This window comes from Humulus lupulus, chromosome 8 (genome assembly GCF_963169125.1).
Source record: "Humulus lupulus chromosome 8, drHumLupu1.1, whole genome shotgun sequence".
Lineage (NCBI taxonomy): Eukaryota > Viridiplantae > Streptophyta > Magnoliopsida > Rosales > Cannabaceae > Humulus > Humulus lupulus.
In genome coordinates, this window is record NC_084800.1 from 57,501,748 (window position 1) to 57,573,836 (window position 72,089).

Here is a 72,089-nt window from a genome sequence, read left to right on the forward strand (position 1 = left end):
TTTTCTTTTTCAAATCAACACCTCATATTATATTGTTAAACAAAAAATAAAAATAAAAATTATAAACACATTTATTATTTTTTATTTTTAAAAATAAAAAACAAAAACAGTTATCAAATATATTTTTATTTTTGTGTTTAAAAAATTCAATTTTTTTTTTACCAAACACAACCCTTGGAATTCATTTTTTTCCTTATTAAAATATAAGTTCCGAACATAGAGAAAGAAAATGATGAGAAAATAACGGCTTTTCATAGTTATTTGACGGAAAAATTAGTGGAAATAAGCTTTCGAGGAACTAGGTGATACGAAATTTGAAATGATAAGAATCAGAAGTTAAGAAAATACTTCCATAAAACTTATCATAATTTTTTTTAAAACATCATTTCACGGACGACTTATCCACTAATACTAATCCCTACATTTAGAAATGGCTTCTTTTAGCAATGAGAATGATATACCATGACATGACATGATATTTATATTTATAGATAGCTTCTAAGGTAGGTCGATTCCGTTTTTAGCCCTTGGAAAAATTACAACTTGTTTTTTTTATACGATAGTGTATATGATAATTATAGCAAGCATCCCATTAATTTTTGGAAAATTTCGAATAATTTACGGTGATGAGGGTTTCAAACAATTTATTTTACACGCCTACAAAAAAAAATAAGCATGCGTGCAATGACTATTTGAACCCTCATTGGTGGAATGTGCTGCTATAACTACAATACACAACGTTATGTAAAAAAATTTGGGTATAATTTATCTACGTGTCAAAAATAAAAATGCTCTTACCAATAGGGGCAAAAATGATGCCCCTGCATAAAAATTTCCCTATATAATAAATACATGGTAAGAATATTAACTTTTTTCTCTTTTAGCATATGGATAAATTGTAACACCAATTTTCTTATATGACAGAGTAAATTTTAGTTATAAGATGCTTATCACAAGTGTTCAAGAAACTCTGGAAAATTTAGAGTGTCGAAATCAAGATTCAAATAGTTAATTGCACGCGTGTCTGTTTCGTTTTTTATACGCACGTAAAACAAACTTTTTGCATTCTAATTTTGGCATTGTAAATCATCTAAAAAAATTTGAAAACTTGTAGGAGGTCCTCTATAATTACAATATACATCATTATATAAAAATAATTGGGTTACACTTTTTCTACGTACTTGTTATCCCTGTTTCCTGTCAGGCGCCCGGGTCTGCGCTTCAGGCCCACAGGCTGGCCAAATGAGTTCGGGCCCAGCCCAGACCCGTTTGGCAAGAAGTATAATAGATATCGGCAGCCCAACTCTGGGCGAGGCTCGATAGGCGTCCGGGGGGTATTGTCCGGGACGGTCATTCGGGAAATGGTATGTTTGGCTTTCAGATAGCAGTCGAGATCGACGTGGATGATCCCGAAGCCTGGTAAACGGTCCGGGCTCCTGGTAAATGATCCGGGCCCATGGTAAACGTTACGGGACCTCGGCGAACGGAGAGGGATATGGGTAAACGAACCCAGGTCCGTTCTCCAAGGTTAACAGGATAAAGCATCTGTGACCCTGACTTCGTCCCATGAAGTGTGGGAGTTGTCCCCACGTTTCACCTGCAGAAAAGGCCACCTCGGGATTGCACGCCGTTGGTTCGGACCTACGCCACCACTACTCTGACCAATCTTGTCCCCTGAATTTGCCTCGTAACTCGAGATGCCCAGACCAAAGCTCCAATTTGTCGCATGGTAGATATGGTTTGGGCTGGCCCAGTGGGCTCATATTAATGTTTTTCTTTTATGTTTAATCTTTTGTATTAGGCTTCCGATAGAGAAGCCCGCAGTATTCATAACTTTATTGGGCCCAGGTCAGCCCAGCCCAAGCCCTGTGAACCTATAAATACATGCAACAGAGCACTGGAGAAGGGGTCTCCCTTTTGCGTGTATACAGTTACTATGCTGAAACTTGCAGAAAACTCTATTATTTTAGATTCTCTAAGCTGTCTCGTGGACTAAGGCTCATTAACGCCCCAACCACGTAAAAATTTGGCTTACAACTTCTAAACCCTTTCTCTCTAGTCTCTCTTAACTTTTAAAACTGGAGTTTCTGAAAAAAATCAGTAAACAGTACCAAAAATAAAAAAAATCCTACAAATTTCAAGGTTCCTTACTAGGGGTGCTTAGGATGTAAACCAATCCAATTACCCCGAACCAATCCAAACCAATATCCAATTACAAAAAAATGGATATCCAACTACAATATTTGATTATATTGGATTTGAAAAGTTTGATGCTAATTGGATTTGATCGGTTATTAGATGACACTCTGAAAATCTAAGTAGGATCCGATCCACACTACTACAAAAACATGCTTTTATGACACTTTTTTAGGGCACTCACCTAGATGCGAGCCCTAAAACATCTCCTGGACTTTTTAGGACACTCATTGAGAGTCCTTAAAGAATTTCCTTTAGGACACGCAGTGCGAGCCCTAAAAACTGAAGTGTGTCCTAAAAGTTTGAATTTTTATAACAAAAGTTCCTGGACTTTTTAGGACACTCATTGAGAGTCCCTAAAAAATATCTTTTAGGACTCGCGATGCTAGCCCTAATTACTGATGTGAGTCCTAAAAGACTTATGAGGAAATTTGAGTCAGTGAAAACTTTTAATGACACACTTTGAGTGCCTTAAAATATAATAAATAAATAAATTAACAAATTAAAGTTTTATTAATAACTAGATTAAAAATAAATAAATAAATAAAACAAACCCTATCTCCCACTCAGCCCCCTCATCTCCTCTCTCTCGGATTCTCTCTCACCTGAAGCTCTCCTTCCCCTCTCCCGCCTGAGACTTTGCAGAGCCCGACCGCTGCCTTCCCTGCCGCCACCAGCAACACGCGCCAGCCAGGGAGCTTCGAAGGCCACCAAAGCTTCGACACCTGCGATTTTTGGTTTTCCCAAAGTTTTCGACGATCTTTCAACCACCTTGGGTCATTGTGAGTCGAACCACCACCACCATCGTACTCAACACTTCCATGCGAGCAAAACCCAACCAAAGATCGAGTTAGAAGTTGTTGGATTTCATTTTTGGTTTTCGTCAGAATCTATTAAGTTCGAAACTTTTTGGCTTCAATCCGGCCACCATGTTCCATTCCACGAAGATCTATCACCACCACGACGTTCCCCGAGACTTAGGCTTCGAAAGCCAGTCACTGTTTTCTCGAACCACCATCGTAGGGTGGTGGCACCGCCGCTATTGCCGAAGCTCCGGCGAGAGCTTTGGCTACCAATTAATTTTTAAAAAATTAAAAATAAAAACTTGTCAAGCCCTAAAAATGTTCTTTTAGAACTCACAATGCGACTAAAAACATTCTTTTAGGGCTCGGTTGCGAGCCCTAAAAGACCTCACTTTTTAACGTTCTCAAATAAAGGACTCGCGTCCCGCGAGTCCTAAAAAATATTTTATATAGTAGTGCCAATCCAACATTTATTAAAATATTTATATAATTGTATATATTATATTAAATATAAATATATTTAATTATAAAAGTTTATATTGGTTGTCATATAGTATATCTTATTATGTAAATACATCATGTTAAGGACTTAATCTGGTAATTTTAAGGTCTTAATGTAGTATTATTAGTAAATATCGTTAGTATTTTGCATGATTTTTTTTGTATACTTTTTTATTTGTTAATCCTTTTAATATTAAAATTCAAGTTAAGAGATAAAAAATATTGATTAAAAAAACCGATTCAATCCAATTATAATTGGATTGGATTTTGAACCCAAATTGGATTGGATTGGATGTTCATTTCCAACATCTAGCCTTTAATTAGATTAGATTGGTTAGAGGCAAAAGTGTTGAATAAATCAGATGAGCACTCCTAGTTCCTACTATACAAATTCCCTATATCTCTTCTATATAATAAGTGTGTAGATAACGGAAATTTTTTGTTTTAACGGTTTTTTATTTTTTTAATGTTAACTTTAACGGAATATTCTATATTTAACAGAATATTCTTATATTTAATGGTAGATTGTAAACCCTTAAACTTAAATAAAATAAAATAAATAATTAAAAAAATTAAAATATGATATTTTTAAATATTTTACAATGATAATTATTTAAAAATAATAAATAATTAAACAAATTAAAATATAATATTTTTCAGATATTTTACAATGATAATTATTTGAAAATAATAAATAATTAAACAAATTAAAATATGATATTTTTGAAATATTTTACAATGATAATTATTTAAAAATAATAAAATCATACATTTTATAAACTTAAACTCACTCATTAGAATAATATCATATTAAACATATAATATAATCTATTGTGAATTATCAACAAATTGCTTTTTAAAAAAAATCTAGTAAGAAACTCAAATTTAAAATCCACGTATAATATTTAATATTGCATTAAACATATAATATATAATCTCTTGTTGTCACTCCCAAATTCAAAAACTAGAACAAACATAAACATAAACTTAAACAAAAATAAATAAATTATTTAATTAAAATAGGATATCTATTTCAAAATTTATATGGCATTAATATAACTTTAATAAAAATAATTAATAAATTTTATAAATAAAACTAAGCAAACGTGTATATTGCACGTTGCTTGTATCTAGTAAATATATACACATGTAGATAGATATATTAAATGACATGCACATGAAAGAAATATTAGTGTTGATAGATATAATTCTCTTTATATATATATGTATATTTTTGGACATTTATTTTGTCTCATTAACTGTTTGGACTCTAAACCTAATTTTGACGAAAAAAACTAAATATAACTACACTATTGTTAGACATAATTGTTGTATTTTTGTTTTGAGTTGTTAGTTTGGTAAATTATTTATGAATTTAGTTCAAATTTTTGTAATCAAAGTTGAGTTTAATGATTTATTTGAACTATTTTACAAATCACATATAATTACATGTTGAGAAATAACATTTTATCCTCTGCTTCGAATGAATCATCTGATGTTGGTGCATTGTAACAAACTGTGGAATTCTTTGCCTGTGGTCCCAAATGAAGTTAGTTACAATGATTAGGAATATTATTGTAAGGATATTCCTCACAATTTCCCATTACGATATCTGTCCTTTGACAGTTGTATTAGAGCCTTAACGGCTCCTTTTTCTCTGTACTATTTTCCTTGTTTTGCCTATAAATGAAAACGATCCAGCTCCTTATTCTGTGAGCTGAGTATTATAATTAAACATTTTTCTTATTTTCTCTGTATTTTTTCTTGGTATCAGAGCCAGGTTGTCCCATGGCAAACCCTGACAATGGTGATCAGACCCCTGCAGCAACTCATACAGCAAGCTCCCAGGGAAATAGCTCTACTGTAATGGGAAACAATGCTGACAGACAAGAGGCATCATCTTCTCAGCTTCCCAGCCCATATCCTCAACACTTCAGCACACTTAATCAACCATTTTCTCTCAAATTAGACAGAAATAATTATACTCTTTGGAAAACAATGGTTTCCACCATTGTTAGAGGCCATCGTTTAGATGGTTATTTGACTGGTACCAAAATCTGTCCTAATGAATTTCTCTCTACAGGTACAACCACTGGAGAAGATGGATCTGAGGTTCCTGTCATTCAAATAAATCCTGAGTTTGAGCATTGGATCATTAATGACCAACTACTCATGGGTTGGTTATACAGGTTGATGAGTGAGTCAATCGCAACAAAAGTAATGGGAGCTATGACAGCTGCTGGTTTGTGGCAAGCTCTCGAAAGTCTTTATGGCGCATACTCAAGAGCAAAAATGGATGAGTTCAGGACTCTAATCCAAACCACGAGCATGGGATCAGCTACCATGGCCGAGTACCTGCGGCAAAAGAAAAACTGGTCCGATATTCTGGCATTGGCAGGAGATCCTTACCCAGAATCACATCTGGTAGCAAATGTTCTATCGGGACTTGATGCTGAATACATCTCTATAGTGGTTCAGATTGAAGCTAGGCCTAAGACAACCTGGCAAGAACTTCAAGATATCCTGTTAAGTTTTGACAGCAAGATTGAATGCCTCCAAACCTTAACCAATACCAACAAAATTCTCAACCCACATGCTGCAAGTCCACAGGCCAATATGGTTACAAATCCACACACTCCAGGTCGAGGCAGAGGCTCTTTCAATAATTTTAACACAGGTCAAAGTAGTGGCAGATTCAATGGAAATAGAGGAGGCTATGGAAGTCGATCTCGTGGTCGAGGACGCATAAATGGAAACAAGCCAACATGCCAAGTGTGTGGAAAATTTGGTCATTCAATTGCGATTTGCTATCATAGATATGATGGAAGTTTTTTTGGCTCAGATCAAGGTGGAAGTCAGACTCAGTTTAAAGCAAATCCGAATGCATTCATAGCTACTCCTGAAATTGTGGACAGTGACGCCTGGTTTGCTGACAGCGGGGCAAGCAACCACATCACATCAGATGCTGCAAACATGAGTCAAAAACAAGAATATGGTGGTAAGGAGACTGTTACAGTAGGAAATGGTAATAAATTGGCTATCTCTCATATTGGCACTGGCTATTTACAAACTAATTGTGGAAGATTGCTGTGTTTGAATGAAATGCTTCATGTTCCTAACATAGCTAAAAATCTCATAAGTGTTTCTAAACTTGCTGCTGATAATGATTTGCTCATTGAGTTTTACCCTGATTGTTGTATACTTAAGGACAAGGTAACAAGGAAGGCTCTGCTCAAAGGAGTGCTTAAGGAAGGCTTGTATCAGCTCTCATCTCCTCAGAAAATTTCCTCACCATCATCAAAGTGTTCTCTCTCTTCAACTCTTCATCGTTTTTCTTCCAACAAATCAGGTGTTTTCTCTGGTATAGCAGTGGCCAGTAGAAGTCATGTAACACACTCTAGTACTGACAATCCTTTAAATTCCAAAATAGATGTATGGCATAGACGTCTTGGCCATCCTTCTTCAAAAGTTTTAAGTCTTGTCTTAAAATCCAACAATGTAAAAATTTCTGCCAATGAAATGAAATCATTTTGTGATGCATGTCAATATGGGAAATCTCATGCTTTGCCATTCAAACTCTCACACAATAGAGCTAAAAATGTGTTGGACTTGATTCACACGGACCTATGGGGACCAGCCCCAGTGGCATCCAATGTAAACCATAGATATTACATACACTTTTTAGATGACTTTAGAAGATTTACATGGATTTATCCATTAAAATTTAAGTCTGGGGCACTTGATGCATTTCTTAAATTCAAAGCTCTTGCTGAAACAAAATTTGAAAGGAAGATTAAATGTCTTAGATCTGACTCGGGTGGTGAGTTTAGAGCATTTTCTGATCTTGTCAACACACATGGCATTGAATTTCATCACTCATGTCCTCATACATCAGCCCAAAATGGTAGAGCTAAACGAAAGCATAGGCATATAGTTGAAATGGGACTGACATTGCTTGCTCAAGCAAATATGCCACTCAAGTTTTGGTGTGATGCTTTTCACACAGCAGTGTACCTAATAAATAGGTTACCTACTGCTATTTTATCCAACAAATCACCTTATGAAATGTTGTTCTCACATTCACCAGATTATGACTTCCTTAAAACATTTGGCTCAGCTTGTTTTCCCTGCCTCCGCCCATATCACTCTCATAAATTTCAGTTCCATTCTATAAAGTGTGTGAATCTTGGTTTTAGTGAAACATATAAAGGTTATAAATGCTTAACTCCATCCGGGAAAGTGTACATCTCTCGCAATGTTGTTTGTAATGAGCTTGATTTCTCATTCAAACAAGGTTTTCTAAATAATTATCAACCTGTCACACTAGTTGTTGTTCATAGTTCTAAGTGGTCTTCACTTCCTGTTCCTATTTTCCCTTCATCTTCAGCTGATACAATGCCAACCACTCCTGTCACTACAGGAACCTCTCCTTGCACAACTCCTGCTCCTGCGACATCCTTAAATTCTGGTTCAATTTCCAGTTCTGAGAGGGGAAATGCCACAAATACTACTGCTGAAATGTTTGCTACCACTACTCCTGAATATAATTATCAGGTACCTGATTATGAATTCCTCACTTCTGCAAATAATACAGAACTAGAAACTTCCATATCTCAACCACAAACAGCTCCATTATAGCCTATTCACCCGATGGTTACCAGGGCCAAAGTTGGAATTTTTAAACCCCGAACATTCCTCAGCCACTCAAAATTCGAAGCTTCATTCAATGAGCCTCAGACAATAGCAGAAGCATTGCAGCATGATGGTTGGAGAGAAGCCATGAATGCTGAATATGTTGCTCTAAAGTCTAACAACACATGGACACTTGTTCCACCTTTACAGACCCATAACTTGGTGGGAAACAAGTGGGTTTTCAGAATGAAATTCAATCCTAATGGCACCTTTCAGAGGTTTAAAGCAAGACTCGTTGCTAAAGGTTTTCATCAAAGGCCAGGAGTGGATTTCAGTGAAACTTTCAGCCCAGTAATTAAGCCATCCACTGTGAGAGTTGTGCTCACACTCGCTGTCTCTAGAGGCTGGGAAATAAGGCAGCTTTCAGAGGTTTAAAGCAAGACTCGTTGCTAAAGGTTTTCATCAAAGGCCAGGAGTGGATTTCAGTGAAACTTTCAGCCCAGTAATTAAGCCATCCACTGTGAGAGTTGTGCTCACACTCGCTGTCTCTAGAGGCTGGGAAATAAGGCAGCTAGACATTAATAATGCATTTTTAAATGGAGTGTTAGAAGAAGATGTTTACATGGCACAACCCGAAGGATTTGAAGAAAGAGGCAAAGAGAACTTCGTATGCAAACTCAACAAGTCTTTATACGGCTTAAAACAGGCCCCTCGTGCCTGGTTTGATCGACTTAAAAATACATTGTTGCAATGGCAGTTTCAACACTCAAGAGCAGACACTTCTTTATTTTATTACAAAACTGCCAAAGACATAATATTTGTGCTAATTTATGTCGATGACATCATTGTAACAGGAAACAATAACGAAAAGCTTGGGAATTTCATTGATGAACTAAATAAAGCCTTCACTCTGAAGGACCTCGGACCGCTGCACTTCTTCATTGGCATAGAGGTACACTGAGACATCACAGGATTATACTTGACACAGACCAGATATATAGAAGATCTCCTGAAGAGAATCAATATGGAAAACATGAAACCATGTCCTACTACTGTTGCCGCTGGGAAACCAATGCCCCTTCATGAAGGAGTATTGATGCAAAATCCAACTGCTTACAGAAGCATCATAGGGGCTTTACAATATCTCTGTCATACAAGACCTGATATAGCTTATGCCGCAAATAAGCTAAGCCAATTTATTCAAGCCCCAACAACAGTCCACTGGAATGGAGCAAAACGAATACTGAGATATCTCAAAGGCACACTGAATCTTGGATTGCACATCAGCTGTTATGATAAACTAAGCTTTACTGGCTTCTCCGATGCCGATTGGGCATTCTGTCCGGATGACAGACGTTCTATGGCTGGATATTGTGTTTATTTGGGTGAAATGCTGATGTCTTGGTCCTCAAATAAGCAGACAGTGGTGTCAAGATCGAGCACAGAATCAGAGTATCGAGCGCTGGCTCAAGTTGCTGCAGAAATAGCTTGGATCGAATCCTTGCTGAAAGAACTTGATTTTCCCTTGCCATCTCCATCTGTTACATGGTGTGATAACATCAGTGCTAGTGCCCTCGCTTCCAATCCAGTGTACCATGCTCGAACTAAGCACATCGAGATAGACATTCACTATGTGAGAGATAAGGTACTGCAAAAGATGCTTGAAGTTAGATACATACCATCACACTATCAAGTTGCCGACTGTCTGACCAAAGGATTATCACACTCCAGATTTGAATTTCTCATTGACAAACTCAGGCTGAGAAGATCACCCCTTTGTTTGAGAGGGGATATTGAGAAATAGCATTTTATCCTGTGCTTTGCATGAATCATCTGATGTTGGTGCATTGTAACAACTGTGGAATTCTTTGCCTGTGGTCCCAAACGAAGTTAGTTACAATGATTAGGAATATTATTGTTAGGATATTCCTCACAATTTCCCATTACGATATCTGTCCTTTGACAGCTGTATTAGAGCCTTAACGACTCCTTTTTCTCTGTACTATTTTCCTTGTTTTGCCTATAAATGAAAACGATCCAGCTCCTTATTCTGTGAGCTGAGTATTATAATCAAACATTTTTCTTATTTTCTCTGTATTTTGTCTTTACATTCTTTTATGTCCGTATAGTTTTCCATTGGAAATATATATATATATATAATTTCAAATCTTCAAAATTGAAATAATAATTAGAACTTATCATCATCTTATGAGTTATGACCCCTCCTGAATCCATTAGCTAGTGTGAGAAGTCGAAGTAATATGTAATGAGCTTCAAGATTATTGTTGTTTTTTCCCAAACACAAATGGTATATAGGGCCCGTTTGGAATGGCTTTTTGAAAAGCCCAAAGCACTTTTTAAAAAAGCTATTGACTAAAAAGTGTTTGGTAAAATAAAAAAAATAGCTTTTTTAGGAATTTAGGTTAAAATTATAGCTTTTTATCAAAGTTGGCCCACACCAACTTTGAGATTTTAGCTTATACGGGAAGCTGAAATTGTGGTTTAATGATATTTTTTTTGGACCAAAATACCCTCATTTAAATTAGAATTATTAGGTCTTCTTTTTCAATCGTTAAATCTTCTTCACCTTGCCTCACCATTTCTTCTTCCTTCTTCCTCACGGACTACACTTCTCTGTCAAAAACTCCAGCACAATCAAGTCAAGGTATTTCTCTAACTTTTTTTTTGAATGCTATATTAAACACAGATTTATTAAAGGGCATTATATATATATATATATTTGTACAGTGGTTTGATTATTGTTACTGTGATACTGGGTTATTCGATCTTCTTCATATCAGTATATTTGTGTGTGTATATATATATATGGGTTGGACTTGTTTAATGGTTTATTTTGATGCATTTCCTTTTTTTGTTTCTAATGGATATATAGAGTTAGCTACTTTTAGCCTTCTCAAATCCCAAAACCCTCAATCAACCATGAAATTTGTATCTGAACCAGTTAATACTACTTCCAAGTGTCGTCGAGGCCTCATAATCTGCTGCAGTTTGACAGCGGTAGTCTTGATCATGATCACCGCAGTGTTAACCGCCTTGGGCATAACATTTTAATTAGCATATAATATAGAAAAACAAAAAATAGAACTGCTGTAAGTGTTATATTTAAATTTTGTATGAAATATATTATATAGAAGATATCAATAAAAGACAAATAGCCATAATAACATATCAATAGAAAAACAAAGGAACATCGCAAAACTTAATTAATTTGGCAAAACAGTACTACTTGTTCATTAAGAGAGAAGGCCAAAAACAACTTGGTCAATGGGAATAGAAGTTTATATAAAAATATATATAATTCTATATAGAAATATGCAAATCAAAGGAGAAACATCAATGAATGAACCAAACCCAAACACAAACGAAAACAAGACCAACGTGTTAATTTCTTACAATGCTATGCTGCTGGGCATATTCACATAGATATAGAGATATAGAAAGAAAAAACTTAAAGCACACACGCTTGACGTGGTATTTAATTTGAATCAAATCAATAACCATCTCTATGATTATGATGAGGCTTTCAAGTTCAACCTCATCCTTGCCCATCTCCATCAACAAAAACAATCTTTTTTCCTCTCTCACGAATTAAAGTCGTATATAGAGTTATATTCAACACTGAGAGAATTAAAGTCATATGTAGAGTTGAATATTCAATACTGACTGAAAAAGGATAGATATGCTTTTTTAATACAAAAACTAGATTAGATTTCTATCTTTTTGTTTTGAGTGAAATAAATAATATAAAGGAGATTTCTCACTTCAAAAGTTGATTTATAGTAACCTTTTACATGTATATGAATGTACATATGTGTGTGTTTTATCTTCTCCCAAGGGATTCTTTAAGAATAGTCTTGAAGTTGGATATGTTGAACTTTAGTTGAATTATTTAGTTTTACATAGATGGTAGTGATTGATAAGAGTTGTTGCGTATATGGATACATCATTTTACTTTTGTATTTTTTTTATACTTATCATTTCACTTCACTTTTATTAGATGGAAAATGAAAATAATATTTGCACCAAGAGTGACGTACCAAGAAGTAAAGCAATATGGAATTCAGAGAGTTTGAATTTTTTCTTAGACTTCTGTATCAAAGAGGTTGATGATGGGCATCGTCCTACTACTTATTTAGATAAAGTTGGATATGTAAACTTGATTACAAATATGAAGAAAGCAACTGAAAGAGATTACACTAAACCACAATTGAAAAATAAGTGGGATGGATTAAAAAATGAATGGAAGCTTTGGAAGCAACTCAAGGGAAAAGAAACTGGCTTAGGATGGAATATAAAAAAGAATACAATTGATGCAACTGAAGATTGGTGGAATAATAAATTACAGGTACATTATAATCTTGTTAAATATTTAATGAAACTAAAAGACTTTTTTTTTCATAAATGTTACATTTAATTAACAAATTTTTTTTGTAGAGTCATCCCGATGCTGCAAAGTTTCGCATTCGGGGAATTGAACCAGAGGTAGAGGAAAAATTAGATAGGATTTTTATGAACACTGTTGCTACAGGAGAGTATGCTTGGACACCTTCATCTGGAATAATTCCATCTGAGTCTGAAAATCCTTTTAACAATATTGAAACCTTACATGAACAACTTGAGAGTAGTTAAGATGATCTAGAGATGCCTAATACTGATAGATTTCTTAGAGAGAAAAATAACAAGAGATTAGCCGAGCCACTTGAGAAACAAAATAAAGCAATGAAACATGGAAAAGGAAAAATGAAGAAGACAGGGCCTTTAATGATATTTGAACAAATTGGTCGCCTTGCTGATGCTGTGGAGACAAGGAGTAGAAATATTGAAACAGCTAGAAAGGAGAATAGTATTACCGAAGTTATGAAAATTTTAAATTCTTTGCCTGGAATTGAGAAAGGGAGCAGCTTGTATTTATTTGCAACTCGCTTGTTTATCATGAAAGAGAAGAGAGAGATGTTTGCTTCATTGGAAGAATCTGAGTTGATGCTTACTTGGCTCAAGAATGAGCATACTCTGGGATAATTATAATACTATGACTTATAGTAGTAGTAGTATTTATTTTCTAAACTTTGTGTTAAGACGTTAGTATATGTTTATTATGTTATTTCTTTACAGAATTTTTTTTTAAATTGCTCTCAAGACTTGGTGTTGTCACTATTTAATATAAATATGCTTTATTATGTTTTTCACTTGCATTTGTTATGAAGACTTTATGGCTATTTGGCATGTATTTTATATACTCTTTAATATACACAGGTTTATTTTAAATTAGAAATAATGGCAGACACGGATGAGGAGATTGAGTTACAATCGGCGTCTATAGCTACATACTTTGTTCAACATTATTATACAACATATATTGAAAATACACCTTGTATGAATTCTTCTCAAACTGGTCATATGTGGTTGATGGAAATATTAAAAGGAAATGAAAGTAGATGTTATAGCATGTTTAGGCTGGAGAAAGATGTTTTCATTAAATTATGCGATGAATTGGAAGCTAATTATGGATTTAAGGGTTCAAAGAGAATGTGTGCTCTTGAGATATTAGGCATGTTTTTATTTACATTAGGTCACGGTGCTGGAAACCGATTAACACAAGAGCGATTCCAACACTCAGGCGAGACAGTTAGTCGATATTTCAACAAGGTTTTAGATGTTTTATGTCATATGAGTGTAGATGTATTAAAACCACCAGACCCAGAATTTAAAGATGTTCCTGAAGAGATATTGAAAGATTCTAGATATATGCCTCATTTTAAGGTAAGTCATACTTTAAAATTATACAATTTTTTAATAATTTTTTTTCTAACTAGAGTATATTTTTATAATCTTGTATTTTTTTTCTAGAACTGTATTGGCGCAATAAACGGTGTACATGTGAATGCTGTAATTCCACCTGAAGATCAAGTACCATTTGTTGGTAGAAAAGGGATACCAACTCAGAATGTCATGGCAATATGTAATTTTGATATGCAATTTATATATGCATATGCTGGGTGGGAAGGTTCTGCTCATGATACAAGAATTTTCTATACAGCTTTACGTGATTCAACTTCAAATTTTCCAAAACCTCCCCAAGGTTGTCATCTAAACACATTTATAAAATATTAAAGTCTTTATAATTTGTAATTATATTTTTATATTTTATTTGACAGGAAAATATTATTTAGTGGATGCGGGATACCCACAAATTACAGGTTTTTTAGGACCATATAAAGGCCAAAGATACCATCTACCACAATTTCAACGAGATAGCAAACCTACTGGTTATAAAGAGGTATTCAACCAAGTACATTCTTCTCTTCGAAGTGTTATTGAAAGAACTTTTGGAGTATGGAAGAAAAGATGGAAAATATTAAGAGATATGCCTAGTTATCCATATCAGAAGCAAGTGAAAATAGTGATTGCATCAATGACCTTGCATAATTACATTCGAAGGCATGCAAAACGTGATCGACATTTTGAGAAAATTAGAGATAATCCATATTATTGTGTAGAAGATCAAACTAATATTGAAGATGAAGATGAGACAGCTAAAGCTTCAAATTTAAATGAAATGGACAATACTAGAGATCTGATTGCTGCAAGTTTAATGGGATATAATTAAACTATATTCTTATCTATTTTATTTTATTTAAGTTTTGTATTTTGTCGTATCAAATTGACTAAATTTAAATTATTTGTTATGATCAAAATTTATAATAATTTAAAAATAGACAATATTTATGTTGATTTTTTATTTTTTAAAATTTAATTAATCATTTTATTATACGTATATATTAAAAGAATTAAATATTATAAAAAATCATTATTATTTTTAATAAAATAAAAAATAATTATAAATATTTTAATATGTATAAATTTATTCAAACAAAATTAGTTAAATACATATGATACCTATTTTGGTCATTCTGTATTTAACAGCTATCTAATAATCTAGTTTACCAAACACTTATATACAACTTTTCCAACTCACAGTATTTCTAAAGTTATAATTTACCAAACACTCAGTAGCTTTTTCTCACAGCACAGCTACAGCTGCTTTTTCTCACAGCACAGCTACAACTGCTTTTTCCCACAGCACAGGTGTACCAAACTGGCCCATAATCCATTAAAAAATATTTGTTATTTTCGTCTGTTTTATTAAAAAATAAAATAAAAATGTTATTGTTATTTTCATACAAGATACAATTAGTCATCATTATAAATGTGAGGCAAATGACATCTTAATTTTTTTTCATAAATAATTTAAATTGTTTTAGATTGTGATTAAATTTGGAAAGAACAAAATCAAAACTAAAACTAAGACTTAATTAAACAAAGTAAATAAAGAAAAACCAGGAGAGAAAAACTACTCATAAAATTCAATAATCAAGAAGTGTAGTTATCGCTAAGAAGTTGCTACAAAGCTGAGAGAAATGCTGGTTTTGTTCAGTGAGAGGAGAACTCAAACCATTCATCTCCTTGAAACCATCTTCGCAAGTCTCAGAATCAGTCATTGCAGCAGCCACCAAAGTCTGCATAGTGTCAAACGACTTGTCGTTTAGAGCTTGAACAGAGTCTTGTAGATTTTGGATAGCGTCAGAGTAAACATCTATGCAGTCACTGAGGCTAGTGGACGCGAATTGAGAGCCATTATAAGCAGCCTCGGACACTAGATTACTGACATGAGAAAGGGTGTTGACTCCATTTGCTATGCTGAGATTCAAAGCAATGATAGCAAGACCTCTGAGATCCGAGGTTTGACTTTGAGGATCGGATCTTAAGGAAGATACACAAAGTTGAAAGTAAAGGGTTTTCTTACACGTGGCAGAGACCAAATCTTCTTCTGCTATAGTGTTGTGTAGTAACCTTGAACTTGAAGATGTACTCGTTAGAGAAAAACAGCTCATAATCAAGAATAGTAGGACCAACATTTCTTTCGAAGAACTGTGTGAAGCCATTTCTCTCTGTATTTGATTCTCTGTGGATCGATGTTGATGTTATAACAATTCATTAGGTAATATAAAAACAATGGCTTTGGCCGGTTTTCTCATCAACACCAAACACTTGTTTTTCATTTGTAATTTTCCTGTGTATTTCAGGGAATCTTAACATTTACATATTTTATTTGTAGAATCATGGTGCGTCTGATGTATTAAGGCCAATACTGAAAACAGATCTCTGCTCATTTTCACATGATTTTTACCCGTGAATCATTTGTATTTTAGTTCTTATTGTCTCTTCTTTTGTTCTGAAAATAATAATGGTTAGCTGATATATGTATTATAGGTTGAGTGTTGCTATCTAGACACAATGCAAGAAATGGCACTCTGTAATATAATTAATTAGTAATACTCTATAATAATTATTAAATTTAAAAATTTGGGGTTTGATATTGAATTTCACTATATCACATTCTTATTTTTATGTGGTTGGGCACCACAGCTTAGCAATTTTTTTATATGTTACCACAAGTAAGCTCAATACGCCTAAAAGTAAAAGTGAAGGACAAAGACCTAATCAAATTAATCTATTTGATTAAGGCACAGCTCTCTTGAGAAACCTGTGTACATGTGCTGCAGAAAAGAAAACCCATATATTGTTAATACAAGAAATTTGTTCATTTATTTTAATTAATTACCTATTTTCATACTAAAATTCCCTGAAACGAGTCAGAATAATTTACCTATATACCTTGGAAACTCAAATATCACCCACCACATACACCCAAAAGACCAAAACCTGTTTAATAATAACGTTTCTCCAACATAGTCCACACGGGTTGTCAAAAACATCCCACCAGCCAATGCTTTTTTTTCTTTTCAATATCTTAAACATGAAATGCTTAATAGCTTTTAAAAATGGAAGGACGTAATTAAGATTCGAGTTTATATATTTTTGGATTTGTATTTTGTCCTATTTCTTATTCAGACTCTAAACTATGGTAAATTCATTTTTGGATTATTTATTTTGTTAAAAGGGTCAAATAGACATCTAAAATCATTTTTGGTGATGACAAAATTGAATATAATAATACAACTTTTAGACAGGATGATTATGCTTTTGTTTTAGTTTGATGAATTATTTATGACTTTAATTTAAAAAAACTTTGATTAAAATCGAATTTACGAATTTATTTGAATTATTTTACAAAATTCAGAGTCTAAAAAATAATTTATCGAAATACAAATTACAAACAAGTCATGACAGATGATCTTAAAATGTATACAGCCTTGCCATATCCAAGCACAATGTACATACCAGAGAGAGGAAAAAAGACGACATAAAATTTTAATGAACGACAAACATTAAGAAACGAAACATTCACCCAGTAACTTCACGAATCACGACCCAAAATTGGCATTCTCCAGCTTACCACCGCCAGTCGGGCCCAGGGTGACAATGTCAACGAGAGGGTTTAGTAGTCTACGTATAGAATAGATTGACGAAATATTCTCATGTAAAGAAACGCCATGATTTTGTAGGACATACCATAACCAGAAGAAACAATATCAGTTGTGTGAGCGACAAATATCAAGAAAACGACACATGCCTTCCATACTGACCTCAAGAAACGTACGACATTCAAAAAAAAGGGCATTAACCTTGTAACTACAAGTAAATTTATGGCTTGTATTGTCTAAGTTTGGTGAAAATTTGATACCCAGAGAAACGACATTGATTGAATAGAAGGTAATAATTTAATTTTATTATTAGTTTATTTATTTTCGTAATGGAAACGATAGGATAGACAGCATATATAACTTTTAAATCAAAGTGAAAAAAACGACAATATGCTGTCTATCCATTTATCAGTGAAACGAAATCTATTGTTAATAAAACCTTAAAATATGAACAACAATCCCGGTCTTGAACCTTTAGAGAAGACTAAAACTGGCATTACAAGCATGGATTATGACCAAAATCCATTAAGAAAAGAAAAAGAAAAAGTTAGAAAGCTTAATTATTAATTAAGTATAAAGAGTGTAACGAACAGGGATCCCTTTGATATTGAGCCAATCATTCCCTTGCAAGAAATTCTCTACTGTAAACTTTTCAGCCTCTTTCTTGTTTATGACACTGTAACCAGGCCAATTGACTCTGGTGGTAACCTTGGCCCCAGGCCCTTTGTTGTTATACTCTGCGTAATATAGAGTTTTGAGAGCAAATTCTCCTTCCCATGGCAGCCATCCATCTGGATGAATCAAGTCTTCTATCGTAGACTCCATTACAATGGTCCTAGAGTACTCCTTCCATGGCCTCCCAAGGAAGCTTTTGACACTGGCTTTCTCTGGCTCGAGCTTCTTATCAGCCATAATGCGACAGTTATGGATGACTATCCCTGTAGTTTGCTGCTTGTCGACTCTCCCTTGGGCCGTGACGATGTTCTTCTGGTTCGCCATAGGCATCCGCACCACCAACATGCAGTTCTGGAAAACCACGGCCGCGTCGCCGAAGATGAAGTCAATGGTACCGGCGATCACGCAGCTCCTGTAGAATTGGCGATGAGCTTGTGTGTATAAGGTGTCTTGGTACCCCTCGAAACGACAGTTGGCGAAGATGGCACGGTCCGCTTGAACTCGAGCTGCCACTGCCTGATGTTTTTCTGGCCCGGCTGTGTTTCTGAACCCCATGGCTTTTCCCATGAAACCTTCTCCTAAAACAACTGCAATACGACACATGTAATAACATCTCACTTGGTTAATTCAATTGGTCCTTAACTAACACCACACAGTAACGTAAACTCTATATACCATTTTTGTTATTACAAACACAAAGCCCCCAAAATGAATGTGATGATCAAGTTATTGCATTACCAAATGTAGCTGTCTGGAAAGTCCTAACTCCATCTACAAAATTTTTGCTCCCAGTGATGATGCTCTTTTGTGATCCGTCGCCGTAAATCGTAACGTTTACCATCTTCTTGGTGACAACCACCGTCTCCTCGTAAATTCCTTCCTTAATATATATAACATACCTGCATTTATATTAACATATGCATATTAACAAATGAGGGCACAAACATTTGCCCAAAAATAGGATTCAAGGAAGATTAATTATGATCCACACCGTCCTTGGTATTTAGAAGGAATGGCTGCCAGAGCATCATTGATTGTTGTGAAGTCACCGGTGCCGTCTTTAGCCACCGTCACATTTGGCGTAGGAAGATCGCCCTTCACCTTCAACACCCTCCGATCCTCGTGACCAATCCAGTTAGGAAACCCATCTCTGTCCAAAGAAGCTGGCGAGTTTTTTTCTTTTTCTTGAAGGTTACGGGCGGTTGAAACCGTCTGGTACGTCGAAAGAAGCGAAGTCACCTCAGATATCAGAGCCAGAGAATTGCTTGTAAACTCCTTAGAAGCCTTGAAAAGCTTCGTCATATCAGTCTTCATCTTCCCTTCAGGGAATCCATCGATGCAAGTCTGTTGGTAAGATATAACGGCGCTCAACCAACTCTTCAACAGGGGAGTTTTGTTCAAAATATTGTTCTCCTTGACGGTAGAGATAGAGGCCTCGAGCTCTTCCATGGCGTCCTCCATAAGAACTTCGCAATCTGCAAACGCCTTTTCCTCATCTGGGTTACTGAATTTGAACGATTTAGTCTTGTTGAAAGCCCGGTGAAGCTCGTCTTTCGCGGACAAAATCGCCGTCTTGAGATAGCCTTCAGGACGATGACGAGACAAGCCGCTGGAGTAATTCTTCAATCCCAACATCAGAGCATTCTCACATTTGTCCTTATAATCCGTGGCGTTGCATATGAGTTTCACTACTCTGTGCTCGGATTCCGACACAGTCGGCTCCCGCTTATTTTCATGAGCGGAACTTGTAGAAGAGCTGGACGGGGCGCCATGTGTGTGATGCTCGGCTCGAGAGACGACCACGAAGGCTGCGGCTCCGGCTGCGATTATAGCCAGGAGTATGAAGCCAGTAACTACGCCGGTGATTACCCTTTTTCGGAAACTTTGTTCCCTGGCGGCTCTTCGCCGTTCGGTGATTTCGTCGAAATCCTGGAATGCCATATCGAAAACCCGAACAGATAAAAATTATTGCTAAGGCAGAGAAAGCTCTCTCTGCCTTAGATTTTAGGCCACTTTGAACAGAAATGGAGGACGTACGATAAATAGCAAAGGAAGAAAAGTGTGTGTTTCTTATTTTTGATTGATGATGTTTTGTGCGTTATTGTTTTGGCCATTTGATAAAAAGAGGTCTGGACGAGAGGGTTTTCAGGTTTTCTATTTTTTTAAAAGTTCGTTAGGGACTGTTGCAGTCAAGGCTGTATTTTATATATTTTTATCATCTCCACCCAACTGTTTTTCCCGCCTGATCTAGTTCAACCTTTAAATCTGTGAAATTACGTTTTTGCCCTACTCCTCATTTAACCGTGTTTAAAAAGTAGTATATCAAAATATTATCTTTTTTTCAAAACACAAATTACTTACTTTAAAAAAAATAATTATTTTCTGTAAACTATTTAAGAATAAGATTATATTTCACAAAATAATATAATATATGTTAAAAGATAAAAATTAATTTTAAGTTCGTAGAATAGAATGAGAATATTATATTGTCTTACTAATTAATTTTAATAGAAAATAAGGTCAATAAAATATTTTACATTATGGTAAAATATATTGGAAATCTAAAAAAAATGCACTAAAAGTTTTAAAAAAATATGAAAAATACGGTGAATTACAAAAATACGGAATTTTTTGATAAAAACATGGAGTGGCAAAATTGTAAATACGGAGTGACAAAATCACAAATAAAAACAGCAAAATACAATTTTTGTGATCAACGTTTACAAACTTGTAAATATCTGTTACAAAATTGTAAATATATGTTATATGTTTGTAAATAATATTTACAAAAATCAGTTATAGAATTGTAGATTTTTTTTTTGGTAGATAAAACTTACAAATAAATTTGTAACTAAATTTTTTATTTTTGTAGCAATAGTTTTCTAATCTAGTTTTACAACTAAGAAAGATATTTTTGTAACTAACATTTACGAAAATATTTTATAGTTAAGATATTATTAACAAAATATATATAAAAATATTATACTTTACTATATTGTTACAATATTGTACGAAAAAATTATAGTAACCATCATATTTATGCTATACAACTTAAAAATATAAATTTAAGATATTTATTATTTATAAAACATTTTATTGAGTATATATATTTATATGAAAAATGCAGTTATAGATAGGTGAAATATAATATTTTTTAAAATAATTTTACATTTTTGTAACAACAATTTACAAAACTAATTTCACAACTAAAAAATTTATTTTTGTAACTCACATTTACATAAATATTTATAAATTTATTTAACATGATTACTACAAAGATTTATAAAACTAATTTTTTAACTTTAAAATATATTTTTGTGGACTAGACTATGGTTTTGGTTTAACATTAAGTGTTGAGATTTGACTAGCTATGATTTAAAATATATATATAATATTTTTATAAAGAATAATAATATTGTAATTATCTTTAACTGTATATTGTAATATATAGTTATTAATATTAATTTCAATTAACTGCATATTGTAACTTGTATAAATATTTTTTTTTTACTAATTGTATAAATATTTTTTTTAATATTAATAAATACATTCATTTTAAATAAAAATAAATTAATCTACTTTATTAAAGATAATAGCTATAATTACTATTACTTTTATTATTATATTATTTGCTATGCCCGAATAAAAATGGATACAAAAAGACAAAAATAATTAACATTTATCAATCTTAAATATATAACTGAGAGATAATAATTTATATATATTATATATATAATCAAAGCGGATGAATATAAATATATAATTATAATTTAGATTGAAATTACACATTAACCACACAAAGAAAAGAAGTTTCAACATATAGAGACAACCGTAATTTTGTAATTAACTTAATATACCATATAAAACGATTTTTAAAAAAAATTACGGTGACACATGTAATTAACCCAAATATATTCATGATTTCAATACATAAATATAATATTATTAAAATAAAGAAGATATCTTTAAATATTAATGGTTTAATGATTTTCCGTTTAAGAGTTTTTCTTTTCAATCCACTTTAATGCAATCTTACAAATATATATTTAAAATCAATTAAAAATACGACTAGATATTTAATATTTATATAAATTTAAATATTATAAAAAATTATTATAATAATATTTAATACATAATCTTAATTTTCATTAATTTTTTCGTTTGTATGAGTTTAATTTAAATTTTAAATTCAGAATATAGATAAATAGTTAGGATAGATAATTATTATACAAAATTGGATAGAGAAATATAAATTTGATATTTTCTTAATTTTTAAATACATAATTAAGAAAAATATATCTGAATGATGTTATCCAAAAAAAAAATTAGACATTAAATAAAAATATATAAACAAAACATTTCTTATTATAAGTATGTATATTATAAATTTTTTAGAATTTAAACATCTAATTTAGATAGATATATATGAAGCAATTTAAAAAAAATAAAAAATCATAGACAATGTTTTAGTTTTTTTTCAATATGTTAGTGTCATACATTATATTTATTAAACATCTTTTTTTATAATATATAATAGTATTTATTTCTAATTTATATGATAATTAAAAAAATATTAATACATTTTTCAAAATAAAACTACAAGCAAACATACACGTTGTTTTTACCTAATATATAGATATATTGTATATATATGTGTGTGAGTATTTAAGTAAAACACATCAGGTACGATAACATGTATATCCCTCTTAATTTAATACCCCAAATCACATGTAATTAGAAAACTTACGTGGATCGACGTGTTGTGATAATTACTAATCATTTGTCACACATTTTATTTGATACCTAAAATTGATTTATTATTATCTTAAAAGCTTGCTTGGCATGACTTTGAAAGCATTTCTAAGGTTTAAAATCTATTTTGGAAAATGTTTTTTCCATTTATTTATATAGAAAGCTCTTTTGAAAAATAAATAATTAAAGTTGTTTTAGCTTAGATGGGATATAAATTAAGAAGGAGAGAAAAATTAGAAAGGAAAGAAAAAGTAAAAGAAATAAAATAAATACATTTTCTCTTTTTTATGTTTGGTATAAAGAGAGGAAAGAAAATGAGAGAAAAATTATTATATTTTCTTTATTTATTATTTTAATTAAAATTGAGAAAAAGATATTTTTATTCTTACAAATGTTTCTATATTCATTTAACTTTTTAAGGACATTATAGTCATATATTTATAAAATATTTAGTCACATTTTTTCTCCTCCACTTTCTCTCCAAATTGGAGAGAAAATATTTGACATGAGTCCTACTTATTTTTTTCTTCCCACTTTTTTTTTTCCACTCTATCTTCTCTCTTACCAAATTATATATATTTTTTTCTTCTCTCCACTTTACTCTCTAAAATTTTCCTACCTTCCAGTTTTCTTCTCTAACAATGTTTTATTTTCAATTAAAAAATGTTATTTTAAGTTTTAATGATTTTTTTTTAATTTTATTTATTTAAAATAATAAATATACTATTTTAACTTTATTCTAATCAGATAAAAAAAAATTAATTTTGTTAAAATATATTTTTGTAATTTAAAAAATCTTTTAAAGTAGACTATCCAAATTGTAATTAAAAAAAAGTAAGATGGTGTTAGACTCTTTAACTAAAAACTGTATTTTATTTTCAAAACCTAATAACTGTTTTCTGAAAACAAGTACGGGTGTTTAACATTGTTTTCAAAAACACAATTTTTAAAAACAAAGTTACAAAAAACATAAAATTTTAAGAACAACAAAGAGTTGTTTTTAGTTGTTCTAAAAAAAAATTATCAATTTTTGTTCTCACATAAATTTTTTAATTATTATTATCTCACATCACTTTATCTCTGATTAATTTATCTCTCCTCACTTTCTCTAACATCATTTTCTCTCTCGTCACTTTTGATCTCTTTATTTCTCTCTCATCACTTATTCTCTTATTATTTTCTCTATCATCATTTTCTTCTCCTCATTTTTTCTATCTCATCATTTTCTCTCAAAAAAAATTCTTGTATCAATTTCTCTCTTTTCAATTTTTCTTCCTCAAACTTTCTCTCCTAATTTCTCGTCGCTTTTTCTTTTACATTATTTTATCTCATTATTTATTACAAACTTTTAAAAGATTTTTCTCTTTGTAAATATATTTATTAATTTTTTTAATAAAATATTTTTAGAAAATATTAACCAAAAAACTCTTATTTTTTGAAAACTACAAAAACAGTTTTCTGTTCTCATTTCTGAAAACACAATTTTGAAAACAAAAAACAGAAAACAATACCAAACAAGCCCTAAACTTTTACTTCTAATCTTCTACTATCTTTTTTAAAAAAATATTACCCATTAAAAAAAACCAACAAAAAGTTGGTCATCTTTTACTACCCATTTATAACTTAGGAGAATTCTCCGGTGCACCCCTAGTGTTCTTAGCTCGGGAAGTATTTTCGGCAAATTTATTTTTTATACCGTATACATTGTAATTATTTAGAACATCCTGTAAATTTTCAAAAAAATTAGAATAATTTACAGTGTCAAAAACTAGGTTCAAAACAGATTATTGCACGCATAATTAATCTTTTTATGCAAGTAGAAGGTAATATTTGTACCTTATATTCGGTACGGTAAATTATTCGAAATTTTCTAAAAATTTACAAAATATTATATATAATTACAATGTACACCATCATTAAAAAAAACAAAAAATTACCAAAACTAATTCCAAGCCAAAAACTTGGTGCATCCGAAAATTTGCATTCAACTTATTTACTAGAATCTAAAGGGCTCACATGGATGGGGAGTAGTTTATTTATATTATCCATATGAAGATAAATGTCATGGCATACATGCTTTGTAACTACACTATTCTAATCACCGACAAAGATTGTCGATCATCATCATGCATGCATAAGGGACAGTCTTCTACCTGCCACGTGATTTGCTTGTTTTCTCATGTTACTTAGATTAGCACTTGAGTGATTAGACATATGACATACAAAAGTATAAAATTTGACTACTCCGACCATCAAATGGCTCAAATTTCGAATCCTCTACGTCATTTTTGGCCACTTGAAAGTACTCTTTGAAATTTTTAATTTTCTTAAAGGAAAAAGTGTTTTGGTGCACAATTTTGTATTAGCCATAATAATACAAATGAAAATCAAGTATTCAATTCACACTCAAAAACTTTATAATAGTTGATTTTTCGTTCGAACTACGTCTATTTTCATTTGTATAAATCACTCGTAAAATTAAAATATAAAACACTCGTAAAATTAAAAAATTTATTTTCAATCTTAAAAAAACCCAAATAATTATAATTAGATAAATTTATAATTATATACATAAATTCTAAATTATTTACAAAAACATTTTTAACCAAATTATTTACACAAATATTGGTATCACATTAGTATATCATACCAAATTTTGAAAAAAATTGGCGAATCCCACTTCCCAATATTTTTTGTTTTTCTAGGTTGTAAAAAATTATATTTTGATTACTTACGATATCGATAAAATATCAATTGCTCACTTTTTTTTATTAAAACCTTTATTTTTAGATCATATTATTTTATTATCTTTTAGTTATCTCTAAAACTCATTTTTGGACATCTTAATATACTAATTAATTATTTTTATGTTATATTATGATATCTTATTATTTAAGATACAATTTGGTAACTTTAAAACTTATTTCAGAAACTAATGAATTGTCATATAGTATAATAAGTTACAATATAGTTTAGTAATAAAAATTAATTTAGTGTACTACACAGTAACTTTTAATAGACGTTTTTAGTCACTCATGTAATTACATGTCTTATTATTTAAGATACTATTATATTATATTCAAGTCTATCTTTGAGTTATCTCTAAAGCTCATTTTTAGACATCTTAATATACTAATTAATTATTTTTATGTTATATTATTATTTAAGATACAATTTGGTAATCTTAAAACTTATTTCAGAAACTAATGAGTTGTCATATAGTATAATAAGTTACAATATAGTTTAGTAATAAAAATTAATTTAGTGTACTACACAGTAACTTTTAATAGACGTTTTTAGTCACTAATGTAATTACATGTCTTATTATTTAAGATATTATTATGTTATATTCAAGTCTATTTTAGAAACTAATTAATTATTATGTAGTATAAAAAGCTACTCTTATAATTCCAAGTTGTAGTATACTGCATAATTACTTTTAAAAGCTACATTTTCGTTACTTTTACAATCATTTAAGATACCAATTATTTACGTTTTGATATATGACTAAATTGTTTAGTATGCCACAAATTTAAAGCAATCAACAAATTTAGTGAGTTATCAAAAATAGTATTTTTTATGTTATATTTAAAAGTTACCAAACAATATACTAAATAATATATTTTTAAAATTACTTGAAATGTTTTTAAAATAACTTTAAAGTTATTTAGAATACCATATAAAATCTTTTAAATATAAAATAAGAATACAAATTTTGGTTAAGTTTGAAGTTGAGTTACTTGTTTGTTAACAAAATATGAAAAAGAAACTAAAATATTATTTTTTATTCTAGTCATCTTCTCCAAAAAGGTGAAAAAACATATGTTACTTATATATCAAAATGATCACTTTGAAGAGTAGATCGCAATTATACCACTTTTGAGTCTGACTAGTCGAATTTTTTTTTAAAGTTAAGAAGAATTGAGAAAAATAAAGAAAAATAAATTATGATCTACTTTATTTATCGTGATAATCTATTTGAACAACATAATTTTATTTTTCTTTTTGAAAATTTCCAATGAGATTTTTTTGTTAAATATTATTGAAAAAATACGCTATTGCTACATGTCTAAGCGTCGCGTCACAACCATGTTACATGGTGGACTTTGTAATAGATAAAATTTAATTAAATATTGTCCAAATAATTACGGACTCTAAATTATCTATAAACTACTAACTACTAAATCCCATCATCGTACGGAAAGGAAGTGGAGTCCAGCCAAGCGTCACCGGTAATAAGCTCAGTTACGGTAAAGTTATACGCATCGTCGTAATCCATAACGTGGTAACCCGGCCAGTCGACCCGAATATCCGTACCTGAACCCGGCCCGTAATTGTTGTACTCCCCATAGTACAACGTGTCCAAGCCTTTGTCGTCATTCGCAGACCACTTGGTCCACCCAGCTGGGTCTATAAAGTCGTCTATGTACGACTCCAAAATTACTGTCGTTGAGTAAATCCGCCATGGCCGACCCAGGTAGCTCCTCACGCTGCCGGAGTTCGAGTACAGTTCTTCCGAGGCTAATATCGAACAGTTCTGCATCGATATTCCGGTGTTCTCATCTTCATTTTCACGTGACTGAGCTGTGATCACAGTGAATTGACCTGCCAACGGCATCTTCGAAACGACGTCGCAGCCCTGGAAAACGACAGCGGCGTTTCCGAAGATGAAGTCGACGGTTCCATAAATATCGCATTCTCGGTAGAACTGGCGGAACGAGTGGACGTACAGTGTGTCCTGGTAACCATTGAAGGTGCACCTGTAGAATCCGGCGAAGTCAGCGTTGACTCTCAGAGCGACGGCTTGGTGGTTCTCCGGTCCGGCACTGTTCTCGATGGTTATGTCCCGGGCTAGAAATCCTTCGGCGGAGATGGCTAAGGGAAAGTAAGTTTGTTCACTATTAATTATTGCACGCTAAGTGTTTGATAAAAAAACCAAATGAAATTTAAAGGTTGAAACGCTTTGATTACCAAGGGTTGCGGATCTGAAAGTGGTCCAACCACTTCCCATGCTTCTGTTACCGGTTATAATGGTCACATCACTTCCATCTCCGAGTAGAACCATGTTAGGTTTATCGCTTGGGATTTCCACGTTTTCTTCATAGACCCCTTGTTTAATGTAGATAATTGTTCTATCATCACTGTTGTTTGGAGCAAAGTTTATAGCATCGGTTATAGTGGTGAAGTTCCCTGTTCCATCTACATCCACTGTAAGCACTTCACTAGGGTCATACTCATCTCCTGTGCTCTGCAAAATTCGGCGAGCTTTCCTTGACATCCATGTTGGAAACCCCATAAGTCGCCGGTTCTTATGGCCTTGCGGGGAGCCTGGTTTGGGGAGCATTGAAAGGGAGTTGCTTACATGTTCATATGTACTACTTAAGGAATTCACTAGAGTCTGCTTCAGAGGACCAGAAGCAGAATCCAAGCCTTCTAAACATGTGTTTTTGTTGGTCAGAGCTGCGCTGAGATAAGCTCTTGCGTCAGCTATTTTTCTTGAGTTGGCTGATTTGACTCGGGACACTGATCTTTGCAAAGAAGAGACTGTGATTTGGTGGAGGTCCTTACAGTCTTGGATGGTTCCTCTTTGCTTCTCAACGATGTTCCTTTGCGTTCCAGCGGTTGATAAAATACTGGTGACTTTCCCAGCTTCAGATATCGCGTCTTGAAGAGTTTGAAGGAGGAAATTTAGGATGTTCGGACTGATGTTTATCGAGATCGAAAGCTTCAGTGAATCAAAACAGGTTTCTGGGTACGGAGTGGTCTTGCATACTGATCTGATGTATGACAAATTAGTATCTAGTTTGGAAGTGTTGTTTGATGGGGAAGAAGAATTGTTTTGAAGGGCAAAACAATTTCTGCAAAAGACCATTATAAAGAGTAGCAGCAAAAGTTGTGGAATGGAGGCAGCCATGATGGTTTTGTTGTAGAAGAAAGCAGTATTATTGAACAGCAGATAGAAGAGAAGGCCATACTACTTGGTGGGCTCTTAAATAATACCTTTAGGAACGTAAATTGCATGGATTTTCTTACTTTAGTGAATGACTTCACGGATTTTTATGATGCCCTGGTTTGAAAAAAAAAATTACTTAATAATTACAAACACTACGACCACCACTAATCTTGTTTCCTATTTATTTATTTATTTCGTTTATTTCACGGGAACTAATATATCAGGGGGGCTGCATATACCAAACATTAATAATATATTGCTGTCCCAATATTTCTTAATTTCATCAATCAAACTTTTCCTTCTTTGTCCACATATGGAATTAATTGTTATCGGGGGATGCAAGAGGGGATGGGGTAAGAAGATGCTGTGAAAGATATGTCTTTGGCAGATATGAGATATCTTTGTGAAATAAGTGTAAGACTGAACCATGAAAATGAACTGAGCATGACCTTGTGTGGGGAATAGGGATTCTAGTGAGTGAAAATGAAATCAGATTTTGGAGTACGACCATGCAGATTCGAGTTTGACTTGGATTTTTAGTATGTATAGTTGCATATTTCGACGAGAATAGGTGTCGCGTTGTAAATAAGAAAATTAAGAAGTTTCCAATATTTGAGTTTAGAACTGTTCAAAGGGAAAAACGCGTGCAGAGCAAGTTGAGGTATCTAAATTTGTGAATTGTGTGAGAGAGCTCACGAGAGGGAGTCAAAAATATAGGGCATTCATTAATAATTGTCCCCAGCAGCATCTACCTAAGATCTCACATGTCTAGGATTCCATTGTGACTTATTTTGTACCTATTAGCACTTCTTTATCCTTAGACTTTGTCCGTTTATCCCACTTGACTGACTTTTGTAAGCCTTACTAGTCTCACTAGTCATGATCTTTTAAACATTAACGGTAGGCCACCCCAAAAAAGTGTTGTATTATTACATAAGTTTAGAGAAGTTGTTTTGTCCTCACTAAAGAGATTTTTATTTCCACCAACCGAGGATTTGGAAGTTATAATAATGTGAGTAAAGTTTTAGTAATGCTGTTTTATCAATGGAATGCTTTACAGCTTTACCTCCTTACCTACCACTCTCTTCATGTTCTTTTGTGTGTTAAAAATTATGTCGGGAAATAAGACTAAGCAATATTAACTTTCCGAAACCAAAAAAGTACATATTTATATATTTTAAAAACTCTGCTCTATATTATTGCATTACTTGCACTAAAATAAAACCAGGTCAATTTCTATTGCAGTGATGACTACATCATACATAGTGAACAGTTGGGTCACATACTCACAATTATTCTATTTATAGTATTACGTATGTTAACTTGAATATGTTATTGTTTACCAACATTCTTTACTCAATAATCTTCATTTCATCTTTCTATGACTGGATTCTTTTTCTCCATTTTGGGTAGATAAATATATACATTTATATTTGTCAAAAAAGAAAATATGTACATTTATATATATTTATTTATATACTCACCTTTATATATGCATGAACCTACTATCTCCTTTCTTACCAACTCATGTCATGAGTCATAACACTAAATATTTATATATACCGACTAAAGTAAGATATCCTTTATATTTTACTATTATTATTATTTTATGTAATAAATTCTAATAATTATTATATTTATTTTTTGGTAGATTTGCGAAAAAATCTTCTTAGGAGAAATTTTGTGCTCGAAGATAAGATCAAAACAAAATTTGTAAAAAATGATTACAAAATCAGAGAGTATTTTCTTGATCTCAAAGAGTGATTAAGAATTTAAGTCCCTTTTACAAATGACCTTGGGATTAAGTATAGGGGTAGACTTGGTAATTTATGGGATGTAAATATTATAAATATTAATATAATAATCATTTAAATTTAAATAAAAATTTATGTAAGGGCCTTCCAATCGGCTGCCGAATGGGTCTGCTCGACACCCGAATGAGGAAATACCAACATGCAAGCATTGCCACCATAGAGACTACGTTAAACGCAGGAACAGTAATAACTACACTGTTTCCTAACTTTAATATGTCTCTCAAGGACAACCGCTTAACTGATGCTTTTAAAGTAGAGGTCCAACTCTCTGGGATTGACCAAGATCTCACCTCCATTGGAGCTACCCTTCACTACCAGATGGCGTACAGACTCCAAGATCACGCTCTAGATTTTTCCTTGCCAACAGCTGACGAAGCATTACTGGTCACAGTGGACTCTACCCAAGTTCCAACATGCACTCATATTCCAAGGCAAATCTCTACAGATGATCTTATGAAGATTTTGCCTAGTTCATGGATAACAAATTATGAGATGCTCCATCAACCTCAAAAAGCGGTCCAGACTCTTACTGAACCATCTTATCATAAACGAGAAGATGGCTCTGTCGAAATAATTTTTGACAGAACTCAGACCAAGGCTCCCAGTTGCTTTACCACCCAGTATATGATGACATTTGTCACACCGGCTGATGTGGAAATCCAGTCTTTCGATTCTCAAGGCAGTCCTATTTATGCTTTTGAATCTTCAGATGGACATAAGTATTGGGATGTTTGCGACTGCAAAAGTTGCCTAAGATCAGAAGAAGACCTTCCAAAGCCAAAGCAACGTCTGAGTTCGGGAAAACGACTTAAGCAGCGGCTAATTCAAGGAGACAAGGAAATAGGATTGTTAGGCCAACCCTCTGGAAAGTTTGACTATATAGTCAAGTATTCTACTCCCAAAGGCTTACCTGACTCTCCTCCAGAACCAACCGGATGGAACATTGAGCTTCCGCCCACGGGCTCCCAAGAGCCTCCACTTTCGGCTCCCCAAAAGAACATTTTGCCATGCTATAAAAAGGCGGCAAAATGGATGCAACATCATGGCGAAGCTTTTCCTGCTCAAAATCAGTTCCAACAAATTCCACAAGTATGTATGATGACTACCGCTGATTATGAGTCAAATTTTCCTCCACTTAAGAAGTTTGACTAGCAAGATGACCAAGGAACAATCTCTCACCAACCAAAAGTTCAAAACCCTACAACCAGAAATGCAGACGGGACCCTTAAAAAGATATCTCCGGCCGAAGAAGTTCTCAATTGGCAATCAGAAAACATGATTGTCCAAAACAAGGTCTTGAAACAAGTTGAGTTACAAAACACCAGAATAGAGACGGCAATAAAACAATCCCAGAATACTGTCATTGATAAACTCACTGCAAAGATCCAACAAACTCATGAAGAACTTCTAGCTATCATCAAAGCAAACTCAGTTCCGATGCCAGTATTTCTAGCAAAAGAAGCTGAGATGAAGAGCCTCAAAACCCAATATGAATCCCTCAAGAACAGGTTCTGCAACCAGATTCCATACTGAGTGACTCCGGAAGCTTATCCAGTAAAACTTTGTCTAGCGATGATGATGAAACATTTCCACATCTGATGGTGCAACCAGCTGAATCAAACTCACAGACCGAACCAATTATCACAAGCGAAGACGAAAGTGGAAATGAATCAACAACACCACATGTTCCCCCAAAACGGAAAAGTAAAGGTTCAAATTTTCAAACTTTTACTTTAGATGACCTCCCTCCATCGAGATGGCGCGAAAGGTTCCAGGAGTTTCAAGCATGGCTCAGTCTAGAATCACAAAGACCGGAAGCACAGACAGGAACAATTCTCCTCATCTTTGTTTCCCGTTTTACAGGCACCCTACAAGATTGGTGGACAAGTCTGGGCGATTACAGGCAAATGACGTTCTTGCAACTTCCATCTGTCACAAATGCCCTGACCTACCTGTATATTGAGTTCTGCGGACAAGATGCTCAAGTCACTGAAAGACTTCGCGCAGAATTCTTTAAACTAAAGTGTTGTTCAATGGATAAGAGAGATTTGGAAAAGCATTACAAAAAGATGACTCAACGATTCTACCAAATAGGTGGAATTGATGACCCAAATCTAAAACAGGCATTCCTCTCTTCCATACCAGAACCACTAGGAGAAGAAACCTTCAGACTTCTCTCGGGAACAGGAAGAACCTTAGCTGATGCCACGATTGGAGAAATTTATCAACTAGTTCTAAAGGCGTTGGAGAAGATGTGCTCTCAGCATAAATTTATCCAAGAATTTATGAAACAATCCAAGAAGCTTTGAAAGGTTTGCAGCCAAAAGGGACTACGAATCAAATGCCAGTCAGAATCAGCATGTTCCTGTCGTCCAGAAAAAGGGAAACACAGCAAAAGGTTTAAAACCTTTAGGACCTTTAAGTCCTCAAGGGGAAAAGAACGACGCTCCTTCAAGTTTCTAAGGAGGAAACGCTCTTTCAGGAAAAATTCTGACAGATGTTTTATCTGTGGTGAGAAGGGACATTATGCCAAGAAATGCCCCAAAGGGAAAACCGCCAAACTGATCACCCACATTCAACAAACAACGGGCATATCGCTCGAAGAAAATGATCTGGAATCTATCTTCTCTACTGATGACGAGATCAATTCAGAATCCCTCTGTGCGTTCGAACAGCAGAAGACCCCAGATGAGTTCTACCACATGGCAACAATCAATACAATACAACCATCGCCAATCATCTCTATGCAGATCCTCCCTACAAAGTATGCTCGGCCAGTCAAAGTAGCAGCCTTCTTCGACACAGGAGCATCATACACCATGATGAACCCTGATGTTCTTCCTCCAGAATACTGGAGGAAAGAAAAGCAATACTTCCACGCTGCAAACGGAAGCATCTTCTGCACAGAGCTCTTCAGTAAACCAATCAAATTACAGTTCTTCCCAGGATGCTCTATTATTCATAGAGTAATCGGTTCAAAATTACCAGGAAAAGATTTAATCATTGGGTTTGATGTCTACACTAAGAAAAGGGGTTTGAGAATTCTTCCTAGTGGCCTTGGTTACAAACAACATTTTGCTCCATGGGAATCCATCCCAAACTATTTTCTCACGCCTCCTGATCCATTCTCTAAAGTCAAACAAAGACTCATAGAAAACTCGTGTGCCACAAATCATGCTGAATTCCTCCATAAATGTGACCACCCTCTTTGGAAAAATCATCAGTTCTTCATCAGTTTACCATTTAAGCTCAACGAAGATGTTAACCCTACCAAGGCAAGCCACCCAGGTATGAACCCAGAGCACCAGAAAATGGCAACTGAGGAATGCAAAGAACTACAACAACAAGGACTGGTCGAACCGACAACCTCTTCATGGGCATGCCATGCTTTCTATGTCAACAAGAGATCAGAACAGGCCCGAGGAAAACAGAGACTGGTCATCAATTATAAGCCTCTGAATGAATTTTTGGCAGACGACAAATTCCCCCTACCAAATAAAAATTCTCTATTTGCGAGCCTGTCGAAGGCCCAAATATTTTCTAAATTCGACCTCAAAGCAGGGTTTTGGCAGTTGGGTATTAAAGAAGAAGATAGGCCCAAAACGGCCTTCTGCATTCCGAACCACCATTATCAATGGACTGTTCTTCCCTTCGGACTCAAAACAGCTCCATCACTATTCCAAAAGGCCATGACTAAGATCTATGGCCCTATTCTAGATCAGGCCCTAATCTACATTGATGACATATTGCTCTTCTCACAAGATGAGCAAGCCCATCAAAATCTTCTGGCCCAGTTCATATCTCTCACAGAAGCCCATGGGCTCATGCTATCTGAAAAGAAGATGATCATCGGACAAGCCCAAATTGACTTTCTGGGGATGAAGCTGGTCAAAGGCCAATATGAAGCCCAACCACATATAGCCCAAGAGTTGCTAAAATTTCCCGAAAAGGACTTTACAAAGGTGCAAATTCAACAGTTCCTAGGGATTGTAAACTACTTACGGGATTTTGTCCTGCGACTCTCGGAACTGACAAGACCACTCAGCGACATGCTTAAAAAGCAGACTCCACCATGGTCACAGGAGCAAACTGTAGTAGTCAAAAAGCTAAAAGAGATAATGCAGACACTACCACCTCTGCAGATTCCTTCTGACGGGAAAAGAATCCTACAGACAGATGCTAGTGATCGGTATTGGGGAGCGGTCCTACTTGAACAAGACAAGACAGGGAAAAGGAAAATATGTGGATACAAGAGTGGCCACTTCAAAGATTCTCAGCTCCATTATCACTCTACCCTGAAAGAATTATTGGCGATAAAGATGGGCATCACAAAATTTGAATTCCATCTGATAGGGCACCATTTCTTGGTAGAAACAGACTTTGCCGCGTCAAAAGGAATGCTTAGCCTAAAAAAGAGCAAAACGACAAATGGCCAACTGTTGAGATTAGCAGTTTGGTTTGACAACTACTCTTTTGACATTAAGCACATCCAAGGCAAAAACAATACTGTAGCTGATTTCTTATCCAGGTCACCCCCTGCCATAAATCTAGCCTCAGGATACTCACCAAAAACTATCCCTATTGTCATCCAAAAATCATCACATATAATCCCAATCATATTCATGATGGCCTCTTCCTCTTCTATCACACACGCCCAATCTTTTCCCCGGGATGCAAAAAAGATCCTTTCAAAAAAATCCAAAAAATCAGCCAGAGAAAGAGCAACCCACAGGGCAATCTTCATCCAGAATCTCATGATCTCCAAGCTTGGACCTTCCATACAAAATGACTTTGGAATCCATCCAAAGTATCCATTTGCCCAAATCCTACCTCTCCGAGATGCTATCTTCACACCAAAACCGATAGCCCGCCTTTTCTGGTACCTGGCTAGTGTCTTCACCATAGCTGTCGAAGTACAAACTATGGCCTTACACACGTCCATAAAATCATTCTTGGACCAAGAAAGGTTCAAGCCAGCCTACCAAGTCCAAATGGATATTTTGTCCTGGTTTGCCCCACTGGAAGAATGGAAAAAGGTCTTATCAGCAGAATGGAAGAAGGTCCAAAATAACAGGCCCACTTTCATCTATCCACCAGGCCCAAATGTTGCCAGCCTAATGAACTGTTATACTGTTCTCTTCCTTAGCATCAATGCCAAGCTCGATGCAGAACAGAATATAGTTACTAATCCAACATTCGAAGTCTATGGGTCAAAAGATGAACCATTATATGGTCTTGGAGGCCAAGAGTACATGGACATCCAAAAGAGTCTGTTTGAGAAAAACCAGATCATACCTCCGGAACTATGGCCCAAACCAGAAGACGATGCTCCTTGGGAGACATTCCCATCCGACTATACTCGCAAAATAACAAGGGCCCTTGAAGCCTTCCATCTGTCAAAAAATGAAGCAGAACAGGTCACCAAACTCGAAGAAACACTAGAACAAAAATATCCGTCTCTGTACAAATTGACCGATACTGAAGGGGTAGTTTTGCGAAAAAATGACTACTTTGAAGATTCACAAAACCCATATGCTGAATCTGCAGATATGCAAGACCCCTATCTCTTCCATTACACAGGGGACGAATGGAACGTGATGTACACAAAATACGACGCCTGTCCTCCAGCTGGCAGTGACGAGGATGAAGAACTGACAGGATGGAACCCACTTCATGAAGACCCAGCATATGACTCTGACTATGGAATTAGTCATGAGACAATATTTAAATAACTATTTCAGCCATAAGGTTTTGTTGTTTAGCCTTTTGTCTTTGTCGGGAAATCTTATCCCTTTGTTGTTTAGCCTTTTGTCTTTGTCGGGGAATCTTATCCCTTACCTATGCTTTTGTCTTTGTCGGGGAATCCTATCTTATCCCTTATCCTATCCCAACCATGGTTGGTTTTGACTAGGATGGGTTAAGTTTGTGGTTTGGTTAAGTTTGTTTGCTGAAGGATGTGGCTATAAAAGGCCATCATCCCCCCTTGTGTAAATCAGAGAATTTCGAAGCAAAAAAAATACTAGAGTGTTTATTATCAAAAATGTTCTTCTAAATCCTTCCTTCAGAAATTTCCGAAGTAGAGATAGCATGCAATATGGATCATATCTGAAGGCAACTACTGTTATAAGTTTTAGATTAACTTTCGAGTTAATAAATCTAACAATCTATCCTGTATGATCGTAAGTCACGCAATTCTGAATATGTAAGTCGTGCAGATTGGTGTGAGAAATTGCTGGGTTTATTGATTCGTTAGTTTGTCTAACTAACTTATAGCAGGAACACCTTAATGGTATCACATTACATCCATAAATCTCATTTCATATTACAAAAATAATTTCTAATTATATTTAATCTTTTAGTAGAATTTTCGATTGTTTTTGTATTGTTATCCATGAGATTTCATTTTTTTATTACCACAGTAATCATTTATATTACTATTTTACTGCGGTCTAACTCCAATCCTACTTCTATTAGCTATCAAAGTATAAATGAGTAAACAAATGTAATACTGCCAAATAAATTTTGGAAGGAGACAAGACAAAGCAGCTACTAATACTACTCCCATGACAAAAAGTTAAAATAGTAATACCAAGAATATATATTAAGGGCTATATTGATTGAGGCACTTCCGAAAATTAGTGGAAGACAAACAAATTGTATACATGACTTTGTAACATAACTTTCTATCCTAGTGGCTTATATTTCTATTTATATAAGAAAAAAAACACCCATACACCAATCTCAAAACAAAAACTACAGAAACAAAAACACAAAACCCAGGAAAATCGATTGATATTTTTTAGGGAGATTTTTTCTACATAATAATAGCTGAAGCTATGATCAGCAACATAATTATTATGTAACGTTTTAAGATTGCAATCCTGCATTATATTTGACACCAGTAGAAGGCAACCAAAGGTTCCCTTCAATAAATTGTGCGACGGTATAGTTATGAACCTGACTCGAATCATTAAACGTGCGGTAACCAGGCCACTTGACCCGGCTACCCAGGCCAGCACCCGGCCCATAGTTCATAAACTCGCCATAGAACAAGGTGTCCAAAGCAAAGTCTCCGTTCCACTCGAGCCAACCTTGGGGCCTCAGAACATCACTAATGTAACACTGCAAAATCACTGTTCTCGAGTATAGCTTCCAAGGCCTGCCCAAATACGTGTACGTGGAGTTAGCAAAGCCCACCAGGTCCGAATCCGCACTGATGTTACTAAACTGGATTGAGAAGCCCGTGGGCTCATTTGGGTCCTTTCGACCTTGGGCCGTGATGGTATTTTTCTGGTTGGGCAGGCCCCTCTTGGCCAGGATTCGGCAATTTTGGAACACGGCCGTGGCGTCACCAAAAATAAAGTCAACAGTGCCACTGATTTCGCATTCCCTGAAGAACTGGCGCATTGTGTGCGTGTAGAGTGTGTCCTGGTAGCCCCGGAAGCGGCACCGGTAGAAGACGGACAGGTCAGAGTCCGAGCGCAGCGCCACGGCTTGGTGCTTCTGTGGTCCGGCCGTGTTCTCAAAGGTTATGTCTCTTGCTATGAATCCTCTACCACTCACAGCTGCAAAGTCAAAGTGTACGCACGAAATTAATTATTGTAAAATAAATGTTTCTCAACTATTTAAACCCATAAAAGAAAGGGGGGAAAATGTCGTGCCTTTTATGAATGTTTTAATGCCATGTGATAACTTAATACGATGCGACTTTACTCAACCAATAGTTCTAGTGGTTTTTCATTTGAGTGTAAGAATTGGTTGGTTCGGGGTCCATGGAAATAAATTAACGTAAAGTTATTATTTTCCTACTTTCTGCCTGAGACATAAATATTAAATAAAGTATTTATATATATATATATTTTTGGCTGAACCATTGAATAAAGTGGTTGTGAAGTGTGGCTTTACCAAGTACCCAACCGAGTTATATCTAGGCCTTTTAGTTCTCTAAATAAATGTTAGCTTCTCATAGAGTGATCCAAGCCCACTCCTAATTAAACCACGACTAGGACTAGGACTATTATTGGCCCTATTAATGAACTGTCTATTAACTGTGATGACACATTTTTATGAAGACTAGTTCTAATGTTCTAATCCAATCCTACTATTCCATCAATACGTGGCTAATCCAAATGACCCCATTTGGAAAGAAATCGTCACAATTATTAAGGCAGCCATTGCATGTCGATCTCTGGTTTTAGTACTTCAAAATTAATGGCACATCTCACTAGTTCAGACCCCCTTTTCTTTCTTTTTAAATCACTGGTCAAATGTAATTTATAATTATCTGCATTTTTTTTACGCTATAATTTCTTCAATGACAAGCAATGTGAGTTAAAGAAAAAAAGCATTTATAAATTCCGGCATGGTTAAGATATTAATATACACAATTCTTATAAAGACACTTACCAAAAGTTGCCGAGCGAAATGTGGTCCAACCATCAATGAAGCTCCGGTTGCCGGAAATAATGGTGGCATCGATTCCATCCCCGACCATCATAATGTTCCACCTCTTCTTCTTAATCTCCACATTTTCATAATAAGTTCCTTTCTTGATATATATCACGTAACGTTGCATGCTATACTCCGGCACTGCTAAAACAGCGTCCATGATCTTTGTGAAGTTACCGGTGCCGTCGGCGGCGACCACGGCGTCCGCCGCCACCCCATTTGCTTGGACAAGCTTTCTGTCTCTGGGCTTGATCCATGACGGGAAATGGGCCTTGTTGACCTTTTTGGGCTTGAAATTAGTCGTTGGATCCACTTGGGTCAGAAGATCTTGAACCAGAGAGGTGATTTGGTTAAGACCACCAGTGACTAGTCCTTTCACTATGCTGTTTGTGCCTTCGAATCCGTCACTGCAAGTGTCCTGGTTAATAAGAGCCGCACTCAACCATGTTCTTAGATCAGAACTTAGATTCCCCGTGCTATTATGTTTGCCTGTAAAAAAACAACGGCTACAAGTTAAAAACATTTTTAAATTAAAAGAAAAGGGTTTTTGTCTATATGCGAAAAAAACAAAGTACCAAACAGGGGAAGAAAAATAAAGCTGAACTAAGAAACTTCGTTTGAGATTATGGGGATTAGTGAAGTGACTATATATTCTATTATTTTCTTGTAAGACTTTGTGAGAAAAATACCTTTAGGATTTTGAGTAGCAGAGACGGTCCAACTGAGTTGCTCAGCAGAGGAGTCGAGCAAATCTAGGCAATCAGAGACGGCATTCGAAACGCGAAAATCTCCAAGGAAATTTCCAAACTGAGAGAAAATAGAAGTGACTTGTTGTATGACATCAACGATGGTCTTGACTGAGCTGGTGAACTCGTAACTGGAGACTTTCAAGCATTCGGGCTTTAAAAAATCTGCTGCACTATTGGAACTAACCACAACAAACGAACTAGAAAACAACACATACAACAAAACTATTACTCCCAACAACGGGCGACCATCGTCAGCCATATTGAGAAATAACTTGATGAATATTTATGATCTTATATTTTTGCTGATCAGCTCATATAAGATTGGCAAGTATGACTAGCTTATACTAGTAATGAAGACCAAAATGGAGATGGGTTATTTTTATAATGTGGGGAAAGTGAGTGGCAAATGGCAAAGGTTAGAATGGGAGTGTAGGTTGTATTTAAGGGGAAAAAATTAGAAAAGGGAAAGAGGGCAAGAGTGAGAGGTTGAAGGTAATTAGTTGGGCAGGTGAAGCAATTTAAGAGGGTTGTGTGTGTGTGGGTCTCTATTATATATAGTAATAGTATAGTGATAATTGCTCAACTCCATGTGTCGGCGGTCAGATGTCGTGATCTCTCTATTAGACATCATAATGGTGTTATCTATGCACCCCCCGATTTCTAATTCCACATGCAATTGTAAGCTCGAATCCATTTTCTTTTGCTTATGATATTGTTTACGAATTTAATTTTAGACCCACATAATTTGTATTTAAAAAAAAAAAAAAAAAGAATGATAGGGAGAGTTCAATATTTGGACCAAATGTACGTTGTAGAAAGTTATGTAATTTATGAGAATGCTGACCCGGCAGAATCTTACTTACTTTGATGCTTTTAAAATTTGGTTAATATGGGATGGTGTATAACTAGTCACTAGTCAGTGTAGTTTTATTTCTTAATTAGCTAGAAATCTTAATTCTTAAGAAAGTTAACATTGTGAACATACTGACGTGAAATTTTATATATACCACTATTTTTTTAATTGGATGAAAAAGTTAAAATGATAGGCATATATCTATTGCTAAAAAGTATTATTGGTGTCTAATATCACAAAAAATTAGTATATGGTTGTTGGTATAATTTAATATTGGGTCACACATTTTAAATTATTAATCAATATTTGGTATTGCTAATTAATCATAGAGTGTCAACTCATATAGTGTTGTACACCTAAAAACGTTAAATAGTAATACTACGAGGGTGTTTGGTATAAGGTTTGAGTTTGTGGAATTAGAGTTAGAGGGAATTTAGATTAAGAGAATGTGAAACTCAAGTGTTTAAAGGGGTGAAGATTACCCTCAAATCAAGCTAAAAAATATGACTCACTTGGAAACATAAACCCCTAAGGGGGTGTTTGTTTTGAGTAGTTGAGTTGCCTTGGAAAGTGTGGAGGGACTTAGGATGGAGATAATATTAAACTCTTGTGTACAAAAGAGTTCATTTTAACCTTAAAATACATGTGAGCCTACACAAATTATTAACTTTATCTCCTTAAAATTTGAACCAAACATAAGAATGGATTTAGATTCTCATTCTCACATCTACTTTACCCCATACCAAACACCCCCCAGTTATTAAAAATAAATTTACTAAACATGAGTTAGATTTAACATTATCATTCCTACTAAATCAAAACCCCGTACCAAACACCCCAAGTACAAATTTTGAAAGTAATGTTTATGATTTCTTCAAAAATTGTGTAGTTGATCCCCTAATTTCTTTTTTCCTTTTGGCCCTTGAAATAAATTCTTGATTCCAGCCTTACCAGTAATAAACTATACATGAAATTTCATCCCATATCATATTAATTAAACAACTTAAGTTACCTTGTTGATTTTTATTAAACTTCTATGTTGTTTGTCACGATTTATACGTATGAAATGAACCAAAATTTTGTGACTCTCTTCCCCATTATTTCGAAAGAATACAATTTGATTGAATACATAATTAATGAGGGCCAACCACATTTTGATCCCATATACGGATAATCCATGGCCGAGATCGGTGGTACTTGAATTATACAAAAGAATAAACGGGTCCATTTCACTGTGGATTAGGTCGACCCATATGGCCATATGCATGTCATGATCGATCTGAATCACTTTCGACCAAGAACAAAGAATATTGCATCACCCATGCACATTGTCTCCATATCAACCTTTTTTTTTAACTTTTTTTTTCTTTCTTAATGATATCTTTCTTGTGAAGGCCAATCTGATATAAATTTCTATATAACGATTCGTATTCAATTTAATTTACATTCTTTCTGTATGCGCATGTATCACTAACACTATTCTCTCGTTATTTTTCCGTAGCAAGATTTTACATTAATTTTATAGATTCACAAAATTGCTTCACCTTAACATTAAATATACATAGCTTTAATAATGAAGTTCTAAACTTGAAAAAAGAAGTGCAAACATTAATTAGTACGAATAAAACAGCTTGACCTATTTTGGCTTTTATTCATTAAATTTATGAAGAAGATATTGTTTTGTCATACAACTTTAATAAGCAAGAGTTAAGTGAAGATTTAAACTAACGAGAAAAAAGAAGATCGACCAGTACTAAACTAATGATGATATTTATTTATTCTGAAGTATACATCGTAACTTATAATACAATTTAAAGTTGCGAGTTGTTGAAGCAATACATTTATATATATATATATATACATATACATATAGGATATAATTAACATGTGCATTTCTTTAATTTTATTTATAGAATTTATTAATTATTTTTATTAGATTTATACTGTCATATAAATTTCAAATAAATATCATATTTTAATTAAATAATTTATTTATTTTTGTTTAAGTTTATGTTTGTTATAGTTTTTGAATTTGGAAGTGACAACAATAGATTATATATTATATGTTTAATGTAATATTAAATATTATATGTGAATTTTAAATTTAAGTTTCTTGCTAGTTTTTTTTAAAAAATATATATATATTTTGGCTAATTGACAGTAGATTATATTATATGTTTAATATGATATTATTCTAATAAGTGAGCTTGAGTTTAATTAAATTTTATTTAAGTTATAAAATGTATGATTTTATTATTTTTAAATAATTATCATTGTAAAATATCTCAAAAATATCATATTTTAATTTGTTTAATTATTTATTATTTCTAAATAATTATCATTACAAAATATCTAAAAAATATCCTATTTTAATTTGTTTAATTATTGATTATTTTTAAATAATTATCATTGTAAAATATCTAAAAAATATCATATTTTAATTTTTTTAATTATTTATTTTATTTTATTTAAATTTAAATAATGTTTATAAACTACCATTAAATATAAGAATATTCTATTAAATATAAGAATATTTCGTTAAAGTTAACATTAAAAAATAAAAAAACTGTTAAAACCAAGAATTTCCGTTATCTGCACATTTTTTATATAGAAGAGATATGCGCAGTAAAAGCACATGCATGCTGCTTTTTGTTAATTTTAACTACTGCAAACATTTATTTCTTTTGGGAAATTTTACTATTGATGTATTAAATGGGTCTCATAATAAAAATACCATATCCACTATATACATGTCAATTTGATCATAGTATCTTCCTTAGTTTCAAAAATACTATTGTCATTTGTTTCTCACTTTCTCTTTCTACTCTTTTGGACGCTCTCTATTCTCTCCTTCACTCTCTCGGTCCTGAAACCAAAACCCCAAAAATCTCTCACTCTCCTTTCGCATTCACTGTCGGAACTCAAGGGAATCTGTGTGCATTGTCTTCCATGATCACGACCGCACATCAGTGGCAAGAAATATCGACCGGAGTAGGCGGGTAGGCGAGAAAACCCAAGAGATCGACAAAACAACCCTGAAATAGGCAAACCTGGGGGATTTACTTGTTTATTCTGCAATAAATTATCTGGGCTTGGTTTATTTATTAATTTTTTGTTCATAGGATAGATCAGGGTTAGGGAATGAAGAAATCTAGGTTTTTTTTCGAGTTTTTTATTCACCTCGATAGTGTCTGTTAGGTTTTTGGGTTTGATTGTGCCTCGATAGAATTAGGTATATTCTGCTTTTATAATTAAGGTACATGTAATTGCTACAACTTTTTAGAAAAGTTCTATAATAAAAATGTTTAGTAAATAGTCAAAAATCAGCTTATTAAATAATTTATACATAAGTTCTTTTTCAAAAATGTGTTTTGAAAAAACTCTACAATAAAGATATTTTTTTGTCAATATATATATTATAAATTACTCAAAATGAAATTATTTAAAATAAATAAATATGATAATAAAATAAACAATATTTAAATCTTAAATATTTTTTATTTTAGTAATTTTATATTAACAAACCACATTAATATAAGAGTTTATTATACACTATAATATTATTTTTACATCTCATAATATTTTCAAATTATAATTTATCAAACACATATATATTTTATGCTTTAGGAAAAAAATAATAAAAAGGGAAATAATTAAAGGCATAGAAAGTGAGAGTTTTGCATAACTTAAGTTTTACATATTTGTGATTATATCATTAATTAGATTATTATACCATCATAATTATAATTAGAATATTAGTAACACCGACTAGTTATAATAATATATACACAATTATATATGTACTAGATGTAAGCAACGTGCAAGACACATTTTCTTAGTTTTATTTATAAAGTTTATTAATTATTTTATTAAATTTGTATCATTATCATATAATTTTCAAATAAACAAACAATATTATATATATAAAAGAATGACATAAACATATTAAATGAAAAATTACACCAAAATATTTTTTATAATTTAAAAATATATATAATATGATAACCTTTTTAGACATAAATTATAATTTTTTTAATAAAAATTTAGATTATGTATTATATATTATTATTGTAATGATATTTTATAATATTTAATATAAGTATTAAATATAATTATAATAATAAAATTTTATAATATTTGAATTTATATTATATAATTAGTAAAAAAATTAGGATTATATATTATTATCATAATAATATTTTATAGCATTTAAATTTAAATTTATATTAATATAATCATTAAATATTTAGTTTTGTATTATATTATTATAATAATGATATTTTATAATGTTTGAATTTATATTAATATAATTAATAAATATTTATTATTAATTAGTTTTAAAGATATATTCCGTTAAATATTTAGAATATTCCGTTAAAGTTAACAAAACAAATCGTTAAAACCAAGAATTTCTATTATCTACACACTTTTTATATAGAAGAGATATTATATCATATATTATTTTTATTGATGATCACTTTATTAATTATTAGTGTCTTATGAAAAAATATATTTTATTTCAACATGTTTAAATAGATACAATATTTCTATTGAAATCTATTTAGTATGTGTAAAATTGTTTTAATAAAATAAAATAAATATGAAATTTATTGTGGTCTTTTAATATTTAACATCTCTCTAACCACATATGTTTACCAAATACTCTTATACAATTTTTTTTTAATTTACAACATTTTAAAATCTATAAACACTTATCAATTTTGCCCAAAAATATAATAAAGAGGAATATAATTATTAAGCTCCAAGATGATAATAGGTAGAAGACGTACATAATGATCACTAACCACAAATTTTAATTTTGTGTGCTCATATGTAGTATATAATTAAGAACAACACAGGGCTCTAGGACAATTGTTTCGCATCATTTATATATATAAAAACAGTAATACTGAGTAAATATTAAACTACATTAATTTTCAACCTATGAGTAATTTAAAATACATGTGGCCTTAATATATGCATTTTTTTACGGGTAAAAAGTGTGTGCTAATAACATTACTTATAAATGAAAAATAATTAATATTGATTGGTTTAAACTTACCTTGAGTTTGTTTCTTGGATTTTTATTGGAAAAAAATGGATTCCAAAGAATTTCTCATGTTTGGATTTAAACAAATTATTAAAAAAAATCAAGTAAAAATAAAATTTATAACAATTAGAGCATCTACGAAGTTGCTTAAGTTGTCAAATCACAACTTTTCTATTAAGCTTAACCAATAAAAAAAAAAAAAAAAAAAAAGGCAACGTTGTCACTGTTGGACATCGTTGCCAATTTTCTTTTAAAATAATCTCTCCACCTCATTTAATAACCCTCATCTCTGACAAACATTTCCCTCAAGCAAGTTCTATTGAAGTTGCTCTTATAAGTACATTCAAAAAAAGAGAAATATTACAAAAATATTTTTATAAAATTTTAAGAAAATACTCTCTTTCCCCATCATTTTTTTTTGGGTAAAATCTAATATCCAAACAAAGTGTTAAGATAATTTTATAAATAAAGTGCATAAATATGTACAATATTTTAATGTTTATATATTTATCCAATCACAAAAAAAAAAACAAAACTTGAACCGAAAGGAAAAGAATCAATTGAAAAAACATGGAAAAAGAAGATGTCATTTTCCTTTCAATAATATATAATCAAGAAAGGAATAAATATATAAAAATAGTATCATGCAATATAAAAAAGGGCATATTACAAACATATATAATAATAGAAATATTCAAAGGGTATCATTTTTCAAAAAAGTAATAAAGGCTAAAGTGACGTCTTTATAAAGAGGGAATTGAAAACGCGGTTTTACAGCTTGCTTATGCTCAGACTGCTTTTAATGTTTATAGTCGTCTCATCTATTCTTATAGAAAAAAAAAAGCTTGAAAGAACGCGGCTTAGTACAACACTAGACTAGATTCATCCTAATGGTGAAGGAGCATTATTATTATTATTATTGGTATAATTTAATATTAAAGCTGCGCATTTAAATTTAATAAATATCATAAGGAATTACTAAATAAATCATAAGATGACAGCTCGTGTTGAACACTTTAAAGTAGGGGTGAACATTTAACCAGTAAAATGACCCGAACCTTACGAACTCGTTTTTTTGGAAAACCTACATATTTCGGGCTTAATCTGATCTAAACCCGACATATGTTGGGTCAGGTTCGGATTTCAAAATTAGTCATTTCGGGTTCAGGTCTAACCTGAACCCCGAACCCGACTGAAATTTTTTAAAAAATAAATCTGAAAATTTATGTTTAACCTAAAACACTTTCTTTCTTCTTCTCTTTCGTGTGAACGCCTCCCGTCCCTCCCTCACTCAGTCAGTCGTGCAGCAAGGAAGAAAAGAAACGCCTCCCTCCCTCCCTCACTCAGTCGCCCACCTAGTCCTTCTCTCTCATGCATGGTCAGTGGTCACCCTTGCCTCCCTCCCCCACGCTCGGATCCTCCCTCCCGTAGCCGCGCAGGGAGCCCGCCAGCCAGCCACCAACAACAGGGACCTCCTCTCCCTTCGCCGGCGCCGCCACAGCTCCACCACCAGCCAGGCCAGCTTCCTCGTCTCCTCCCAGACCCAGTCAGTCAGTGACTGTATGAGTGAACCAACCGAATATATAATTTTGGGTATTATGTTTTTAACATTTGTTTGAGCATTTGTTTGTGAGTGAACCAATATTATATCATGATTGAACCGAATATATATATAAAGAAGATTTATATAGGTATGTGAAGTGAACATTTGTTTAATCATTTATTTGTGAGTGAACCGAGAATTTATATCAATGATTCAACTGAATATATATATATATATAAAAAGATTTATATATGTATGTGATAAGAGTTGGAGGGAAGAAAAATAGCCATTAAGATTTAAGAGAAGTTGAAGGTTCATCTTCATTCATCATATTCAACATCACATTCATAATTTTTTTAAATTTTTATTTAAAAATGGTATTTTTGCAAAATTGTCATTTTTGGCCCAAAACTCACAAGGCCCAGCCCAACCCGAAAATTTCGAAAAATTCGGATCGGTTTTTGTACCATTTTTCTCCACCCGAAACCCACAAAACCCAAACCTGATGGACCCGAAAATCCAACGTGTGTGAACCCGTACCTTAAAGTGCTAAATAGCAACACTCCTTCGTACATGTATGGTATCCTACTTGTTTGGTACCTATAACTATATCTATGGATGCATGTATAGGCCAAATCAACGTCATTAATAATTAATTGCACATGCAAACTACCTTTTCATTGAGTAATTTTGTATTAGTGTCATTCTATTATTGGATAGCTCATGCCAAACACTACACTTAAAATTATTCTTTTGTTTATTTTTGTAATTAATTCCGCGTAGCCAATATATCCTTGTCAATCTATCGTAAATATTAGGGCACAAATTGATAGTGTGTTGTGTTACTTTATTTGGGGACCATATTTAATTATTTCAATTTGCTTATTTAATAAAACAAAAATCAATAACTATAATTTGTTTGCTTAAAAATATTTTTTATCAAACAATACTATTTTTTAATTTAGAACTATTTTTCATATAATTTTTGTTATTTTTCATAATTTAAAATTAATTTATATTAAATTTTTAACTGTTTGGTAATTTCACTGTAAAAAAAGTTAAATATTTAAGTATAACAAATTAAGAATTTTGAGTAGTTTAGCCGTAATTAATCCCAACAGAAATATAACACTATTAGGGATGTGTGACAAACACTGCATTGTTTTGACTATTTAGGTGATTTTGTCGTAATTTTTTTTTTAAGTATTTAAGTGTAATAAACCATAAAATTTAAGTAGTTTAGTTACAATTAACTTTTTATTTTATTTTTATTTATATAGCTAAGCTATTGATGCGTGTGCTGTACTAAATATCATTATTCATTGTATGCATCTTTTCAATATCATATTATTAGATATAACTAAATTTAAAGTTGAATTCACTCTTGCAAATTCTATAATTATATGAATATGATCAATCACCCATGTCTTGTACTTATTTGTAATTATGAAAAGAATTTATAAAACAATTAGTACAATACGTTGATTGATCATACAAAGCAATTGGTGGAGGTTGAATTTTGGGTTCCGTAATTGAGGTGTTATTATTGGACATTAATTGTTCTCTTTTTATCTCAAAAAATTAACTTTACTCCCTATGATTAAGTTTCTCTTCAACTTCAATGTAAACTAATATTTCCTATAGTGGGACTCGTTTTATTTTATTCTAAAATAAAAGTAAATTAACGCCAGAGAAAACAATTATCATTAATCCATTTCCCACCATTTGAATTCCTAATCGATAATAAATTAACATGTCTTTTTTAATTAATTTTGATCCCTAAATGATATATAGTACAAATTCGAGAAAGAAAGAAAAAAGAACTAATTATTCCTATTCTCACTTTGAATTAGTAATTAATAAGGGTGTGTTTGAAAACAACTGTGTAGTTACTATGTCGTGTAATTATTAGGGTAGTAATACATATTTAAATAATTACACTATATTTTAAAATACAATGTGTAGTTGAATGTCAAGTGATAATTATTTATGAATTTTTATTATTATGTTTGGTAAATAAAAGTTAATAATTACATTAAAAAAAATATTATGTAATAAAAAATTATATTAAATTGATAGTAATTAGTAATCACATCGATTCTCATGGGCTATAAGAATTTGAGAGTGTAATTGGAATTCCTCAATTTTCTCAAATTACATAATTAATGTGTGATTACATAATCAGATAAACACGTCAAATTGAATAATTATTCTCAATTATACACAATTCTAATTACAGACTGATTTTCCAAATAAACGCTTGTTACAATCAACTTTAGAGTAAGTATTCATCAACGTTGGTGTAGCCATCTCACTTTTTAATATTTTTCATTCAAATATTGCTTTTATCTTCTACACGATTTGCCACCATACATTTTTCAGGTGGAAGTATATATTGTTGCTTTTCTCTTTATTTTTTTTAGGTGGAAGTGTATTTTATTTATTTCGTAGAAGCAAATTTTTGTCAGTTTCTATTTCTTGTAATTCATCTATTCAATTATATATTGTTACTCCATTGTATTTTTAGAGGTAGAAGATGTTTTTTTTTTCTATTTTTCGTGTGTCATTCATGTACTACTAGTGGAAAAAAAAATTATACCCATTTGATATTTTATGCTTTATCAAAAGACAAGTTTGACCCCTATTATAAATAATATTTACATAGTATCCAGTGAAGTAAAAAAAAAAAAAAAAAGATACATTCCATTTGAATTTCTTAACAATTTTTTTAATAGAAACAAATTGTCTTCAATTATAAGTAATTAAATAATTAAAATTTATTTTAAAAAAATCTTGGCACATGTTATATTTTTTTTGTTAATTTTTTATTTTTTTAAATTGAATTTAATATTTGAAAAATATATTTTAATAAAAATAAATTAAATTAAAAAAAAACTTTTTTCTCTCTCTGCCTTCTTCATCTCCCATTCATCTCAAACCAAAATCCATTATAGACACGATTCGTCTGTTTTATTTTTATTTTTTAATTTGAGATATTTATAGCAATAGTATGAATGCCCACTTTTTAAGTATATCATAATTCTCTAAATTATATTCACTAAGTAATTTTTTTGTATAGTGATCGTCAGTTATTGCAAGGCTCCTACTTAAACTTCAATATATATCGCTAACTTTCTACTAGATCACTCCTGACAACTTCTCACCTCTTGTCATATGCTTCTTGACTCGATTCAATATCCAAAAAATAATTCACTACCCAATTCTCGCAAAAGTATTTTGAAATAAGAACAATAATCACCTTTGAATATTATGAACAACTTTATGTTTATTCATAATAGAATATCATCATGTGCACCAAGATATATGTCGAGGAGTAAATATCTCACAATTAAACTAAGAATCCATAATCAGTTAATGATTGCCTCAATTTGTCAAACTGAGTTGTTGAAGCTTGTTTAAGGCCATATGTCTTTTTAAACTTACTTGCAAACTAAATGAGAATTAGTAGATTCTATGTAATGATGAGGTGAGGTTGCTTACTCTTCAAGTGCTCTCTATTTAAATATATATATATATAATAATATCCAACTACGAGAAAGATAATCATTACTATCCGAATAGCAGTTGGCTTGGTCGTAGAACTAGAACCCATTGATGTGAAAACTAACTACTTGGTGAAATCCTTTTTGCACAAAGAAACTAGAGCCCATGTTTTATTACAAAAAAAAAAGCTTAAAACTCACCACAATCCAACCATAGCTGCTTTTCAGTTGGAGTTGGCAAGAGCAAGGTTGATGACATTCATGTTGTTATATTATCAAATGTAGCCTAGTGGAAGTTATCATCATTTTTTTTAAAGAAAAACCGACAAATTTCATTCATAGAGAAATACCGACCAAGTCCAATACATCCAAGGGGCAAATCAATGAGGAATAATGGCAACAAAAACCAATAAAAAAATTAATGTATAACATGGTAAACACGCTAAGTTACTATTTAAGATAGCAAGTAAGTGAAAACATTTATAATTCTTTCTACAAAATCCCATACCAGAGAAAAATCCAAAAAAAAAAAAAACTACAGAATCCAGAATAGTAACATAAACAACAAAACTAGAACAAGAAAAACTACATTAAAACTAACATGAGGCAAAACTTGGAAAATAAGGCAAGTTATCGACATCATATATGCAACCACATAAAGAAACCCAACACTGCCAAAGCGTCCACCACACCACTACAAAATTCATGGTGACCAACTCTCCCAGAGACGCAACAAACTTAGAACAAAAAAAGACCCAACACCGAAAACCCTGACTTTCATAGCGTTAAACCTTTTCCACCAAAGCCACACATGCAAAAACCACCACAGAACCACACTCAACTTTATCGAAGGAATCAAACCTAAGAACAGAGTCGGCTCTATACTTATAGGGCCCAATACAAAACATAATATTTATAAATATTAGATATAAAATGATATTTTTAGAAATTTATGAGTTTTTTTTTTATTAAAAAATAGATTACGTTTGTATCACCTAAGTAACTAAATTATTTTTTTAGCCACAAAAGTACATTTTATCCATGTTTTTGTACAGTTTGGTACAATTGTCTATTCTCACATTTAAATCTTTCTGCGACACATAGGTAAAAGTACCAAATAAAAAAATATTTATCGCAAAAGTACATAATTTAATATATGTTTATAGTAAAAATACTTAAGTTATAAGTGAATTTGACGCCACATCTTAGGTATTTTTGTCGCAAACATATTATAGAAAAAATGGATAACTTGAAAAGTACCTACTTTTAAGATTAATTAACCAAAAATAGCCACTACATACATTTAGTTTAATATTATCCATTTTTATAATTATACTTTCCATAATACCACTTGAAAAATACACTATGTTGTGAGTGTTTGAGCAGAAAAAAATAGTATAATAGGAATAGTAATTAAAATACTAGCTATAAAAAGAAAAAGTTTCAAAATATGACTACAAATAAGAGATAGTCACTTAAAATGGGTACCCTAGTTAATTTTTACTAGAAAAAATTATATTAAAAAAAAGGAAATCTACAAAAATGCACTAAAAGTTAAAAAAAATCTGAAAAATACGGTACATTACAAAAATACGGAATTTTTGGATAAAAACACGGAATGGCAAAATTATAAATACGGAGTGGCAAAATCATATATAAAAGCTGTAAAATACAATTTCTTGTGATCAACGTTTACAAACTAGTAAATATATGTTACGAACTTGTAAATATCTGTTACGTGTTTGTAAATAATATTTACAAAATCAGTTATAGAATTGTAGATTTTTTTTTTTTGTAGATAAAACTTACAAACAAATTCGCAACTAAAATTTTTATTTTTGTAACAATAGTTTACAAGTCTAGTTTTACAACTAAGAAAGATATTTTTGTAAATAATATTTACGAAAATATTTTATAGTTAAGAAATCATAAACAAAATATACATAAAATTATTATTCTTTTTCATATTGTGACAATATTGTACCAAAAAATTACATGAACCATCATATTTATGCTATACAACTTAAAAATATAAATTTAAGATATTCATTATTTATAAAACACTTTATTGAATATAGTTGTGAAATACAATATTTTTTTAAAAACAAGTTTTACATCTTTGTAACAACAATTTACAAAACTAATTTCACAACTAAAAAATTTATTTTTGCAACTCACATTTACATAAATATTTATAAATTTATTTAACATGATTATTACAAAGATTTACAAAACTAATTTTTTAACTTTAAATATATTTTTGTAACAAAACTTGAAACTTGGATTAGATTATGATTTTGGTTTAACATTGAGTGTTGAGACTTGACTAGCTATGATTTAAAAAATATATATAATATTTTTATAAAGAATAATAATATTGTGATTATCTTTAACTATATATTATAACATATAGTTATTAATATTAATTTTAATTAACAGCATATTGTAATTTGTATAAATATTTATTTATTTTTTGAGTAATTGTATAAATATTAACTTTAATATTAATAAATATATTTATTTTAAATAAAAATAAATTAATCTACTTTATTTTATTGAAGGTAGTAATTATAATTATTATTACTTTTATTATTATATTAATTGATATGTTTAAATTCTTATTAAAAATTAAGACAAAAAAAATAAAACAAAGGTAAATATATATATATATACACAGTGGGTGGGGAGAGCCGTATATTTGGAATTTATGGATGGGAAAGCCGTATTTTTGTAATTTATTAAAGCTACCGTATAGAACAAATTTTTTTTTAAATTACCGTACGAGATGTAATTATCCCTTAAAAAAATGAGATTTTTTCATATTTATGAGATTTTAAGATTGTTTTACAAAAATATGGACATTTAATTTTTCTACTTCTTTTATAGCTTTTTTATTTCTTTTTTTCCTACTTATTTTTTCTTCCATTTTTTCATTTTTTTTAATCAATTTTTTCCTTCATCCTTTTTTTGTCTCTATTTTTCCATTATTTTTTTTTTCATTTATATTGTTTTATTTTTTTTATTCATAGTTTTTTTCTTTTTTTTATATTTATTATTTTCTCCTTCCATTTTTTTTTTCTTCACACATGAGCTTTTTTTCTTTCTCTTTTTCTTCTTCCATTTTTTCCTACCAATTATTTTCTTCATCTTTTTTTTTCTTTCCACTTTTTCATTATTTTTCTTCTTCTTCTTTTCATTTATATTCATTTATCTGTTTTTTTCCGTCATCATTTCTTTTGTTTTGTTTGTTTTTTTTCATATTTTTTTCGTTTTCTTTCCTCTGTATTTTTTTTCCTTCTTTTTTCTTCATTTTTTCCTTCCATTTTCTCTTGTTTTTTGTATTTATTATTTTCTTCTTCCATGTCCTTTTTTTCACACATACATTTTAATATTACATAATTATTTTACTATTTTATTATCTTTTATTATTGTAATTATTTTTTTATAGTTTTTTTCCACTATATGTAAAATAATTCAAATCAATTTTTCAGTATTTTCTTTTTACTGTAACATTTATATGAACATCCAAATTTGGAAAGAAAAATAATAAAAATATGAAAACGTGAATGGGTTACCAGTTACCCTGATTAGAACATTCAAATCTAGAAAAAAAAATTATATGAAAATGTTAATGGGTAACTAATTATCCTAGTGGGAACATCTAAATCTGGAAATATATTTATATATATATTTATATATGAAAACTTGAATAGGTAACTAATAACCCTGATAGGAACATCCAAATTCCGAAAGAAAAAAATAGATATGAAAACGTGAATGGGTAACGAGTTACCCTGATGGGAATATTCAAATCTGAAGAAGAAAAAAAATCTGATTAAAATGTGAATGGGTAACCATTTACCCTAGTGGGAACATCCAAATTTAGAAAGAAAAAAATAAATATAAAAACATGAATGGGTACCTGGTTATCCTGATGAGAACATCTATATATAAAAATGTGATTGTTACTAGTTACTTAACCCAAACAAGGAAAAAATAGTAGTTATGATCTTTAAAAAAACGTAAAAGAAAAAAAGTTAGAACAAATAATTGATTTGATTTTTTTTTTATTTATAGTAAAAAAAATAAGTACACTAATAAATGTGATAATCAATAATAAAATATTTTGAGTTGAAAGGTTGGTGACTTGATAAGAAGTTTTCTTCAAATTTTTTTGACAAAGAGGGATGAGAATTTAGACGTCAACGAGTAGAGAAGTTAAAGAAATAAAAACTAAAATTAATAAAGTGAAAATGTATTTGTGATTTTGAATTGTAATATTAAATTATGAAAAATAAACATTAAATAATATAAAAACAATAAAATAAATTAAGTTCCATTTTTAAAAAGACTAAGACAATATTGTATAATAAAACTAATATAAAAATAATAAAATAAAAAACACTTAAATGACTAAAATAATCACCTAACTTAGATAAACTTAATTAATAGTAAAACTATGGCATAAACCAATTTTTATACAAAAATATAAAAAACTAAATCTATAAAATTGAAATTTAAAAAAAAAAAGCCATAAAATAAGTACTTTTGTAAAAAAGAGATATTTATATTTTTGTAAACTTGTGAAAAAAAACTGTAATTTCCTCCAAACGAAAAAAGAGTTGTTTACTTGAGAGCCTTAGACGTGTGCCAGACTTGCTTTAGTTCAGAATAGGGCCCTGCTTAAGAGACGCATGCCTAGAGCTTCGACAAAAACCCAAAGTGGGCATTTTTCACTTATATACCACAAAAATAAATAATTTACTATAATAATATCACATATATTATTTACAAAATTATATACAGTATATACTATTTTATTAAACATAATAATATAAACACAATCCCATCAATTAAACCACTTTTCTAATTTATTTTATATATATAACTTCCCATATTTAATGTTATATAAATTCAATTAATAAATCAAATAGTAATTATATAATATTCAAATTATTATTTCAATTAAATGAGATACCACAATTAACTGGCGGCAATTCATGAAATATTTGAATAATTATCTTCAGAAAAACTACTATAAGTTGTCTAAATAAAATTATTTAATCTGATAAACTAATATAGTAAAAATAAATAAACATAAAAGTATTTATTATAAAAGTACGCATTAAACAATAAATTAACAAAACATTTATATAACTATAACATGCTATTCTAATGTATTATTTTATTGATAAAGATTTTAAAAAATTACTATGTATAATTATAATCTACCCGCCTAACTAAAATATTTTTGTTTAGTTTACTATACCATGATAAAAATAAATAAAAACGGTGTTTAACAATAGTGTTATTATCTAACATATACGATACTATTTATTTTAATACACAAATATGATAACTGTGTACATTTACCACATCTACCAATTTAAAGCAAAAAATAACAATTAAGAAATAAACAAATCTGTTTAAAGTACAATATATTCATTCAACATTGACAAAATAAACAATATTTTCCAAAAAAATAAACATAAACTTAGTTGTATATTCATAGCAAAAAATATTCAGAAAAATAAATATAAACATAACTTTATATTTATAAAAAGGAAAAAAAAAATTAACATGCAAAACAATCCAAAAAATTAAAATTGACATAATAAGCATAAACATAAAAATAAACAAAATTGCTACTAATAATAACCATTATATTAAATTTAAAATAAAAATATACTATTCAGTTTATAAAAAATAAACAAACAATCACGTTAAAGAGTATCACCGACGAGTCTCCTCGGGTTCAGACTCAATCTCCATCTCTTCTTCCTTCTCCGGCGAGTCTATGGAAAGAGTATCACCGACGCTCCTCGTTGAGACCATCGGTTTGGAATATGAAGAATATAAATGGGTTTGAGTGTATGAGTTTTCGATTGGGAATGGAGAGAAGAAGATGTTTGGGGTTTTGATTTTGAATTTGGGAAAATGTGGATTGTTTGGGGAAATGTATATATTGGTGCTTTATGACATAGGTTCAGAAGTTTTTTAAAATAAACCAAAAAGAAAAAAGATTTTAAAATAGTAAATTTTAAATACATACCCTAATATCATCCTTCTCAATTAATTAGATAATATTTGTATAAGAAATAATAATAAAAAATTTAGTAAATAAAATAAAAAAATTAGTTAAAATTTGTATATATAAATGTAAATATATTAATTAGTATTAATATAGTAATTAAAAATAATATTGTAATTAATTATGAAAAAACCCCTCATATTTTTACCCCGACTATCTCTCTTAACCTCTTTTCCTTGATGAAGTTATCATCATCCATTTCACGTTGTTATAAGCTTTATAAAGTTAATGAGTTAATACTTTCAAAAAATAAAAATAATGAGTAAATGAGTCCCTGTAAAAAATTAATGAAAACGAAATTTCAAACCACAGCCAAGTTCTTAAATACAATAGCATAACATGAAAGAGATTTTAAACATGTGAAATTCGAATTAATGCATTGTTCATTTTGAAGAGATCATATCGACATAAATGACATCTATATTATGTTGTTTTCTTTTATTGGAAAATACAAAATTTGAACATATTGTCTGAATGAAAAAAAGGGTTAACGATGTTAATAATGAAAACTTATATTATTTTTAAACATATTGTCTGAATGAAAAAAAGGGTTAATGAAAAAATTAGTTAATGATGTTATGACCAAAAATAGGTATGTTTTAAATATTTATATCGTAAGCGCATGAATCGTTCATATATAATAGTGATCGTGAAAGTAAGGATGTCAAACCCAAATGAGTTATCTAAAATCGAAAAGAAAACTATTTTAAACCAAAATTAATAAATTATAACCTAACTCCAAAGATTGATGAAAATTTGTAACAATAAAAATAAAATAAAAGATAATAATAAAAATATTAAAGACAGTATATATAACTAAATTAATAGTTGTAAACAAGATGGTGGAATAAAGATTATTAAGATAATAGAATCTACAAAATGTAAGTTCAAGAATATTTAAAAGTACATTGATTCCAAAGTTTTAGTAATAGTGGAAATTAATCAAACCATCACTTATTCAAATTAGATATTCTATTTGAGCACAAATTTTTATAAAAATATAGGATCTATCTTCACTTTTTTAAAATTATAATTTCAAAGTATTTAATGTAAATCAATCTAATAAAATAACAAAACATAATTTTTTTTTCTAAATATTGGATGTGTACTATTTAATGACGCATTTTAAACAGAGAATATTATGTTTTTTGCACTAATAAATAACAAATTGTAAATATGTGCTAACAATCCAAAATACATGATATTTAAGATGAAAGAAGATATTTGAACAAGAAAAATCCATAAACTTTGTTGCACAAAATGAGAAATCAACATACAAAATAAATACTATCTAGCTACATATTGTTTCATCATCACTTTAATAATCTTAAAAATATTATAAGCTCATAACTAGAGTAGAAATTACAAACCAAAAAATTACAAACATAAATATAAAAATTTGGAGGAGATGTTAGGAAAAATTTCAATCTGTATAAAGCCCTAATTAATTCAAGAGAATCAAACAATAGAATATAGATTAGCGGAAGCGTACCGGAGTCCATTGAATCGTTTGTAAAAAGGTATGATCTTCCAATTTGCATCAAAAACCTTTGAAGCCCTTATTTTCCTGATGATGGGGATTCAGGAAGTCTGAATAATAATACGATACGATGCAAATGGGGACCATTACCTATTATATTACCAACTGTTAAAACAGTTAGTAATATTTATTAATTATTTCTAATTTGGCCCATCATCAAATCAGAGACTATCTAATTGGTATCCACATATAAAATCATGACAATTATGCCCTTAAGTCATAAACTTTATTCCAAAATAGACCACATAAATTTGACTTAATTATTTGATGACCCCAACACACATTTTATATATACAATTGAGACCCCAATAAATTTCTAACAATCTCCCACTGGGCCACAAATGTATATATATAAATGTGTTAACCTTATTGAGCTCATAATTTTGTCATCATAACCATAGGCATATGCAATCTCGTCCATTAACTATATCAACATAGGATCAAAGCGATTTTCGTTGTATCAATCACAACTAAACCCATCAATGGTCACATACATCAACATAGCCAAATGACATAGATCAATCATGATAATGTGGTATGAAAATTACATGCATGGTGATCTATTCATGTCAATTTTCAATTGGTCCTACTTTACTTTATAGAGATCAAAACTTTAGCTTAATGTACAAAGTGAAATAAACTGAATAACATAATTTCTGATCAGAAAAATATCAAATTATACAAGTTTCATGAAACACATAAAAAACACAAAGGATAATAAAGACAAACTCCCACTGAATCTAGATATCCTCATACTCCAAAACACCCATACGAGCAGTGTGCTCATGAAAGACCTTGGGTGGCAAACCCTTAGTAAGGGGGTCTGCAATCATGGAGTTTGTACCTAAGTGTTCTATACAAATCTGTCCACTCTGTACCCTTTCTTTTACAACAAGGAACTTGATGTCAATATGTTTTGACTTTGTCGAGCTCCTGTTGTTGTTGGAATACAATACAGCTGACTTATTGTCACAATACAACTTAAGTGGTCTTTCAATTCCATCCACAATGCGCAGCCCAGTGACAAAGTTTCTCAGCCATATACCTTGGTTGGATGCCTCATAACATGCAACAAACTCTGCTGCCATAGTGGATGAAGCTATGAGTGTTTGTTTTGCACTCCTCCATGATATAGCTCCACCACCTAACAGATATATGCAGCCCGAAGTGGATCTCCTACTATCTTGGCATCCCGCAAAGTCGGAGTCAGAATATCCAATGATCTCAAAGTGATCTGACCTCCTATATGTGAGCATGTAATCTCTTGTTCTCTTCAAATATCTCATAACCTTTTTGGCTGCTTTCCAGTGATCATTTCCTGGATTGCTTAAGTATCTGCCTAATACTCCAACAATGTATGCTATATCTGGACGCGTACAAACTTGAGCATACATTAGACTCCCAACAGCTGAAGCGTAGGGAATCTTTTGCATTTCTTGAATTTCAAGGCTTCCTTTAGGGCATTGCTTAAGACAAAATTTGTCTCCTTTAACGACAGGGGTATCACCTGGTCTACAATCTTGCATGCCAAACCTTTTGAGTACTTTATCGATATAGCTCTTTTGTGATAATCCAAGAATACCCCGAGAACGGTCTCGATGTATTTGAATTCCTAAAACAAAAGAGGCGTCACCAAGATCTTTCATCTCAAAATGCTTAGATAGAAATCTCTTGGTTTCGTGCAATAAGCCTATATCATTAGTGGCAAGCAATATGTCATCGACATATAGAACCAGAAATATGCACTTACTCCCACTAAACTTGTGATACACACAATCATCAACAACATTTATCTCAAAACCAAATGAGAGAATCACTTGATGAAATTTGTGGTACCATTGACAGGAAGCTTGCTTGAGTCCATAGATGGATTTTTTTAATTTGCAAACCATATTCTTTGGGTCACCACACACAAAGTTTTCTGGTTGCTCCATGTAAATTGTCTCATCAATGTCGCCATTGAGAAACGCTGTTTTAACATCCATCTGATGTAACTCAAGATCAAAGTGAGCAACAAGTGCCATTATTATCCTAAAAGAGTCTTTCGATGAAACCGGAGAGAAAGTCTCTTTATAATCAATGCCTTGTTTTTGAGTATAGCCTTTTGCTACAAGACGTGCCTTAAACCTCACCACATTACCATTTTCATCCCTCTTGGTTTTAAATATCCATTTACAACCAATTGGTTTTACACCTTCTGGTAATGGGACAACTTCCCAAACTTTATTGTCTTGCATAGACTTATTCTCTTCATTCATGGCATCATTCCACTTTTGAGAGTTAGAACTTTTCATGGCCTGATGAAAGTTGATTGGATCATCTTCCATCATTCCAATGTCATCCTCATGTTCTTGAAGATACACTATGTATTCATCTGGATTAATAGCATTTCTTCTTTCTCTAGTGGATCGTCGCAAAGGCACTTGTTCTTGAGGTTGTTGAGTTTGTACCTCTGGGGTTTGATTGACTATGTTTGGTTGCTCTTGATCTAAAACTTGATCAATATCAGGATTAGAATCCTGAACATTGTCAAAAGCAACTAATGGAATAGAAATCGTCTCATCTTCAAGAAGAGTGGTTGATTCTAAATCCTCCTCAAAAACAAAGTCCTTAACCGTATTTCTCCCCCCAAACTCAATATCCTCAAAAAACTTTGCAGTTCCCGTTTCAAATATATTCTTTAATTTGGGATCATAAAACTTGAAACCCCTAGATCGTTCAGAATATCCAATAAAGTAGCTGCTCACAGTTTTGGGTTCCAACTTCTTTTCATTTGGCCTATAAGGCCTAGCTTCAGCTGGACATCCCCAAACGTGAAAGTGATTAAGACTAGGCTTTTGCCCCGTCCAAAGCTCATAAGGTGTTTTTGCAGCTGCTTTAGTTGGTACCCTATTCAAAATGTAGGCTGCTGTCTTAAGTGCCTCTCCCCAGAGTGATTCTGGTAAGGTTGAATGACAGATCATACTCCTTACCATATCTTTAAGAGTACGGTTTCGTCTTTCAGAAACACCATTCATGCTAGGAGATCCCGGCATAGTGTACTGTGGGACAATTCCACACTCCTCTAGATGTCTGGCAAAAGGTCCTGGACGTTGTTCACCTGATCCGTCATATCTACCATAGTACTCACCACCACGGTCAGACCTGACTTGCTTTATTCTTTTGCTAAGTTGATTCTCAACTTCAGCCTTAAAAGATTTGAACACGTCCAAGACTTGAGACTTTTCATGAAGTAGAAATAGATACGCATATCTCGAGTAATCATCTATGAATGATACAAAATATTGTTGACCATTCCAAGAAGGTGTAGGAAATGGCCCACAAATGTCTGTATGTATCAACTCTAAGACGTCCATAGCTCTTTTCGCACCTAATTTCTTTGTTTTGGTCTGTTTGCCTTTGATGCATTCAATGCAAACATCAAAGTCTGAAAAATCAATTGAATCCAAGATTCCATCAGACACAAGTCGCTCAACTCTATTTCTAGAGATGTGACCTAACCGTTTGTGCCATAAGGAACTTGATTTTTCATTATCTATTTTACGCTTAGTACCACGTGATTCCACATTTAAGGTTTCACTATAAGAAGCAACGGTGTCAAGCAAATATAAGTTGTCATAAACCATAAGAGAACCAGTTCCAACAGTATTTGAATTAATAGATAAACTAAAGCAGTTGTTTCCAAATGAACAACAATAACCTAATTTGTCCAAACAAGAAACATAAACCAAATTTCGCCTAAATGACGGTACAACAAAAGTATCTATTAAGTCCAAATAGTAACCAGTACTTAACAACAACCTAAAATGCCCTATTGCTTCCACATTCACCGACTTGCCGTCTCCCACATAAATGCTTCTTTCAGCATCACTTGGCTTTCGGTAACTCAGGCAACCCTGCATTGAAACACTGATGTTAGTAGTAGCACCGGAATCTAACCACCAAGTGTTTCTTGGTACTGAAGCTAAATTTACCTCAGAACAGACCAAAGTAAGAAATGTACCTTTCTTTGCTCGCCATGCAATGTACTTAGCACATTCCTTCTTCACGTGTCCTTTCATGTTGCAAAAGAAACAACCACCATCGTTGTTGGCTTGAGTTTGTTTCTTATGTGCTGGACCCTTATCATTAGCAGCCTCATTCTTCCTTTTCTTGCCCTTATCCTTAGAGGTGCTTGCCAAATGAGCACTTTCAGTCTTTTCTTGCTTCAATCTTTCTTCCTCTTGAACACAAAATGAAATGAGCTCATTAAGAGTCCACTTCTCCCTTTGACAGTTGTAACTGACCTTGAATTGACTGAATTGTGGAGGAAGAGAGATAAGCACTAAATGCACAAGCAAGTCATCCGAAAGCTCAAGCTTTAGTGCCTTCAACTTTGAAGCAAGGTGAGACATTTCCATAATGTACTCCCTTATGTTTTCCTTGCCCTTAAACCTCATGGAAATAAGTTTCTTTAAAAGAGTACTTGTTTCCGCCTTATCGCTTTTTGCAAAGTGTTTCTCAATTTCAGCAAGGAAAGTTGTGGCATCGGTGACCTCCTCGGACACCGCACCCCTAAAAGCCTCAGGTATGCCGCGCTTGATGATCATAAGACTCATGCGGTTTGAACGATCCCACTTCTCATAAATCCTCCTTTGCTCGGAGGTACTAGCATCTGTAAGAGAAGCAGGTCGATCCATCCTTAATGCAAGGTCAAGATCCATGCAGCCAAGAACAATAAAAATGTTCTCCTTCCAGTCCTTAAAGTTACTACCATTAAGGACCGGCACTGAATTAAGGTTAGCAGATACAGTAGCAACAGCTGAAAACAGAACAGTACAATTACATAAATAACATGCTCATATAAGAATCCAAATAAAACAATAAATTCAAATTATGGTTAATCCCATCTCAAGATACCAAACACATCATTAATATCAAGTCTTTGGACAATAATATTAATTGTAAGCGGTACTCTTGTTATAACGATCAAACATTGACAATAAATTATGTCAAATAATATGTAATCTTTGGACTAACATATTATTCACACAAATAAACATTATAATTGTCACATATTTATCACCATATGTATGTATAAAACTCTGTCAAATATTAATTTATCTTTGGGTCAATTAATAAATACATGAATTACATACACACAATTATCTTAAGATTGTTATTAAATTAATCTACACAAAAGAGATCACTTTAGTGATATTTTGTTTCAATTAATTTAACTAAATATTAGATATCCTTAATAAATTCTAAAACCAAAATTTGAAGTAAATTGTTACTCTATTATTCCAAAATTAATAAACTTATCCACACCACCCGAATTCTTTTATATATATATTTATTCATATAAAAACAAAAACAAAAAACAAAATTTTTTATTTTGTTTTATTCTATATATATATATATAAATATATATAACGATTTTATACAAACCGAGAAATGGCAAACTTTTGTTTTATTATATATATATAAAACATGTTATGAAGAAAAAAAAAAAACAAAACAGTAAAGGCACAAAAGTAATCGCAGAAAAGTGAATTCCTTTTGCACAGCAACAAAATGATATTCCTTTGTTTTTACGGTACAAACTCAACAAAAACAAATTAAGCAACATGATTACAAACTCACCAATTCCAAAATGTGTATTAAATGCACCGACTGTAAAGGATTACGATTACTTTTATACACATGTAAATGCACTCATATATGAATAAAGATACTGTAATTTCTTATATATATATATATATATATATATGCGATTGATTTATGAATACATATATGCCACAGAACGGCAAACGTAATTGCTACGTATATATATATATATATGAATCTATCATATATATATATATAGATAGGAACAACGGCAAAAAGAATTTCATGGAAGACCAATAATACCATAAATTCTCAAGAAATAATTTAGGGATGCTCTGATACCACATGTTAGGAAAAATTTCAATCTGTATAAAGCCCTAATTAATTCAAGAGAATCAAACAATAGAATATAGATTAGCGGAAGCGTACCGGAGTCCATTGAATCGTTTGTAAAAAGGTATGATCTTCCAATTTGCATCAAAAACCTTTGAAGCCCTTATTTTCCTGATGATGGGGATTCAGGAAGTCTGAATAATAATACGATACGATGCAAATGGGGACCATTACCTATTATATTACCAACTGTTAAAACAGTTAGTAATATTTATTAATTATTTCTAATTTGGCCCCTCATCAAATCAGAAACTATCTAATTGGTATCCACATATAAAATCATGACAATTATGCCCTTAAGTCATAAACTTTATTCCAAAATAGACCACATAAATTTGACTTAATTATTTGATGACCCCAACACACATTTTATATATACAATTGAGACCCCAATAAATTTCTAACAGGAGAAACCCCCAAAATTTTCCTCTAAAAACTCATAGAAAAATGATTAAAAAAAATAAAAAGATGAAGAGAATAGAGATGTCTTAAAAGTGTAAAACTTGTGTAGTGGTAACCTCCCATAAATTAAGCACCTCAAATCCCTTATTTGTAGCCAAAAAAATGAGTATTAAAATAATCAATTTAAATTAATTATAATATGACAAATATGGGTAAATTGTAGGGTGTAATCATGATTTTGGGATAAAATGTGTAGAAAATTTTGAGTAAAAAATATGATATTTTTAGACAAAAAGAATAATGGGACATTGCGTAATTTATGGGCTCAAGGAGCTGTGGCTGCTGGCAGTGGTGTGTCAGGCGGGCTTGAGATTGTTGGGCTCGGGCTGGCAGATGTGGGAGAGTTTCGTGGGCCTGGGGAGCTTCGGACCTGGCTGGGGTGCAAGGCATTGGTTGGATTGTAAGCACGGGTTGGAGAGGTCTTCGGCTGGGAGCTGCTGGCGTGGTGGAAGGAGCTGAAGGAAAATGGTTGTGCTGGTGGGTCTTTGGTGCTGGCAGGTGGGAGAAGGCCACTCGGGTGGTGAGGTGCCAGTCGTGGGCTTCTTGGCTTGCTTGGCTGAAGGTGGCTGCAGCAAACGGGCCTGGGCTTTGGGTTGAAGAGAGAATGCAAAAATGTCACATTTTTTTCTTGTCTTTCTTTCTTGAAAATGTCATATTGTCCATATTTTTTTCAGCTTTAATTCTTCAAAATGCCACATTTCCTTTATTTTTCTTTCTTTTTAAGAGCAAATATGCAAATTCCCTACAAAATAAATATAAAATAAATCATAATAAAATATTTTCAATTATAAAATAAATTAATTTAATTCTTTGAAAATATTAATTATAATTTAATTTAATTTAACATTTAGTTTCAATAATACAACATTTTTTTACCTCAAACTAAACAACAATAATTCAAATAATTAACTACAATAATTTACAACAAAATAACTATAAAAACACCCAAAAATATATAAAATCAAAATAAAATCAATAAATTCAAAATTACTTTAAAACTTAATAAATCAATTAAAAACGCAAGAATCGAGTAACAATTATCATATAAAAAGTAGTAAAATAACTCTATTTTGTAGAATTATCAAAAACACTACTTAAAAAAATTACTATTGAGTCAATTTTTCAATTATATCCCAATTTTTTTGTATTTAAATATTATTGAGAGAAATATATGTGTCATGCGAAAACGTAATTTGTACGTTTTAAAAAATTATTATTATTATTATCAATTTTTTATATTGAGTTGTGATGATTTATTAAATTCATCAGAAGTAGTGAACTAGCAGTTAAAACTTATATAATTATTTATGAATAAATTTAAGGTAATCATGTATTAAGTAGTTACCACATTTTTTTTTATGAATCATATCAATGATTATGAGCATTTTTAATGGTTATTACTTATGGATGATTATTTTAATATTTATCATTAGATTAAAATTAATGGTCCATATTTATAATTGTTAATTAATATTTCTAAAAATAAATTTTGATTTTTTTAAATTTTTAGAAAAGCTACTTGATTATATGATGGTCACATATTTATTAAATTAAAAAATTAAAAAAATCTTATTTAAGCATTATATATGAAAATTTGAAATTAATGTAGAAAAAAAATCTTTACTTGTTGATAACTTGCTATACCAAATCACTATGTTGCTACATCATCATAATTGTTAGTACTCATCTATGAATTGTAACTGTTATCCCAAAAATTTGAAAAGAATGATGTGGCAATAAAATTGGCACATGGCATGAGTTAGTGGGGGTGATCTGGCTTAGCAATGGCCCAATATATCAGTTAAGAAATTGGACAGATAGTCAAGTCAAATACACCCGACCGAAGAGAATATTTGGTCTAAGGGTTGCTTGGCTCAGACCCCAGTTTGAAGACCCTAATAATTGATTTAAAGCCAAGTCCAAGAAGATTGAAGGAGAGATTTGGATTTTGGTTCAAGGGATAAAAGCAACAGGTCCGATCGGACCTAAGTTTAAGGAGCCTCTTGATATTTTGGCTCGAGTGTGTCCGAGGTAAACCTCTCAAGGTTTCCTAAGTAGTGGCTTGGACGTGTCTGAGGAGAATGACTAAGACTTAAGTTTTAGTCAAGGGGAAAGCCACATAATGACCGATCGGATGTGCCATGGAAGAGGTATGCTTGGGCTTGTACAAGGTGAGAAGGAGGAAAGTAGGCTCGGACCACCTTGGTCCGAGGAGAAGATTGCAAGGCCCGATCGGACCTTGGTTGAAAAAGGAAGGCTCGAACCATTTTGGTCCGAGGAGAAGGGCATCATGTCCGATCGGACATGCCCATGGGAGGTGCCTTGGACCATTTTGGTCCGAGGAGATGGAATGGAGAAGATGGCTCGGACCACCTTGGTCCGAGGAGATGGCATGAAAAGATGGCTCGGACCACCTTTGTCCGAGGAGAAGAGTGCAAGGTCCGATCGAACCTTGGTTGAAGGAAAAAGGCTTGGACTCGACCGAGGTGGGATGCCAAAGAGGATGGTTCGAACCACCTTAGACCGAAGAGGAAGCCATTGTGTCCGATCGGACAAGTCTTGGAGGAGCTTACCTCGGACTTGCCCGAGGTATGGAGCAAAGGAAGTGGCCTCAGACCACCTTGGTCCGAGGAGAGCCAAACTTACATGATTTTTGGTTCGAGGAGAGCCATGCATATACCACCTTTGACCCACGGAAAGCTTGAAGGAGTAATCAACATGCATGTGAGACTACGTCAAACTTCCCGAAACGACTTCAGTGAGAATTGGTCTAAGCATCCGGGAATCTCTCACTCATCACTCGAATTTAGGATCAGTTGTATTTTAAACATTTATTTTGTAATATAAATATAAGGTGAATAATAAAATATCCCTATCTAAAGGGGATATCAGTTGAGAATCTCAGGTCTATAAATAGAGGGTTGGGAGGATCGTAAATGGACTTTTTGGCAAATTTAAGAGTTAACCTGTGTTCTAGAGAGAGAAAGTGTTTTTCCCTGAGAGAACCCCTTTTTGTATTCTGGAATATTTTGCACTGAAGAAACTCAGTTGACACTGGTTCATCTGATCTTGAGTGTGAATACAGTAATAAAATCTCTAAGTGGATTAGGCTATTACCGATTATCGGGGCTGAACCACAATAAAATCTCGTGTTATTTACTTTCATTGATAAAAACTGTCTGTTGTCGTTTATAATTCTCTTGAAGGCTTGTAATATTTGACGTTCTTACGTCGTTGGCTAAAATCACAATCAACAATAACTATTAAGAAGCCTTCCATCAATGATTATGTTTGGAAAAGAAAAAAGACTCCATTTACTAAGGTTAAACAACATAATAAAAGTTTCTCAAATAATAATGATAAAACTAATGAAATTAATATTCTAATGTCTAATTCCGGTTCACAATAATAAAATACCATATTAACTTATTAAATAATTGTGATTTTTAGTGAGGACTTGTAGAAAATAAATTAATGCACAATTAATTAAGTACTTAGATAATAACAAAGAGGATGTTTGACTCTTTAACTAAAATACAGTTTTTTGTTTTTTTAAACCTAAAAATTGTTTTCTGAAAACAAGTAAATGTGTTTGACATTATTTTCATAAAATAATTTTTAAAAACAAAATTACAAAAACAGAAAATTTTGATAACAACAAAAAGTTGATTTTAGTTGTTCTAAAAAAAAATTTGTCAATTTGTTTTCTCACAAAATATTTTTAATTATTATCTCAAGTCATTTTCTCTCTCATTAATTTATCTCTCCTTATTTTTTCTCTCATCACTTTTGAATTCCTTGTTTTCTCTCTTATCATTTATTATTTAATTTTTTTTCTCTCTCATCACTTCTTATATCATCATTTTCTCTCTCCTCATTTTTTAAATCTCGTCATTTTCTCTCTCATCACTTTTCCTCTAATTTTTTTTTCTTGCATCAATTTATCTTTTCTCAATTTTTTTTTTCTCAAAATTTCTCTCCTTACTTTTTCTCTTCTTATTTTTCAGAGCTTTTTCTTTCACATTAGTTTATCTCATTATTTATTACAAACTTTTAAAAGATTTTTCTCTTTGTAAATATATTCATTCAATGATTTTTTTTTTTTAAATAAAAAAAAATTTAGAAAACATTAACCAAATACATGTTGTTTTTTTAAAACTACAAAAACTGTTTTTTGTTCTCATTTCTGAAAACACAATTTTGAAAACAAAATACAGAAAACAATAACAAACATGCCTTAAGTTTTCCTAATGAACCTTGTATTTTTTTTACAACTCTTGAGTTATAGTTATATACCCAAAATAGACATCCTCGAATGATTTGTGTTAAAAATAGAATGGTAAGCATAACTCATTTGAAAAGTGCGAAGAGAAACATCACTTTTTTATGACCTAGGTTCCTAAACTTAGAATTAGGGGTGAACATTAGGGCTGATCACCAACCCGCCCAAATCGAAATGCTATTTTTTTTTTTTACATTTTTGTAGTTTTTTTTTTCTTTTAAATACTAGTGTGAAGTTTATCTTTTTAAGCTTAAAATAATATTTTAAATTTATAGTAAAAAAATAAAACAAAAATTAATTAATTTATATATTTATTTATTTGAAAAAAATTCTTATATATTAATTGGAAATATATTAATAATTGCATCAACATTAAAAGTATTAAACAAAGTAACAAACATATATCATTAAAATGAAAAATGAAATTAATATAGTCCAAAGTCCAAAGTCCAATTACAAATATAAATTTAATTAAGTATATATATAAATTTAATATATTTATTTAAATGTATTAAAAATAATAAATTAATAATAAGTTCTTAATTGGCCGGGTTGATAATTATTTTCAATCCGCCCAACGTAACAATTTGGCGGTTTATTCGGATTGCGTTTTTTGGCAGTTTTTTCAGGTTGGTTTGGGCGATTTATTTGGGTTGGGCGGGTTGTAAAAATTTATGCACAACCCTAGTGAACATTAGCCCGAAAATCTGAAAATCCGCAAAACCCGGTCGATCCGAACCTGCAAAACACGAAATTTCAAAAATTGGTTCAAATTCGGGTGAAATCCGACCCGTCCGACTAGAATCGGATTCGGGATCGAGTTTGAATGTTTCAAAAATTCGAATTCGAGCTTAAACCTAAAACCCAAATATATATAATTTGTATATTAATAATGACAAAACACACATATATATCATTTTCTCTCAACCGTCATCCTCGTCTCTTTCCTTCTCCCTCACTGTTCTCCTCTCCTTTCTTCCCCGAGTTTTCTTCTAACTTTTCTCCTTGAAGGTCAAAGCCCGGCCGCAACCGTCTCCCTCAATCAGAAGCACCCGGACGTCGACATCTTCCTCAAGCCCCCGACCCCGCCGATCTTCTATAACGCATTTTTTCTTCCATTTCCTCTCTTTGCTTTCTTCTCTCCCCTCATTCATGGACTCAATACTCACTGCTCTCTCTTCCCTCACTCATGGAGTCCATTGCTCCCCTTTTGCTGGCATGGATATATCTCGGTCACAGGTGGGATTAGCTTCTATTTTTTTGTTGATTTTTTGTTCTCTTATTCAGTTTCAAGCACAATATGCAATCAATATTTGCCTTAGATCTAATTATGGAACTGATTCTTATTTTGTATATATGTTGTTTAAGTTGTTGGAGCCCATGTTTTTCTTAGATCTATTGTTATTTTTTCTCATGATATTTACTTTTGATTCATTTTTTGCTACATTAAAATCTGATTATTTATTTGTTCTGAAAACTTAGATTCTAAAAATTTCACGAGGAATGTTCATTAGGAAAGTATAAATTTTGATATGGTAGTGGAATTGTAGCATTTGATGTGCTATGTTGAATGTTTTGGATAAACAAATATGTTTTGATCTGGTATGTTTGGAGGTGCAATGAAGAAGCCATACTATGGTGCGATTTGATATGTTATTTGTTTCAAAGGAACAAATTTGTTCTTTGATGTTTGCCTTGGCCATAGAAACAATAAGGACAAATTTTCTGTTGTAATTTCTTTGCTTTATTTTTGTGATATGCATATCTATATATGTGTATTTATATGTGTCAATGTGTGTAGTATATGTGGGAGTATGTGTGTAGGATAGAAAATTGAACTCTCCACCTCATCTTTAACCATCAATAGACTTACTACCAAACCAAATACATTTATTTATTTGAATTATAATTTTATATATTTTTATATACTTTTTAACAATATTTTACACAAAATTAGATCAAAGATAATTATTCGAATTTTAATACCTACTAATAAATGCTAAAAAATTTAACTCACAAATCTTAAAATAAATTAATATAGTTATAAAAATATAAACATTGAGAAAAATAGGACTTCTATTATCATTTTAATTTATTAATAATTGACAAATAAAAATTTATTATGATTATTAATGTCAAAATATCAAGTTTTTTATCGTGTCGTGCTTTCGGGCTAGTTTGTTCGTGCTTTCGTGTCGTGCCTTCGGGCTTGTTGTGCCGTGCCGTGCTCAGGCCCATGTCGTGCCGTGCCAATTTTCAATTCGTGTCGTGTCTGGTCCAGGCCCATATTTTTTCGTGTCATGTCGTGTTCGTGCCTCTCGGGCTCGTGCCGGTTTCGTGCCGTACTAGAAAGCCCGACTCGTATTTACAACTTTAGTTTTTCTATTATTTTGTTTACTAAGGCTATATAAGCTTGTATTTATTAATTAAATTAAGATTTTTACTTGTTAAGTGACACCAATAATAAAATTTAAGCAGAGGACCGGACTCAAACTATATTCACATTAAGATTAAATTTTTAACTAATTAAATAACAAAATAATGATATTAGGGGTACAAAACCTATTTCATGTTTAAAAATATGATAAAATTGAAATTCCAACAAAATGTCAACCAACACCTAAAAAATAGAATCCTAGCCTAAATTAGTTTAATTTTAATAAAATGAGATCAAAGTATGGTTGAAAGTAGTTTTTAATTGCAGAACTTGTAAAAATTGGTAAATATTTTAATTAAATCCCAAATAAGGTCCAAATCTGTCAGAACATGTTCGAGCTCATCCGAACCCGCTCGCACACCCAAAATCCGAATCCGAAAAATCCGAACGTATTTCGGATCGGGTTTGGTATCATT

The 72,089-nt window shown here is 31.9% G+C and overlaps 6 protein-coding genes and 1 long non-coding RNA gene across 7 annotated transcripts; 2 read left to right on the plus strand and 5 right to left on the minus strand.

The window, feature by feature from the left end:
• Positions 1-10,456: 10,456 nt before the first annotated feature.
• Positions 10,457-12,354, plus strand: LOC133797365 (uncharacterized). Its single transcript, XR_009875635.1, has 2 exons — positions 10,457-10,797; positions 12,151-12,354. It is a non-coding gene; the product is annotated as an uncharacterized LOC133797365 (long non-coding RNA).
• Positions 12,355-13,427: 1,073 nt separating this feature from the next.
• LOC133795440 (protein ALP1-like) lies at positions 13,428-14,760 on the plus strand. Its single transcript, XM_062232891.1, has 3 exons — positions 13,428-13,913; positions 14,001-14,232; positions 14,309-14,760. Exons 1-3 carry the CDS (start codon positions 13,428-13,430, stop codon positions 14,758-14,760), a joined length of 1,170 nt encoding a protein of 389 aa, XP_062088875.1.
• Positions 14,761-15,509: 749 nt separating this feature from the next.
• Positions 15,510-16,173, minus strand: LOC133797364 (putative invertase inhibitor). The gene has a single exon (XM_062235243.1). The coding sequence runs from the start codon at positions 16,094-16,096 to the stop codon at positions 15,518-15,520; it is 579 nt and encodes a 192-aa protein (XP_062091227.1). The 5' UTR covers positions 16,097-16,173; the 3' UTR covers positions 15,510-15,517.
• A 1,933-nt stretch (positions 16,174-18,106) lies between these two features.
• Positions 18,107-20,155, minus strand: LOC133795441 (putative pectinesterase/pectinesterase inhibitor 45). Its single transcript, XM_062232892.1, has 3 exons — positions 19,206-20,155; positions 18,953-19,113; positions 18,107-18,801 (listed from the first exon to the last, which is right to left on the minus strand). The coding sequence occupies exons 1-3, from the start codon at positions 20,153-20,155 to the stop codon at positions 18,107-18,109; spliced, it is 1,806 nt and encodes a 601-aa protein (XP_062088876.1).
• A 6,802-nt stretch (positions 20,156-26,957) lies between these two features.
• On the minus strand, positions 26,958-29,071 carry LOC133797367 (probable pectinesterase/pectinesterase inhibitor 12). The gene is made up of 2 exons (XM_062235244.1): positions 27,938-29,071; positions 26,958-27,841 (listed from the first exon to the last, which is right to left on the minus strand). Exons 1-2 carry the CDS (start codon positions 28,878-28,880, stop codon positions 27,147-27,149), a joined length of 1,638 nt encoding a protein of 545 aa, XP_062091228.1. The 5' UTR covers positions 28,881-29,071; the 3' UTR covers positions 26,958-27,146.
• An 8,236-nt stretch (positions 29,072-37,307) lies between these two features.
• LOC133797368 (pectinesterase/pectinesterase inhibitor PPE8B) lies at positions 37,308-40,440 on the minus strand. The gene is made up of 3 exons (XM_062235245.1): positions 39,871-40,440; positions 39,140-39,670; positions 37,308-38,298 (listed from the first exon to the last, which is right to left on the minus strand). Exons 1-3 carry the CDS (start codon positions 40,187-40,189, stop codon positions 37,601-37,603), a joined length of 1,548 nt encoding a protein of 515 aa, XP_062091229.1. The 5' UTR covers positions 40,190-40,440; the 3' UTR covers positions 37,308-37,600.
• A 21,823-nt stretch (positions 40,441-62,263) lies between these two features.
• Positions 62,264-64,538, minus strand: LOC133795442 (uncharacterized). Its single transcript, XM_062232894.1, has 3 exons — positions 64,529-64,538; positions 62,514-63,311; positions 62,264-62,406 (listed from the first exon to the last, which is right to left on the minus strand). Exons 1-3 carry the CDS (start codon positions 64,536-64,538, stop codon positions 62,378-62,380), a joined length of 837 nt encoding a protein of 278 aa, XP_062088878.1. The 3' UTR covers positions 62,264-62,377.
• Positions 64,539-72,089: the final 7,551 nt, after the last annotated feature.

Coding starts and splice junctions, on each gene's coding strand:
- LOC133797368 (XM_062235245.1), bottom strand. CDS start 40,189: ATGGCTGACGATGGTCGCCCGTTGTTGGGAGTAATAGTTTTGTTGTAT. Junction 39,671..39,870: donor TGCTACTCAAAATCCTAAAG/GTATTTTTCTCA, acceptor GTTTTTTTACAG/GCAAACATAATAGCACGGGG. Junction 38,299..39,139: donor ATTTCGCTCGGCAACTTTTG/GTAAGTGTCTTT, acceptor TTGACTTTGCAG/CTGTGAGTGGTAGAGGATTC.
- LOC133795441 (XM_062232892.1), bottom strand. CDS start 20,155: ATGGCATTCCAGGATTTCGACGAAATCACCGAACGGCGAAGAGCCGCC. Junction 19,114..19,205: donor CCTTCTAAATACCAAGGACG/GTGTGGATCATA, acceptor ATATAAATGCAG/GTATGTTATATATATTAAGG. Junction 18,802..18,952: donor TTTCCAGACAGCTACATTTG/GTAATGCAATAA, acceptor GTCGTATTGCAG/TTGTTTTAGGAGAAGGTTTC.
- LOC133797364 (XM_062235243.1), bottom strand. CDS start 16,096: ATGGCTTCACACAGTTCTTCGAAAGAAATGTTGGTCCTACTATTCTTG.
- LOC133797367 (XM_062235244.1), bottom strand. CDS start 28,880: ATGGCTGCCTCCATTCCACAACTTTTGCTGCTACTCTTTATAATGGTC. Junction 27,842..27,937: donor TTTCAGATCCGCAACCCTTG/GTAATCAAAGCG, acceptor ACTTTCCCTTAG/CCATCTCCGCCGAAGGATTT.
- LOC133795442 (XM_062232894.1), bottom strand. Junction 62,407..62,513: donor TGCATGGCGAGCAAAGAAAG/GTACATTTCTTA, acceptor GTTTCAATGCAG/GGTTGCCTGAGTTACCGAAA.
- LOC133795440 (XM_062232891.1), top strand. CDS start 13,428: ATGGCAGACACGGATGAGGAGATTGAGTTACAATCGGCGTCTATAGCT. Junction 13,914..14,000: donor GATATATGCCTCATTTTAAG/GTAAGTCATACT, acceptor TTTTTTTTCTAG/AACTGTATTGGCGCAATAAA. Junction 14,233..14,308: donor TTTTCCAAAACCTCCCCAAG/GTTGTCATCTAA, acceptor TTTATTTGACAG/GAAAATATTATTTAGTGGAT.